Source organism: Monomorium pharaonis, chromosome 1 (assembly GCF_013373865.1).
Source record: "Monomorium pharaonis isolate MP-MQ-018 chromosome 1, ASM1337386v2, whole genome shotgun sequence".
In the NCBI taxonomy this organism is placed as follows: domain Eukaryota; kingdom Metazoa; phylum Arthropoda; class Insecta; order Hymenoptera; family Formicidae; genus Monomorium; species Monomorium pharaonis.
This window is the reverse complement of record NC_050467.1, coordinates 10,761,636-10,833,724: the sequence shown is the minus strand read 5'-3', so window position 1 is coordinate 10,833,724 and position 72,089 is coordinate 10,761,636. Positions and strand designations below refer to the sequence as shown.

The 72,089-nt window shown below is 38.8% G+C and overlaps 1 protein-coding gene across 1 annotated transcript; it reads right to left on the bottom strand.

Moving 5' to 3' along the window:
- Positions 1-27,120: 27,120 nt before the first annotated feature.
- LOC118645153 (uncharacterized protein PF11_0207-like) lies at positions 27,121-43,769 on the bottom strand. The gene is made up of 3 exons (XM_036285679.1): positions 43,758-43,769; positions 33,105-33,110; positions 27,121-28,142 (listed from the first exon to the last, which is right to left on the bottom strand). Exon 3 carries the CDS (start codon positions 28,084-28,086, stop codon positions 27,136-27,138), a length of 951 nt encoding a protein of 316 aa, XP_036141572.1. The 5' UTR covers positions 28,087-28,142; positions 33,105-33,110; positions 43,758-43,769; the 3' UTR covers positions 27,121-27,135.
- Between the last annotated feature and the right edge of the window lie 28,320 nt (positions 43,770-72,089).

The following is a 72,089-nucleotide window of genomic DNA, read 5'->3' as shown; positions in this document are numbered from 1 at the left end:
TTGCAGATTCGTGTTCTACGCACCGAAATACACAAATTTACAAAGTTATATGGAAATCGGAAGTAGGGGCATTATACCGCATATTTATTGCTGGCAATATTTAATTGTAAATCATAGTCTCGTTTCAACCATAGAATTTTATCCTTCTCAAGTAAATTAATCTATTGCAAAGAAAAATTATTCGCAGAACAACAACTGTTCATAAGCTCATGCTCACGAATTCATGAAAGTTCAACAATATGACAAAGAAAAAATATATCTATTGTAACGCTTCCCGCCACGCGCACTCAAACTCGCCAGCACCACAAACTCTGAACTCGATCGCGCACTCCCAAACACTCGACCGGGCGCACGAAATAAGACAGCAAGTTTCTTTAAGAGAACGGAATTTATTTAGAACAAACTCTCGAGCTTGACAGCTCTCTCTCTCTCTCTCTCTGTTACCGCTCGGTAGGGAGGGCTTCAAAAATTCTAAATTTAGAATTTTTTTTCTACATCAAATACATATATAAAAAAAATTGCTGCTTATATTGCAATGTTATTTTCAGAAACTATATATTTTCAGTTGCGATTTTCGAGTAAAGGACTAGTCCTATCGAAAAAATAAGACTTTTTTTGTGCAGAATTTTAAAACAAATAACTTTTGTCTAAAACATTCTTTCGTATCTGCATTTGTTTTCCAGAAATTCAATAAAAACTGTTTGAGGGTAGTTTTAAATATTAAACAAATCTTGAAATACTAAACAACAGGGATGGAGGAGTCAGAAAACCATTTTGACTAATTCTAGTAAAATCCCCACTGTTATCAAAGAAGTATTGACCTTTTTCTTGTGTATACAGTGCTTGGACAATATTGAGAATAGTGAGAATTTAGTCACTTTAACCTCCTATATCTTCAAAACTACCCCTATGCTCAACTTAAATTTTTTCTGAGAGTAATGTCCCATCATATAGAATTGATTGGCACATAGTTCGATTTGAAATTCGAGTGGGGAAAAAATGGGCGAAATTTGCGGTCACTTTTTATTTTCTCTTGTAACCACCCGTCTTTGGTCCTCCGGGCAGTAGGCGCGGATAGGCATCAGTCGGGCCTATCGACATAAAGCATGGACTGCGCGATGGCAGAGGAAACATGTCCGGCCAAAAGAGAAAGACAGCTCCGGGTCAAGCGCTGTCTCTAACCAGTAGCATAGTGGGCGCTAGACAGAGAAAGCAATTGACCCGGACTACATCTCCTCTTTGTCTTTCTGCCGGATACTTTTCAAGGGTTTTTTGAAGGAAATGCGCAGTGCTTTATGTTGATGGTCAGAACCAAAGAGGAGAGACGAATCTGAAGATACGATAGAATTAAGTTCAGAATATCTTTATTTAAGAAAAAGCGTGATTTACATTGGTGGCGGTCTTTATCGTACAAGAACTTTATGTGAGTACGTACTGTAGTAGATGCCGGCGCGTATATGTCAGACTCGTGATTGGCCGTTAGCAAAGCCAGTGGCGCGGTACTGGCTAAACTGCGTGCCGTGCTCGCGGCTGCGCGTTTGTTCGGTGGTGCCGCGTTCCAAAAGTTCGGCCGTCACACGGCGTGCGGACCGGTGTATGCGGAATAAAGGAGATTCTGGCGGCGCGAAATGGTCGGAAAAAGAGTTTCGGTAATGTGAGTTTTTCACAGCTAATGGTAGGCCCGATCGAGGCGAGGTTTCCTAACACCCCTGCAGCTGCGGGAGAGTAGTGGAGGAGCTCGGAGATGGTGGCGGTATATTTCGGCCGGAGCGGAATAAGATCCTCATCTTGATAGCCTAGGGTCTCAGCGGAGCGGTAGAAGACTTTGCTTGTTTTGGCTAAGTCGGAGGAAAAATCCGCTCCTCCTCGCTAGTCACTTCCGTTTTATACTGGGTGGCACTCACTTGGACACGGTTCAAATAGACATGGTGTATTTGGACACGGTGCTTTTGGACACGATATATTGCGCACGGTTCAAATAGCCACGGTGCATTTGCACACTGTGCAATAGGACACAAAAGAAATTTTATTAAAAATGTACACCAGTTATATGCACACGTAAAATTTGACTACCGGATATTTGCACACGAAAAGATGCCCACCGTTCACTTGGACACGTAAAAGTTGCACACCATTTATTTGCACACCATTCACTTGCACACCATTCATTGACACACCAAGAAATGCGCACTGTGACGTGGCGCATCCGGGCGCACGTCACAAGGGCATAGGACCGACCGAGAGGGTCGGTCGGGGGCGACTCCTCGCCGAGCCGAGGGGGATGCGGCTGTTATTCTATTTTATTTTTATTTTTGTTTAGCTTCCGCGATACCGTTTTTCCGATTGTAGTGACAATCTTTTAAAGTAAAGGCGCCGAGTGAGGGCTCATCGGAAGAGTGTGTCAGGGGCGACGGAGGAGCAGCCGTTGCGGGAATTGCTGGGGACACTCGACAGTGGTAGAAGCGCCCCTCAAGGAGTTTCCCCGCCGCGCCGTGCATCGGGCCCCGCCAAGCGTTTCCGTCCCTGAGTTAAGGACTGACCGCGCCGAAGGACAGCGCGGAGACACGACGGCTCCCAGCAAGGATCACGCTGTGGGCACGCGCCACCGGGCTGCGGACCGGAAGAGCGGCCACCGCCATACAAACCGCCAGCCACCACGATCGGATTGGTCGCGGCCTGGCCAGCCGGACCTACCGAAACGGCGGAAAAAGGGAGCACACTGATAGAGCACGTGTTCATCACGGGCCTGTCGAGGGATGAGGCAGCGCGGCGCTGGATCGAGGATCACGCGGGAACACGTGGATCCAGCGATTGCGAATCGAAGAGCGTCCGCGCATGCGCGACGGCTCGAGCCGGCCGGCGCGGGACAGGGGCTCCTCACTGTTCGGTTGACGGCGAGATAAGTGTGTCACAGGACGAGCCCTTGCGATTGCTTTCGACGGACAAGGACCAGGAGATTGTTGTAAGGCCATCACTCGGCAGCCACGCGGAATTTTCGTAAGATTCGGTAAGGCGGTCGACTTTCGTGCGGGACCGGATAAGGGATACCGTTTGTCGTGTTACCGGTGATCCCGAATTCGATACCGTTTTGCTGTTGCCTATGTATTAGTGTGAAGGACTCGAAGTACGCAGTAGAGTCTCGTGGCCGCACGGAAGATCGGACCGACCGTTACTAAGTAAGTCCCTCTCGGACAAAGCCGACACCGACAGTATTCGCGTAATTAATCGTTGCATTCTGTAATACCGCGAATACCGATTTAGACTGTATTATAATTATTGTGATTGACGAGCGGAGAGCCCCGACGGGCTCCCGCCTCGTAGAGAAAGAATTAAGTTTCCGCATTCTCTTAGTGCCGACTTCCGGCTCCCGTCGTAACCACATCTGTGAGTTTACAAAATTTTAACAAGTGGAGTAAGATCCACGATTGTCGTCGACACAGCATTTCTTTACCTTTTACGAAATATATTTTAAAATTGCTATTTAATTAACAATTGAGTATCGATTCTTTGCTACGACCTGCCTCGATCCGAGCTCTCCATACCCCTCGATTAATAAAGAACCACGCCCCTCTACCACTTCGAGAAAAGAGCTACCGGCATTAGTGACGCTTCCTATCCAGCTACCGAATTATAGTTAATTGTTGTGCGGCGCGGAAATCCGCGCCTGGCGCCCAGAAAATTAGAGCATTTTCGGAGTTACCGTTCAAGCAGGCTACCGTTTTCGGACGTTACCGATCTCGCGAGGAAGCGTTACCCGCAAACTATTAGACAAACTATTGCTGTTAATTGGGCGTAGCTCCTCGGACCTGGCGGTTCCCGACGAAAGTTACGTCGCAGCACCGATCATTTGCACACGGAAAGATGCACACCAATCATTTGCACATGAAAAGATGCGCACCGATCATTTGCACACGGAAAGATGCGCACTTATCATTTGCACACGGAAAGATGCACATTGATTATTTGCACACGGAAAGATGCGCACTGATCATTTGCACATGGAAAGATGCACACCGATCATGTGCACACCGTTCATTTGGACACGGTGTTTTTGGACACCGTTTATTTGCATACCGCTCAGTTGCACACCGTTCAATTGCACATCGTTCAATTGCACACCATTTAAGTCGCAAACCCATGTGGTGCAGTGAATGCTTTACACACACACACACACACACACACACACACACACACACACACACACACACACACACACACACACACACACACACACGGGGAGGGGGGCGTGCAAGGGGGGCCTTCGGCTTCCCTTCCGCACTCACCCCGTCCAAGTTGCTAACCCATGTACACATTGCAAACGCAGCCATAATGTATGAATATTTAATATGCGTTTGATCCGGTGGTCAAATTTTACGTGTGCATATAATTGGTGTATATTTTTAATAAAATTTCTTTTGTGTCCAAATGCACAGTGTGAAAATGCACCGTGTGCAAATGCACCGTGGCCATTTGAACCGTGCGCAAGATATCGTGTCCAGAAGCACCGTGTCCAAATGCACCGTGTCCATTTGAACCGTGTGCAAGTGCACCCGCTCCCTTTATACTCACGCGGAGTAGCAGCTCGGCTTTCCCTCGGGTAGTGGAGTTTGTTGTCGGAAAAGATCGGGAGATCTCGGTTACTTTGATTGTTTCAACAGTAATCAAGCGGCTTTCTTGTTTATCCTTCGCTGATGGTCGTTGCACGTCCGGTTTGAATGACCGTGAGTGCGCTTGCGCGGCCTGTTAGGCGTAGCGCGGCGGTTGTCTCATGCTTGCTGTCGCGAGCGCGGAGCGCGTTTTTACGAGCGATTAAAGTGGGCGTAATGCGCCCGTTGCTGCAACGGGCGACACGGCGGTTGATGGCCATAGAACGGTGTCTTTATGGGAGCACCGTTACACTCTACAAAAGTAATGATATGAAGAAAATGCGTCAACTATAAAAATGAATGTTTATACGAACTAGAATATCCACTTTTACAAATAATTATTTGTACAAATATTACAAATAAATATTTTAATACACATATTACTACAAACACTTGCCGCCGCTAAACCGAATAATTTGCCAGCTCTGTTTTTTTTTCTTTTGTGCGTCCATCTGGATGTGTACGTGCGTGCGTGCGTGTATGCCGGCACCTGTCATTTGTTTACATCGAGAAGGTGGAAATTGAAAACAAAATGAACCCAAGGCTTATAATTCACGGTGTGCCTCGCGACCTAACCAGGGAGGACAAAAAATAAATTGATTGCTTTAAATCTTAAGGACATAATAACTATAGAGGTAAAATTAATTTACATGTTTCCACCGAAAAAGAAAGGCCGAACAACTAGCTGTGTGATCGAGGTGCCGCTGGATGTACGAGCACGTATGCTTAAAAATGAGCATATATATATAAGGTTTTCTGCTTGCAGTGTTTCGGATTACGTAAAAGTCATTCAATGCTACAAATGCCTGGCCTTTGGACATTTCTCTGCGGGATGTAAATTTGAATCTCTCTGTGACCTTTGTTCACAAAAGCATGAAACTAGAGAATGTAATAAGAAAAGTGATCCCCTCTTTTGCGGGAACGGTAAACGATGGTCGAATCAAAAGTTTTCGGGATTTGGATTTTCATTTAAATTTTCCTTTAATTCAAATTTTCACTTAAATCGTTGTCTCAAACCTTCCCTTTAGTTCGCAACGCTCACTGATGACACAGCATGTCAATAGATCTTGGCAGCGGGGAAACAATAGTATCACGCCGGCCATCTCGAATCGCAGTTTCTGAGCTTCACGCTCCTCGGTGGAAACCGCGTAATCCTCCACAGATCAGCTGCGTAATGAGTGATCGCCACACGTTGTACACGTTTAATCGGATGGTGAGGAGGTACTCGACTTTCCGCAGCAACCCTCCGCCGCTAGTCTTGCGCCTGCTACCGCCCGCCAAGCTCACTCTTCGAGCTTCGCGCATTTTTCATCTTTACTTGCTCACGCAATTAATTTTATCGTTTACCTCGATACAGTTTCATTGTTAAAGTTACTTGTGCTCGAGTCCGGATTGAGACAAAGGTAATAAAATTCAGTCCGCCCGTCCAATTGAAGGGATAGCGACTTCGCGCTCGCGACTGCACATCTGCCGCGCGACAAGATATCCGTCGCTCGCGTTACCAAGATTTCCGTCACGAAACAGCGTGCACTTTGCGCTCATCAAGATTTCCGTCGCGCATCTCTCACTAGGCAGACCATTCGTGTGCAGTTTAGAAGATCTCCGATCGATCACGTTCTATCGCACTCGCGCACTGCATACCTTTGTTCCGTGTCTCAGTTTCCGTGAGCGCACGCTATTGTAAGTGTGATTGTGAAATGCGATCTATTTAATAAAGTTTCGAATTAAGTTGTGACGTGGGTGTTGATTTCTATCCTAATCCATCTTATCTACTCGGGTTTTTCAAAGAAGTTTCGAATTGGCATAACACGTACTCCGCACTCAGCGCTGGGCGATTCCGGCATTCGCGCTGACTTTTTTTAATCAAGTGCGCGCTCGCATTCAAAAAGGATATGCAACACTCGGCATTGGACAGCAAAAATTGCCCCATTTTGCGACGCAAGATCAGTAATCGGATAAATAGAATCAACTATGAATAAGCACAAGGATAACTTTCTTAATATTCATCATGTTAATTTTCAATTGCTGGTGGCTCACCTGAATGAATTCCGCGATTTATTTATCAATTCAGGCTATTATATCATATGTGTGATACCCGAGACGTGGCTTAAACATCGTGTTTCAGACCAGCTGATCGCTCTTCAAGGCTATCAATTAATTAGATGCGATCGCATCGGCAAGGCTGGAGGAGGTGTTGCCTTGTTCGCTATGGATTCTTTCCACGTCAAGATATTGCAGCAGCCAGAAGGTGTGTATTGTAGGAAACCGGAGTACTTAATTGTGGAGATCTCGGGAAATAAAGGATCGAAGGTACTGCTGTCGTGTACAGACCGCCGCACTGCGGCCATTTGCCAGAATTTTTTAACACGTTTATTGACTACTCGGCCTTGTATAAGCACTCCGTAATATTAGGTGACTTTAATGCTGACCTTGACGTTTGTACATACAATTCGGAGCAAATAAGTTCTTTTATCGAGGCATCAAATTTTTATTTGATTCCTTATTCCCCAACGCATCACGCCCGTTCGGTTTTGACCTGGCTGGATCTCTGTATCGTTGACGACCCGGAAAAAGTGATATGGACAGCGTAATGTAAGTTTTTTATCGGCTCATGATATGATCTACATCAGGTACAGGGTCGGGGTGGACCGCTGCGTGAGACGTAATCTCAGAGTGAGAGACTTTCGCTTGTTCGACTTGGAAAGTTTTTTGGAAAACCTTCAGGAATGTGATTAGGTAGGCCTTCTTAACCGCTTCTTAAATTAATGCTACGATAGACACGCACCGCTTAGGGACATACAGCCTAGACACTTGCCGGCTCCATGGATAACGACAAAAATTAAGCAGGCAATGTCTTTAAGAAACAACTAGGAGAAATTCGAGGAGCAGGAGGACTGCAGGCAACTACAACATATTCAAGTAGCTAAGAAATAAAGTGCAGGTTATGGTGCGCTCAGCGAAAAGCAACTTTTACATCAACTTTCCAGGACCTCAAGGAACCGAACGCCATATGGAAAAAGCTTAGACACTTAGGCCCGCTGAGAGCCAAAACCTTGGATAGGAGGCTCCTCTTTTCCAGCGACAAACTAAACAATTACTTAACTGAGAATAGTGCGGAGGCGGACGAATCGAGTCTACTGTGCTCGCAGTATCTGGGTGTAGAGAAATATGAGAACTGGAAATTTTACTGGGCTAACATTGAGCCATGGGATGTGATTCGTGCTCTTTCGAAAAACAAGTCTGAGGCTGTCGGACGAGATAGATTGCCTCCCAATGCGTGGCGGAGAGCTCTTCCGTGCGTGCTTCCAGCAATAACGCACATTTTCAACTATTGCCTTATGTACGAATTATATCTTGAATTATGGAAGGCAGCCACAATTTGTCCCTTACCCAAGGTCAAGCAGCTGAGGCAACTTAGATATTATAGACCAATCTCTATACTTTGTTCTATCTCAAAAGTTTTTGAGCTGATAGCTGCTGAGCAGATTGGCAGATATCTAGAAACTAGGAATATTTTGGACGAGAATCAGTCGGCTTACAGAAAGGGTTGCTCCACGCAGACGGCTATGATCAGAATACTCGACGATGTCAGACAGCCGGCAGACACTAGAAAGGTTACAATTTCCATCTTTTTCGACTTCACTAAAGCGTTCGATAATATATGTCATCATATTTTGGTTGACAAACTCAGATGTCTAGGTTTCTCATGTTCGGCCCTGCGCTGGATATGCGCGTACCTGAATAATAGAAAACAGGCAGTACGGGTTCCGTTTACGGGGGGCATGTCATCGGATAGAATGGTGTCGTGCGGAGTGTCCCAGGGTTCAGTTCAGTTCCCTCTCTTATTTGTATTGTATCTGTCGGATTTTGGTAAGGTCATAAAACGTTGCAAATACAACTTCTATGCCGACGACCTGTTAATCTACGGAGCCCGGAGAGATTACGACTGCAATTGACAAGGTCAATGAGGACATAGATAATATCGTTCAATGGACAACTAGCAACAAGCTTACTATAAATCCGAAGAAAACTATGGCAATGATTATGGACACAGCCAGATACATTAATAGCATTGCTACGGATAAGTTACCTCCCATCAAGGTAAATGGAGACATCATACCCTATAGAGATGCAGCGGAGTACCTGAGTATAACAATAACTAACACTCTCTTCTGTGACAAACAGGTTTATAAAACTAGATCCAAGGTCAGCAATGTGCTTTACCAACTCAAACTTTGCAAGGATCTGCTTCCGCCATCGCTCCGCTCTAGGCTTGTATCAACGCTGATCTTTCCGTTGTTTGATTACGGCTGTCTGGCACAAACTGACATAACCCAAAGCTGAACCTCCAGTTACAAAGAGCTATGAATGCGTGTGTGCGCTTCATTTTTCAAGCGAAATGGAATGAATATATCACATCATACTATAACAGACTCCAATGGTTGAAGGTCAGATCTAGACGTGCACACTTTGTGGGTTGCATAATGTATGCTTTTCTTTGCCTTAAACAACCTCAAGCTCTGTTAAAGGGTCTCGAATTCAGGAGTGACCGGAACCAGCGTTGTACCAGAGCACAGGGGGACTCTTTCATTTTACCCCAGTGCCGTACAGAGTTCTATAAAAAGTCGTTTAAATGTACTGCAGTGCAGATCTGGAATGATATGTCGTTCATAATACGTAACGCTCTATCCCTGAACGCATTCAAGCGGTTATTTTGCGATTATTTGCTTCACATTTTGTAATAAGTTTAAATGCGTTTATGTTCAGCAAATCGTATTTATTTTAGTTATTTTAGTTATTTCTGTAATTCAGTTTATTATTATTTTTATTTCATTTTATTATCTTTTGTTATTTTTGTCATTTTATTTTATTTTATTGTATTCTATTTTATTTTATTTTATCTTAATCTTCATTATTTCTTTCTTTACTAATTATGTATATGTTTTGTTATATTTTCTTGGTATGAAAGGAACCTATGTATTTTCTTGAATCTAGCGCTTGAGGGGACTCTGTCCCAGAGCGCCAAATAAATAACGATTTCTCTCTCTTTCTCTCTCTCTTTCTCTCTCTCTCTCTCTCATAATGTTACACGTATATAATGCCATTACGATTTTTATTGTAAAAAAAATGGTAATTTTAAGTAATTACTGTTTTAGTATGTAAGTTAAATGTAAGAAAGCAACTTAGTATTAAAGTATTGGATGTTAAATAAGTTCTCGCTGTTTTTTCGTAAAAATTAATGCGTTATTTAAAAAAATCAGTAAATAAACCTATCACTGAAAATATTATCCATCGCTAGCCACTACTTTTTTCCATCCTTTTGGCAGCATTTGAATTTCACGTCAAAAAACCGACACGTCTTTTGAAGCTCATCCAGAAGTCGATCCATTTTTTGGCATCTTCATAAGAATATAAGTGCTGCTCAGCCAGGCCATGTGCCATCGATCGGAACAAGTGGTAATCGGAAGGCGCAATGTCCGGTGAATGTGTACGAGTGGAGTAAAATTTTCTATTTAAGCGTTTACACTGGTTATGGAACATGTGGCCGAGCATTGTCATGATGCAAAATTACTTTGTCGTGTCTCTGCTCGTATAGCGGCCGTTTTTCCTTCAATGCCCGGCTCAAACGCATCAATTGTAGTCGGTAGCGATCTCCCGTAATAATTTCATTCGGTTTGAGCAGCTCATAATAAATTACACCCAGCTGATCCCACCAAATGCAGAGCAGAAGCATGGATATTCGGCTTGGCCGACGATGTTGATGCATGGCCAGGCTTACACCACGATTTTCTACGTTTAGGGTTATCGTAGTGTATCCACATTTCATTGCTAGTCACGATACGGTGCACAAATCCTTTCCTTTTCTGCCGTTGAAGCAGCTCTTCACACGTGAAAAGACGCCGTTCGACGTCTCTCGGCTTCAACTGGTACGGCACCCAATGACCTTGCTTTTGAATCATTTCTAATGTTTTCAAACGTTTCGAAACTATTGTGTGATCAACTCCTAATGATTCTGCAAGTTCAGCTAGCGTCTGACATGAGTCTTCATAAAGTAATGCCTCCAATTCTTTGTCTTCAAGCTTTTTCGGTGCGCCAGAGTGTTCTTTATCTTTAATATCAAAATCATTATTTTTGAAGGGTCTGATTCAATCTCTGCACGTTGTTTCCGACAAAGCATGGTCGCCGTAAGTCTTAACAAAAATTCTGTGTGCTTCAGCTGCAGATTTTTTTTTGAATAAAGTAATGAAGTAAAATTCCCTGCAAATACTTTTTTTCACACGAAATTTGACATGTTTAACATTATGAAAAACAAAGTTGTTTACACTTTGGCGAAATGACGTACATTGAATTTCAAAGTTTATAGTACTTCTATGTACTGACACCACTTTTTCTTCCGCGCGGGGAAAAGCCGCGAGTAAAAAAGAGCGACAACGACGATAAACCGAAACGACGATAAAATACCGCTGTCCGGAACGGCCCGCGTGCTTAACTCTTTGCGCGCAAATCTCGGCCACGCACGAACAACCGGATTGCGAGCCAGACGTACTCGATGGCATGTCAACTCGCGAAATTCACTAAAAACGACCTTAATTCACGCGCGAAAAAATTGCTAACTCACCTAACGGCAGAGGGGCAGGGTCTAGGAAAGGGGCACACGCTATACGAGAGCGCGGAGCGCGACAAAAAAAATCAAATGCGGACAAGACGAGTAAAGATAATGAAAATAACGTTTATTTTCAAAAGGAGAAAATAAGTAAAAAGACGGAAAGAAATTAAAAAGTTAACGTGCCAAACGCGAACGATATTTACACGCGCCAACAGATACGTACGCACGTGAATGCTGGCTCGATCATTTCGCTAATCCACGAGCGCGCGGGCACGACCTTCCTTACGCGCAAGTGCTTCGGGCGGGCGAGATGTGCCGACAATCCCGGCAACCGTAGACCGCGAACGCGATACTCGACCCGCGACGCTTGCCCTTTTCGCAACCGATTTCGACGCACAAAATTACCCGCGCGACGCGACACTCGCGAATGATACCCGCGGGGACTCTTTTTCCCACGCGGCGCTACGCGGCTCGCACGGGCGAGGGCTTTGCGGTTCACGCGGTTGCTACTTCCCGGGGAAACCGCGAACGGAATCCGCTCTCCTCCTTGGCCACAATACCCGACGCGACACAGGCCCTCTCGCTTCAGTCCGACAATGCACCAAAATCGCGAGGCCGCCCCGCGGCTAACGCAACGCTAACACGAAACTATGTCGGACGCAGAACAAGAATGGGGTGGCTCGCCAGCCAGTGGCTTTACAAAACGTTCACTAATAAACGGGCTACCTTACCGATAACAGTCCTGGCTGCCGTCACTCCTCCGTCACTAGCGGTTGTCCTCCAGGCACCGAATTCTCTCTCTTCGCACTCTTAAGAGGGGCGTCTACATTAGAGGGTCAAAAAAATCTTATTTTTCTTGCTTAAATCGATAGTATTACATCCGTAGAACATGCTCCTGAAGTTCCAAGTATAGATTCAAATTGTATCAGGCCAAAATGAGCACGTGCAGTGCGCATGTCCCGAGCGCTCCGAACGGGACGGCAAGTAAAAATCCCTAACGGTCTTTGAAAAGGTACATTGCCTGCTGGGAAAGAATTACTTGAGAGGTGTTTAGGTGGGTATACACAAAATGCCAATAAAAGTTTTAATGCGACAATTTGGCAATTTGCCCCAAAACACCTCCATTGCGGCCAAAATCATTGAAATTGCTGCCTACATAGCTGCTGGAATTTTTATTAAAGGCTATTTGTCGGTTCTAAGAATCATGTCATGCATGGAAATAGTTATTGGACCAGTATGCAGAGATGTTGCGGATAGAATAAACGAAAATCGTACGATTAGCCAAAATTGTCGTAGCAGATCTGTTATGCAGAAAACTCGTACTTACGACAAACAACGGCTGTTGGAAAAGAATGAATTGTATGAGGACACTGAGGACATTTTATATGGAGCAGGGATAGCAGATTAATCGAAAAGTACGGATAAACAATCATTAGCAAGCTTTTATCAACCTTTTTCTTTGATCGGAAACTTTAAACGCGTTTTTCTCGAAACCACTTTTTTTGAAATTGCGTGCACGATTAAAAAAAAACTAATCAACGGATCTACTTCCTTTTTTTCTAAATTAAAGATTGTTAATCCTCTGCTTACACTTGGGGTTATGGTAGCCCCAGTCGATTTTGAAATGCCCGCTATTTAAAAGTATTTAGCAAGGGGACGCTGGGACTGGGGGGAGAAAAAAGTTTGAACTGTGCTCTACTTATTCCTCTTTGGACGTTGTCAATGTTCTGAAAACAACAGAAGTAGGAGCATCGAAAATGTGTGTTGGGGTTACAGTTACCCCGTGTGTAGGGAACGTAACAAAAAATGGAAGAAAAGTTCCAAATTTGAAGGGTATGTAAAAGTTTTTTTTTTTTTGTTCATTACACCACACACACACACACACACGTATTATTTATGCATACAGTACTTATATATATTATCAATGTCGCGATCCCTTTGCGAAAATATACTGCAATTGTAACACTACAAATTAAAAATTTTTTCTATAACAAATAAAATCTTTTGTAATAAATATTTTTTGTATTAATAATTATGTTTTTGTGTATTAATAATTATGTTTTTTAAATAAATATTACTATTTTTTTTTACTATTGTGTTTGAACTGCATTCATTTTTTACTAAATTCACATTACGAAACAAATATATTTTTTGAACAGAATAAAAAACTGAAAATAGATTCTTAAAGTACAACTCTTCCCCTTTCCATTGATCACTATTTTAATTACTTTATTATTATTTTTTTTTTTTAAATAAATACGGGCGTTTGAAAAAAAGGCAAATTTTTACAAAAATTTTTCGTTCCTTTCTCATTCTTTTCAAAAAATCTCTTTTCTTTTAATATCTTTGACTTTTCAGCCAAGACCATCATAATTCTGAGATTTTTTCCTTTCGATCAAAAAAAAAGAAGTTAAAATTGATTAAATATATTTGGAGATATAAGTCAACGAAATTTCGGGGTTAAATTTTGTGTGTAGGAATTGGGATAAAAATAAGATGTGTAGGCAAAGGGTTAAATTATCTTTTGTGTGAACTTAAAATATAAATTAAAAATCATGTAAAAAAAAGTTATTAAAAAAGTCAAAAATTTTTCACAAAAAACCGATTTTTTTTCAAAGCGCCATTTTATAAATTTTTTAATAATAAATATATGGCTTTCTTAAATTCACTTAGAAGCTATATTCATAAACTTTACAAAAAACTTTGGTTTTTTCCTTTCAGTCCATTCTACTGGATGTTATCCCGCACGCAGTGTGGAAGAAATTTTTCAAGGCAGTTGTGCATTTTTGCTTACCACTTATAATTAAATAAATAAAATGTTATAACAAAAATTTTTTGAGTACCTAAAGACATGCACAATAAGTGATAAAAATCGCAAAAAGATCCATTGCTTAGTTTTATTAGAAAAAAATCATAAAAGAGTGCTTAATTTTGGCCTCCTAATGTAGACGCCCTCCTTAAGCGGGCTCGATCGCCGAAAACCGATAATGCATTTCAACCGGGTAACGCCGCCAGTGTATCGCTCGACCGAACGCACGCAAAGGCATGAGGGGTTCTCAATTTTTAACGGAATCGAACGTACCGCGGCTCAAATTACTCGTAGAAAGATTTTGAAGAGAAGTAAGGAAGCCGATTTTTGAAAAAATTTCATCCCAAAAACCTACAACCTAATTAATCCATGAGACGCGATGCGTAGCCGGTAAAAGAACGAAACAGACGATACGGCGACTAAAATCTCAAGATCTCTTCATTAATTGATCTCACAAGACAGGAATTATTAATAACTCCATAAAGTTAACCCAATAGAGCAAGAATTGATACTGGAACGGGATCATTAGATTATAATCATGAATATAATTATGATGAGTAGAACACGTAGGACTCGAATTAGCTACACTGTTAGAATGAAATGAGTGTACCCAGGATATACCACGTGGAGGCTTCGAGTTCAGCTTTACATCGCTTTTGTTTTTTTTTAATTTTAAAATTTTTTTTGTTTGTTTTGTGTATTTTCTCGGTTTTTTATTTTTTTTTAATTTTGTAAGAATTTTTTTTATATTTATAATAACGAAGTATCTTAAAAATCTAGGAGATAGCATATTAAATTATAGAACACAGATTAGAAATAAAAGATAGAACACAGACTTAAAATAAGAGGTAGAACAGAGACTTGGAATACAATGTACAACGAAAGGTGAAACACGATAAGAAATGTGTGGAACTCTCAATCCTCGTGTATCATTCCAATTCCAACAAATCATATCCCTCTGAATCGATATTTTTGGGCTTCTTGTGCCACCGATTTCTTATACTCCCTATGTAAGGATCAGGAGGAGACAAGTAATTTCTTTATTATGTCCTCATTGGTAGCCAATTTGCTACACTTGCGCGTGTTATACTTTCTGGTCCTTTTGAATGATTTGTTTAAAGCTTCCTGTGCCTCCTCTGTTAAGAGTCCAATAGGAAGAGCTGCGCATTCAATAATTCTCCACCCATGAGCTAAAATTTTGTGCACAGTGGAAGGCATTCTGTATCATCCATATAATTGCACGTACAGTTCTGTTGTCTTTAAACAGAAGTCTCTAAATTTTGTAATATCAATTTTGTGTCCGCATGTTACAACTTGAAGTATGATACTAAATTTTCGTATCATCTTCGCTTACTCCTGTTATTTCAGAAGTCAATGTGAAGTCTGAGAAAAATCTGCGAGCAGTATTACCATCGTTCGTTGATCCGGATCCTTGTTTTACTACATCCACGAGTAACCCCATCCTTTCACGGAAACGTTCTTGAACTTCTGCTTTCTTTCCTTCTTTCCGTTTTTTCTCTTTGTCTGTTCTACCTATGAATTTTTTTAATGGTAAACAGTAGGAAATATGTAACACACACTTTAATTAAAGTCACCTGTGATGGGTCAAGATTTTTGCTGATATCAAACTTCTCGTCAACTGCATTGAATAAAACAGTGACCTCTTTAGTACGTGACAAATAAAATATCACAAAGAGTTCTATTTGGTATTTTTATGCTATTCATTTTTAATCGTATAGACTTACATGAAAACACACTAATATTCACATGAAAACCAAGAAAGGAAGCGCGCGATTGTGATTTGTTTTTGGCGAGCGTGCACGAGCGCGGAACGTGAGCCAGAGCCGTGAGCCGTGCTCTGACTCTGCTTCGACGCGTCCTTATTCTTCTTCATTGGAATCAATATTCCTTTCTTGGTTTTCTTGTGAACATTAGTGTGTTTTTATGTAAATCTAAAATACGATTTAGCTACACTTCACGCTTGGATTCGACTAATGGAGTGTGTGTTACATATTTTCTACTGTTTACTATTTAAAAAAGTCATAGCTAGAACAGATAAAGAGAAAAAACGGAAAAAAGAAAAGATAACAGAAGTTCAAGAACGTTTCTGTGAAAAAATGGGGATATTCGTGGATGTAGTAAAACAAGAATCCGGATCAACGAACGATGGTAACACTGCTCATAGATTTTTCTCAGACTTCACATTGACTTCTGAAATAACAGGAGTAAGCGAAGAACTGATACGAAAATTTAGTATCATACGTCAAGTTGTAACATGCGGATACAAAATTGATATTACAAAATTTAGAGACTTTTGTTTAAAGACAGCAGAACTGTACGTGCAATTATATGGATGATACAGAATGCCTTCCACTGTGCACAAAATTTTAGCTCATGGGTGGAGAATTATTGAATGCGCAGCTCTTCCTATTGGACTCTTAACAGAGGAGGCACAGGAAGCTTTAAACAAATCATTCAAAAGGACCAGAAAGTATAACACGCGCAAGTGTAGCAAATTGGCTACCAATGAGGACATAATAAAGAAATTACTTGTCTCCTCCTGATCCTTACATAGGGAGTATAAGAAATCGGTGGCACAAGAAGCCCAAAAATATCGATTCAGAGGGATATGATTTGTTGGAATTGGAATGATACACGAGGATTGAGAGTTCCACACATTTCTTATCGTGTTTCACCTTTCGTTGTACATTGTATTCCAAGTCTCTGTTCTACCTCTTATTTTAAGTCTGTGTTCTATCTTTTATTTCTAATCTGTGTTCTATAATTTAATATGCTATCTCCTAGATTTTTAAGATACTTCGTTATTATAAATATGAAAAAAATTCTTACAAAATTAAAAAAAAAAATAAAAAACCGAGAAAATACACAAAACAAACAAAAAAAAATTTTTAAATTAAAAAAAAACAAAAGCGATGTAAAGCTGAACTCGAAGCCTCCACGTGGTATATCCTGGGTACACTCATTTCATTCTAACAGTGTAGCTAATTCGAGTCCTACGTGTTCTACTCATCATAATTATATTCATGATTATAATCTAATGATCCCGTTCCAGTATCAATTCTTGCTCTTGGGTTAACTTTATGGAGTTATTAATAATTCCTGTCTTGTGAGATCAATTAATGAAGAGATCTTGAGATTTTAGTCGCCGTATCGTCTGTTTCGTTCTTTTACCGGCTACGCATCGCGTCTCATGGATTAATTAGGTTGTAGGTTTTTGGGATGAAATTTTTTCAAAAATCGGCTTCCTTACTTCTCTTCAAAATCTTTCTACGAGTAATTTGAGCCGCGGTACGTTTGATTCCGTTAAAAATTGAGAACTCCAGACAATTTTGAACAAAAAAAGTCATTTTTGCCCCACTGTGCGGCGGTCCCTGGCTTTTGGCTGTTACTAGCCGGATCGGTGGAATCCCTCTGAGACGCCCCTCTTTCCGCATCGGCCGCTGCCTCTCCGCCAAACTCCGGGTTGCTCGCGCGGTGAGATGTTCCCGCGTTACCGAAAAGAAAGTCAAATATATAGGCCTAATTGTTCTACCTTCGTCGCGATTCCCCCGGGAGATTTCTCTATCGGTTTTCGCTTTTTCGTCCGGCGCGAACTCGCAGCCTGTGACGGGGGAGGGACGCTGCTTGTTGTGACAGCTACGTCAGTACATGCGTCACCATTATTTAAACTACGCGCAAGTAGTTCTAATAACGCTATCAGTTAGAAAACAGCGAGAACTTATTCAATGTCCTAACTAATTATTCGGTTTAGCGGCGCCAAGTTTGTGTAGTAAAATTTGTATAAAAATATTTATTTATAATGTTTGTACAAATGATTATTTGTAAAAGTGGATGTTCTAGTTCGTACAAACATCCATTTTCATAGTTGGCGCATTTTCTTCTTATCATTACTTTTGTAGAGAAAATAAACTTTTTGTTGTTTTTTTAGAAAAGATTAATTTTATTAAAATTTCGTAGTACTTTTATTAACATTTGTAGTGCCAAATTAAAATTCTTTTATATAAAAATATATTTTTGAGGGCGTTTCTTGCGCGCGTATATTTGGTGCTTTTTTAAAATCTTTTTAAAAAGGTATTTTGTTGTGATTTCATTCATTTTGTAGTGTCAGATATGTCATTTCTTTTTAAAATATATATAAAGATTTTAAAGACGATTTTAAAGTCCATATCTAATTAAAGATCGAGATTGAAATTGAATTAAAATAACAAAACAAAATGATATTTTTTGTTTTCTTTTCTGTTTTGTTTTTTTATATTTTAATTCATTTTCATAATAAGTCTATTACATCGTGGAGTACATCGTGAAGGGAAATACGGCTGTGCCTAATTTGAAGTATAACATTTTAAGTATAACACTATGTTGTACAATCAGATAAGTATATTATACAAAATTTTCATTTTTTAGTGGAAGTAAGCATTCTGAGATAAGTTAATACTTTATGGTTTATTTTTAGTTATTAATATGTAATGGTTTATTTTTAGTTATTATATTAAAAGCAATATAAGAAAAAAAAACGCTTCCTTTGAACCTAGAATAGAAGAATGGAAAAAGAAAAATGAGTGGACGTATAAAGAAAGAAAGAAAGAAAGAGAGAGAGAGAGAGAGAGAGAGAGAGAGAGAGAGAGAGAGAGATTGATTGATTGATTGATTGTATTTATTATGCCCGAGCATGGCTGTAGGGCAAAGGAGTATAATCAGAAATATAATTTTAACAATAATCAACACTGAATGTTATAGTAAACTTATGATCTAACCTAAGCTAATAAAATAAAATAAAATAAGCAAACGCAAGCTCCAAACTGATAAATGAAACAGTTACAAGTATTATAATAAGCATCTGCGTTGTACAATTGACAGATTCCAACAATCTGAACGCCAATATAAATAATGTTAGCTACAATTTAACATAACTAATAGTACATGGTCTAATGGCATACAAGTAAAGTAGAAAAAGTATAATCAGCTTAAGTATAAACTAGGAGTACAGAGTGGCGAAGAGAGCAAACTTAGCAAGTGAAAACGCAAAAATAATAGTTTATAGTATAGATTCGTTTACATAGTAGGTATGAGGCCTGGACTGCAAGCAACATAAAAAGTAGAGCATAGCACAGATGCACGCAGTACAGTGTAGTAAGACAAGCAAGAAACTTCAAGCAGTGAAGCACTAGTAAAGCTAGTATAGACAATTCAGTAACTAACTGATAAAGTAAGGTCAAATTTAGCTTGGCCACGAAGTAATCAGCAAGCAGATTGCAGGTATAAGTAAAGTAAGCACTAAGTAGCAGCTCAAGCAAACTCAGAAGCGATCAAAAACGACCGAAGAAGGTCTTTAAAAGTAGCCAAAGAGGGTGCCGAAGTAATATGATCAGGAAGGGAATGCCAGAAATAAATAGAAGATAGCCTGAAGGAGTTCTTGTAAGTAGCAGTTCTATGGGAAGGAATGTGGAAGGTCTGTGACGAAGAATGCAAAGAACGCTCGGATCTTCTTAATGTTGGGTCAGGGGGGGTAAAAAGTTCATATAGATAAGAAGGAGAAGTCATGTAAAGAATACGATAGATTTGACATCCAAAAAAATACAACCTTCTGTTCTCCACCGAAACCCATCCCAGACGACGCCTGAACGGTGTGATATGCTCATCACGCCGAAGATTAAAGATAAATCTAACACAGCAGTTCACCAGCCTTTGCAGCCTGACATTGAGTTCGCTGCTCAGCCCATGATACACCAGACTACAATAGTCAATGTGAGGCAAAATTAGAGTAACGACAAGCTTGATTCTGAGCCTCTCAGAGAGCGAGTTCTTATTAAATTTGAGCCTATAAAGGGCACGATGCACGCACTGAGAGACATGCAAGACATGCCTTTTCCATGAGAGGTCAGACATCAGCGTGATCCCAAGATTACGTACCTCACTTACAAAGGGTGATGACGTCTGGCCCACAGTAACCGGCGGCAAGCGAGAAACGTCAATGCTGGCAGCATAAGCCCGGCTGGAAAAGATAATGACCTTGGATTTGTCAAGGTTAAGCTTTAAGCCATTTGCCCCGGCGTATTCAAATATGGCATGTACATCTTGAGAAATCAATCTCAAACCCTGAAGAATTTCTGCTGGCGGACAAGACAAATAGATCTGTAGATCATCGGCAAATAGCATATGTTTTGAATACGACAAGGCATCACCAATGTCATTGATGAAAAGGGAGAACAAAAGCGGGCCTAGCACAGATCCCTGAGGAACACCCAAAGATGTAAAAAGCCAACCCAAACAGCCCCTCTCATCGTCAACAACAGCCTGCGAACGACCAGTCAGGTAATGAAAAAACCAGCACAATACTACATCAGAAAACCCAAGACACTTAAGCTTCACAAGCAGCCGTAAGTGCGGAACAGTATCAAATAAAGCCTTGCTAAAATCAAAGAGAACCATAATCGTGGCAAGTCCATCATCAATTCCCTCTCTAATGTCATCGCAGACACGCAAAAGAGCAGACTGGGTGCTGTAGCCAGAGCGGTAAGCAAACTGTCTGGGATCAAGAAGATTATGCTCATCCAAATAAGACATGATTTGCCTAGCGACCACTCTTTCAAGTACTTTAGACAACTCAGGCAAATTTGCGATCGGTCGAGTGTCAGATGGAGACAAGGGAGTGCGAATCTTAGACAAAGGCCGAACCAGAGCGCGCTTCCAGATAGACGGAAACGAAGCAGACTCAAGAGAGCTGTTAAATAGCGTCACAAGCCACGACGACACACAAGGCCAAGCGATTCGCAGAATATAAAGAGGAATCCCATCCGAACCTGAGGCATAAGAATGAAAGGGTCTGGCTGCTATCAGATCAAAAATCATCTGAGGTGATACCGAAGAAAAATCGAACTCAGGACGATGTAGTGTACGAGCAAGACCTGAAATAGTCGAACTAAGAGCAGCGAGGTTAAGCGGTATCCCACCGGAGACAAAGGCATAATATGAGTTCAGCTGATCAGGTAGGAAAAAACGTAGAGGAGAAACAAGAACCGATTTAACAAGCCCAAGACGAGCTAGCTCTCTCCAAAGCTTAGCAGGTTCCACAACATCACTCAATGTAGCCAGAAGAAATTCACTCTTGGCACGCCTAATATCCGCATTGAGCTTACTTCTGAACAGTCTAAATCTGGCATAACCCAGGAGACTATTTGCACACCTGACCTGCTTATATAACAGGTTGCGGTCTCGCAACCTTTTTAAGTTCAGTGGAGAGCCATCGCGCTGGAGGTTTTCTGACAATAAATTTCCTCGCAGGAGCAAAAATATCCAGAGCTTCCCGGAGAGTGCAAGAAAGTAAGTCGCTAGACTGCTGCACATCGACTGCGTCAGACAGGACACCAGGATTAGTGTGAGCATTAATCACCTTGGCATCGAGGAAATCGTGAAAGTCTGCAATAATGATTCCTCTATAGCAGCGACGATAAACAGAACGCTCTCTGTCTGTGTCCACATTAAACGAAAGAGAAAGCTCCAGAAGATCATGTCCCGCAATAAACGGACTTGAGGATTTAGAGTAAGATTTGATCTTGTCAGGATCATCAACAATGAAAACATCTAGCCATGAGTCCGAGGTAGCCGTATGATGAGTAGCCTCTGAGCGGACAATCTGCAACGAATGAGCAAACATAAGATCCTTCAGATGATTAGCTTCAAAGCTATTATTTAACAAGTCACAGTTTAAATCTCCTCCAATAATTATGTTATTGTATAGATGAGAAACACTGGAAAGTTTCTCTACAAATTTATTAAGGAGGTGTCCCTTCGGTCTTCTATAAACTGAAGCAAACAGAATCGACACACCATCCGGTAGACGAATGTCAATGATCAAATATTTGACATCATCAATCACCCTCAGACACAGCAACAACCGCGGCTCTTAGAGAGTTGTGGACATAGCAGGCCACACCACCGCCCACACGTCCAACACGATCATTTCTAATAAAAAAATAATCGCTTAAGGTAACAAGATCATCAGATACTCCCGCATGGAGCCAAGTTTCAGATATAGATATCACATGATGGAAGTGCGCACAAAAATGCAGCCTCACAAAATCCATATGCCCACGCAATGAATTTGCATTGAATTGAGCAATACGAATATGTTTGGACACTAATTCAGATTTACCCAACATGACAGATGACGGTGAAGAAACAGAAGGAGCATGTCATGTCAACCTATCAAGGTCACCAACCGAGTCCACTCGAATCACAGGCTCGCCATCCGAGCGCCTAATACTAACACGACCTCCACTGACCCAGACATATCGACACGATCGCTCCTTGGCAGCATGCTTGGTTTGCTTCAGCAATTCATAAATGTTTTTGGGAAGCAGCTCGTTCACATAAATATTTCCTTCAGAGTCGTTCTCACAAACGTCTCTTTGCACCAGCACACGACACGCACGTTTCTTCGAGATGACAGCATCACGAACAGCAGCAGAGGCCAAGGTGACAAAAAGTGAAACAGTGGAAGAGACCGGCAAAGAATTATGAGGCGCTCCGCGACGCGACTCACGAGCGACGGCCCTAACATCCAAGATATGGCACGTCAACTCAGGGATGCCGAGCTTCGAAAACACGTTGTGTACAAGAGCCAAGGAGGTGACAGACGTTACGGATGGCACACCAGATATAATCAGCACATTGTTAGTTTGGTTGTGTGAGGCCGGTCCAGACGATCCTTGATGTTTCTTCATGTCACCGACATCACGCGCAAGGGCGGTACAACTCTGCTCCAACGAAGAGATACGCTGGCTATTTCTCTCGACATTACCAGCAATGACATTTAGTTGATTAAGCTTGGCATTAAGCTCATGGTTTGTGCGCCTTTGTTCCTCAATGAAGGCGGAGAATTTGGCATCTGATGCAGTAAGTTGCTCCACTAATTTCAGCAAGAGTTCGTTGGTTGCCCCCGCTAATGGCTGCGACCGCGACTGCAACGAAGAACTCGCACCCACAGGAGTGGCCATGCTTCCAAAATTGAATGGCTGTAATGTACCGACCACTTCAGGCGTTGAAGGCGTGCTTAACGAAGCCGACAACGACCTGCAACACTCGTCCGCGTATCTGATGACGGAATAGGACTTTACGCAGCCCGGGTAAAACACCCTCCCGCACTCACACCCAACCGATACAGTAGCAATCGGTTTATTACACCGAGCACACACGCGTTTCATAAGTGGGTACTAATACGCTAATTAACTAGATACATATGTGAGCACACAATTCGCTCACAGAAATGCACGCAATCAGTCACACAAGCGATTACTGTTAAGCTTCACGATGCACGATGAGAACCGATCCAAACACCCGATAGATACAGGGATTACACAAAGCACACGCCTCAGATGTGGTGGGGCAGCGAGATGAGGCATGGAGAGATCGGCCGATGGAAGCCGAGCGTGCGCAGGAGAGGGACGACCAATGGAGACAGCAAGCCAGAAAGAATGATAGTGAAATCCACGCGTCCAAACCTGAAATGAGCCAAAAACACCAATTAAAGGCTAAGTGGACACCCACCAAGAATGGAGAGTGTCAAGAAGATAGGCCCTTGACCGTGAGACTGCAAAAAGAAAGCCCCGAAGGGCAGCAACCAGCAGTAACAAGCACGGAAATACGGAGCAAGAAAAGCACGTCTGAAAGAGAGAGAGAGAGAGAGAGAGAGAGAGAGAGAGAGAGAGAGAGGGGGGGAGAGAGAAAGAGAGAGAGAGAGAGAGAGAGAGAGAGAGAGAGAGAGAGAGAGAGAGAGAGAGAGAGATTGATTGATCTTTTATTAGCTTTCTCAGCTATTTTCAATACATATATATACAATTTTATGCTACATCATTAAAAACAAACTCTTTTAGCATTCGTTTCTAAATGATTACAATGTTTAACTTCGAGTGGTAATGCGTTGTACATTAACACACCCTTATAAAATAAATTTTTTTGCGTGCTTCTTATTTTTCAAAATTCAATAACAATATCTCCTGTCTGTCTAGTTTCGCGTTCTCCCTCTACTATTCTAAGTCTATTACTAAATTGCTCCGGCATCATATTATTTAAGATCTTAAAAATAAACATGCACATATTGTAATACAGCCTTTGTCTTATGGTCATAAATTGCAACGCTTGGTGCATACATTTAACTTTGGTACGTCTGTCACATTGCAATATGACTCTCATAGCTCTATTTTGCGCTATTTGGAGCCTACTTAACTGTGTATCTCCCATATCTATTAATAGCGTCGCACAATACTCAAAGTGAGGTGCTATAATTGTCTTGTATATCGTACATCTAGTGTAAGCCGAAATAAAGTTTCCTATTCTATTTAAAAAACTTATCTTCTTCCCTATTTTTTTTAGCATGTAATCACAGTGACCGCTGAATCTAAGTCTATCATCAATAATTATGCCCAAGTACTTTATTATTTCTACGCGCTCAATCTCATTTCCATCCAAACATCTCACAATAGCATCGCCTCTCAATTCTTTCCTTATACCTCTAACTAACATATATTTTGTTTTCCCCGCATTCAACTTTAGTTTATTAATATTCATCCATTCCTCCACTACGTTAAATGCAATATTCAATTTCCTCTCTACCTCCGCACTACTCTCACCTGTTACATATATTAACGTATCGTCCGCAAACATTTTTATATTACACACATCCGACCAAACGTTAACAATATCATTCATATATATTATAAACAACAATGGGCCCAATACCGAACCCTGTGGCACTCCGTATTCCGTAGTCTGTATCTTAGACCATCTATCATTAAATTGAACTTGTTGCATTCTATCTTTTAAATACGACCTAAACCATTCTAGAACTGTTTCTGTAATACCATACTGGTATAATTTCTCTAATAATCTTCCTCTATTAATCTAATCATTGTCTCGAAATCCCGTTTAAGATCTACAAAAATAACTCCTACTATTTGTCTCTCACTAATAATCAATTTCCATTCATCTATAACTGTTTGAATTGCTGTTTCACACGAATAATTTTTCCTAAAGCCCGACTAATGTTCCGTTATAATATTATTACTTTCTAGGTAGACCTCAATTTGCTTTTTAACTATTATCTCTAATACTTTTTCATATATTGGTAATATATTAATAGGCCTATAATCACTTGCCCTCTTAGGTTTTTCTACTTTTGGTATTGGAATTATCGTGGATGTTTTCCACTCTTTCAAAAAACAACCCTCACTCAATGATTTATTTATTATATCACAATATTTCTCTTCTATGACACAAAACACCGTTTTTAATATATCGCTAGTTATTCCTTCTTCTCTACCTTTCTTTTTTGGTAATTCCCTAATGATTTTTCTTACTTGTTCTGTCGTAATTGACTCAAATTTTTCTAGCTCTCCCTTCTTTTCAATATAATAAATAGTTCTCTTATTTGTGTTCGTTGTATAATTTTTATCTATAGATTTTATTATGTCTTTAATACTTTGTATATAATATAAGTTAAATTTATGAGCTATATCACACTCTATATTATTGTCTAATATTTCAAAATCTATTTTTCCTACAACTTTTGCGCCTATTGGTCCTCCTCTAATAATTTCTTTTAATGATTTTCACATAGTTGTGGGATTGTTACTATTATGATCAATCATGTTTTCATAATATTCTTTTTTCTTTGTTCTAATTAAATTAACTACTGCATTTCTTTCTATTTTAAATTGTTGTTAGTTTTGTTCCGTGCTATCGTACAGTGCTTTTCTATAAGCCTCATCTCTTCTAGTCGCTAGCTCTTCTATTTCCTTTGAATACCATTTTTTCCCTTTCCATTATTTCGGTATTCTAAAAATTTTCTTAGGTGCTGAGATGTCTAGCGCATCTACAATACTATTAATTAAATTCTTTGCCCTTACATTAATATCTAACTCATTAATATTTAAATCATATTCTTTTTCTAAATTACTCTCCACTAACTTAATAAACTCATCCGCATTATATCTACTATAATCCCTGCCACTGAATTCTTTATATTTATTTACAATCTTGTTCGTATTTATCACGATTTTTATCCACGCATGATCCGTTATCTTCGTACTTCACTTCTACATTTATATCTTTATTCGCAAAAACTAGATCTATAATTGTTTTACTATTTTCGGTAACTCTCGTTGGTTTATCCACATATTGCTTCATACCTAGACTTTGCATAGTCGTTAGTAATTTATTTGTATAATAAGAGTCTGTCATACAATCTATATTAAAGTCTCCTAATATTATACACTTTTCTTTTATCGTTAATTCTTCTACTATCTCCTCTAAGAATTCTATAAACTCTCCATGTGACGCACTCGGTGAATGATATATTACCATTAACACTCCTTTACACAATTTTTCTTTTACTTCTATTGCAACGCACCACACAATCCTTTCTAATTTTTTCAATACTACTATTTCATATTTGATATCGTCTCTTACATACAGAGCAACCTCCCCTGTAATTCTATTTTCCGCGTCGCATCTAACCACACTGTATCCCGATACACTTATTTCACTGTCTTCAATTTCCGCAATCAGTCTCGTCTCCGACAATGCAATAACTGCCGGATTTAATTTCTTCATGATCTGATGCTGTATCTCGTCCTTATGTGCCATTAAACTTTGCGCGTTTGTATATATTATCTGATCCTCTTCTTTCTGTAATTGCTATTTTTTGGCTTCCCATCCACCTCTCTTCTTCTCCTCTTCGATAACCCTCTTATATGTCGGGCATTCCAAATCCAGAGCATCATGATCGTCTTTTATTTTTAAATTATATGTTTTTATTTTAAACATACAATTTACACATTTGTTCTGCTTCTCTCTACATTCACTTGCTTTATGCTTTCCTGTACATTTATGACACGTTTTATCCCTCGTACAGTTTTTTGCAATGTGGTAGAATCCCCAGCACTTAAAACATCTCTTTATGCTGAAGTGATTGAACACAGGACATTTTTTCCAGCCTATATTCAACTTTTCTTTTTTTAACATCAATTCATGTGTTACTTCATCTACTTCAATTATTAAAGATCTACCTTCTTTTCCTTTCCTTCTAGATTGACTATCATCCATATTTTTTCTTTTCGGGATTTCTTAACTATGCTTATACGAGATTCACCAATACTATTCTGTTTCTTTATTGTATCTATTAGCTCATCGTCATCCAACTCTATTTCTTCCTCGCTAATATTAACAATTTTTATTTTCGGCTTCTTTTGTAGTGATTCTGTAACATTATAATTGTCACCTAGTTTAGACTGTACTACATCTTTTAATTTATCTATTTCTTCTCCGGTCTCACATCCTAGAATTACTGTTCCTTCTCTTCCTTTTCGTACCTTTGTTATCCCCATTGGCATATTCTTAATATCAACCTTTTCTTTTATTATTTTTTTAGTGGTCTCACTTTCTTGCTGAGTCTTCGGTTTGATGATTATGATGTTTTCCTTCTTTTTCTTCGTTGCCTCAATGTAACTGCCGCGCACATTTTCCGCTGACGCCTGCATTCCTCCTCGTATTATTTTTCGTAGGTCTTTAATTTCTTGTTTAATAGCTTTTATTTCCTCTTGCACTGTTTCCTTTATAAGCATTTTTATTTCTCGTTTACATGCCATTTCATCTTTCATCTCTCTCATAGTTCTTATTAGCCAATCAATTTTCGTATCCATGCCCACGTTGACTCCTATCGCTCTGCTTCCGCCACTTCCTGTCGATCCTGTAGAACTTGGTCTTTCTCTTCTGCTTCCCGTCTGTATTGGTGTTTTTTTCACATCTATATCTTTTTCACTGTCTACTGTGAACTTCTCATATGGGCCAGGACAAGACACATATTCTCGATTTCTGTCATACACCTCATGTTTACTTGCACATCCTGAATGGAAAAAAAGTTTGACACATGACTTACATGTTACGACCTGACTTTTTATTTCCTTCTTACATGCGGCACATCTATATTCCGCATATTCATCGACCATATTAGTAGGTATCGGCTGATGCCGATCCTATCGATACGGGCGCCCACTCACGTACGTAACTTTAATTAATATACACGTCACTATAAATGTGTACCTTTCGCGACATGTATGACCCGCATGGAAAATACACTGATTTTCCGCATAGATCCACGCACTTTCGCTAGAAAACTTTGGTCCTATTTGGTCCTTACGCGTATTCTTACAGCCACGACACCTTTTTATAATTTTCTTTTACTTCTTAATCACTTTAAATTAACTGCATTTGCGGAGCGATCTTTGACACGTCCATCACGCAGCGAGAAGAGAGAGAGAGAGAGAGAGAGAGGGGGGGAGAGAGAGAGAGAGAGAGAGGGGGGGGATAGCAATGTATAGTAATGTTCATACATATACGTATGGGCATATATACATATGATCATGTATGCTCATATATATGCATGTGTTTGTATTTTATCTCTCTCTCTTTCTTTATGTAAGTGATTTTCTCCTCTGAATATTATGTAACATCATTAACTTCAAAGCTCATTGTCAGAATTAACAGTGTGGCCGACAGAATGTGCCTACTTCAAGATACCAAATATAACGTCGTAGTTTTACAAAAAAATGATAGAATGAAGTGAACGGTTTATTCTTTTTCATTGTATTAAAACATAGGTAAAAAGCATGAAATCTTGTCTGAAATAAGTACAATAAAGCATATAGACTTGTTACGACCAGCGGACTTAACGTTTTTCCCTATCGCTGACCCTTCTAAGAAAAACAGCTAAATAAGGAAAATCATATTCTGACGGTTGATAATAGTAAGAATGTTTGCATAGGATCGCTCTATTGTCACAAGTTTGTGAGATATAGCGATAATTTAAAATTTTATTTCTAAAGAACAACAAATACATAAATCAAAAGTACAGCCATCAAACGAGGACTCTAGTTTCCATCCATAAATAATTTCTAAAAACGATCGTCAGATATGATTCAATTCTTTCTAAGTCTAAAAAAAAGTTGAATTTAAAATAAGAAGTATTGTAACAGCTATCTTTATTATTGGACCATGTTCAAACAATGCCTTAGATCGGTACCTAACGTAAAGATAGAAAAAAAGGGAAATATCGAAACTTGAAAAGGAAAATATTTGAAATATATCGGACAAAAGATTTCCGGAATTATAAAATTTATTACTCATACAAAAACGCGGTTCGGGTTCAGCTAACAACCGAAGGTGCAACTCTCTACAAATAACTTACAGACGAACATAAATTTCTTTTTTTTTCTGTCGCTTGTCCCTTAGAAAAGAAAATGAAAATTGTAAACCTCCCACCTCTATACTCAAAACCAAAAGTAATTCGGTCGGAGACCAGGAAAGATGAGCCAGTGATTGGTCATCTAAGCAATGAGTAACCCAAACGAATTTTCCAATAGACAAGCTCCAAATTTGGTGGCTTTGTAAGGGCCTACCAATCCAAAAATGACCGTCTACACCCCAACCCTTCCCTTTGAAAAATCTTCTATAAAACCGGGATCTAAGGGATCGCGAGCATCAGATTCAGAAAGTTCTACGTGCTCTTGAGGTCTTAGAACCAGTGTCCGCCACATTTGTCTCAAGTCAGAAATTCCGTTCAAGTTATATTTGCGGGTCAGAGCTCGTGCTATATTTTTTGCACTGAGTTCCGTTGAAGTCAGTGCCGAACATTACGACCTTACGTGTTAAACATCCAGTGCCGAACATTTTGTGCTGAACATTCAGTCCCGAACATTAACTACCGAACGGCGAACAGTGAAGTGAGTGCACCTGGGTACCTCCCGTGGCTTACCACTCTCCGGTCCCACTAGCCTCGAGCCTGACGGACTAACTTGTTGCGGCCCAGCCGAGAACCGCTCGCTAATTCTAAGACCAGGAGTTTGGATCACCCTCAGCCAGTAGTACCGTCTCAACAAGTAGTAAGTCTCAATTATTCAACCTTTTATTTTCGGATAGTTTTTCCTTCTCTAAACACAACTAGAAAATATATATTAATTGCAGTGGAAAATCAGTTTTTTCACAAGAGAAATCGTTGGAACGTAAGACGGTCCCGGCGCAGGAGAGCCAAAAAAATCAGGCGGGCTCGCGAAACACTCGATGCTGCCTACTTCGAGTACCTGGATTCCTTGAGAACATCTCCATCGTCATCTTACCATCTTGAGGAACCCCCGTGTAATCCTCTAGATATCCCGTCACCATACCACAACCCTGAGAAACCCTCGTGTGATCCTCAGGATATCCCGTCACAAGCTTGAGCAACCCTCGCGTGATCCTCAAGATATCCCGTCTCCTCCGGCCTCTCCTATTTATTCCCCAATCAGTTCCCCTGAACCTGAAGACATTCGACCCCACCTTCTTCTATACCCTCAATAGAAATCGTAAACGAATTTAATCTAGTTCCACCCCGGCCGCGTTATTACCATTATGACGGTACTCAGACTTCATTGATCGAAATATTAGAGCAATTTCCGCTAAAAACAGACCCTTTACTTTAACATTACCGCGATGTCACCATTAACCCGGAAGCCATAGACATAGATCCGGAAGTTTTACTCGACATAGTACACAGCACAAATCCGCACTCGCTCCCTCAGATCCAATCTTTGTTTTCACTCCTCATTATTATGATCCTTTTGCCGTTCCCACAGATTTCTTTTATAACTTCTTCTCCCCATCCATCGTTATTCTAAAGGAGCTCACATAATAGAAAGAAAAGAATAGGAATAAGAATAATTCAAAAATGATAAAGATCATCTTTTCTATCTTCCCCGAATCACATTTGTAATAATTTTAAATAATCAAATTTTAACTTAAATATAAAATTAATACATGTATATATATATTTATATTTAAAAACAGTATTAATCAAACCGAATCCATGTTAAAGATATATAAATTTGTTTAAATTATAAGAACTTCAGCTCTATTTGTAAATTTAATGCTAAAATAAATAATGTTAATTTTTAAGTAATGCCATTGTTCATTTAATCTCAACGACCTCCCCTCATTCCGAACAAGGATAGCACCAGGTCCGATCCCGAGTTAAAGCGATTCAATTCGTTGACTCGAAACTTGGACAGACGGACGTACGACTTAAAACGGGTTATAGCGGGCACGTTGATCTACATTTTCGAGTCACAAAAAGTGCGTTCGACCCGAGGCACCTACCCTCTCTTTTTTGCGTGCCTTCGGGAATGGTAAGTCTCGTTACGTTCTTCCCTGCCTTACCTGTTCTTCCTGAAATATCCTTCCCACTGAATAAAAGAGTTAAAATCCCATAAGGCTGGACGTAACAGACTATTATGTCAACTAGCTGGCCTGTCGATGACATGATCAAAGGTTGCAATATCGGATATATATTTATATAGATGCCCAAGGATTATTTTTAAGGATTATTTGTCTTAGTTTATTTAGTAATTGTCATGCATTTTATACAACCCAGATATATAAATAAGACACAGAAATACATCGATAAGGCTCTTAGTCAAATAAAAAAATTAATAATTTATTTAAATACTTTGTTGTTCCCGAAACAATTTATTATAATTAATACAATTCTCTTCATACATTCACAAAGTCAAACATTCAAAAAATGTTTTTTTGTAGTTAAATTGTAATTGTATTTTTATAATTATGCTTATTATCATTTACAGTTATTGATAATAAACATATTTTATCCGTGTTTCACTTAATGCTCTTGGAAAATAAGTCATGTGCCAACTAATAGAAAACAAAAGGGTGGCTTTTATAAAAATTGTAAATGTGGTCTATGGTCTTTAAGTAACCTAAGCTGTCACCTGCAAAGTTGACAAGATTGAGAAATTACCGTAAAAGCCATGCTTTTGTTTCCCGTTACAAGCTGGCACATGATTTTATGTTCTAAGAGCATTAATTAAAATACGAACAAAATAGGTTTATTATCAATAACTGTAAAAGAACAATAAATATAATTATAAATGTACAATTACAATTTAACTACGAATTTAACTGTAAATTAGCAATAAATATAATTAAATGTAATGCTATATATAAAATTATATAAAATTATATAAAATTGATACCAAGAGAATGAAAAGTAAAATATGGGATGACATGTCGTTCCATATTTGAGGTGTCGACTCGTAGTCATTTGAAGTCTTTTGTCTCATGTATGCCTCAATTTACAAAAAAAATAAGTTAGAGAATGAAAAATATAAAAAAATATTTCGAATGTGATCTTTGTGAATGTATAAAGAGAATTTTATTATTTAGAATAAATAGTTTCGGGAACAACAAAGTATTTAAATACTAACTTTTTAATTTTTGATTTGACTAATAGCCTTGTCGGTATATTTCTGCCTTATCCATATGTCCGGCTCACATAAAATGGATGACAGTTATTAAATAGAATAAAACGTACAGATAATTCTTAGCATCTATATAAGACGTCAACGACAGGCTAGCTGCTCCAATAAAACAGTACGTGATCTCTACACTAATGCTACGTGGATCGGCGTCTGAAATCTACGTAAAATCTACGTGAATATTCGAGTAGACATCCGCTCAAAAACGATACAGCCCTTCGAAATGGAGTGATATCTCACTTCTTATAAGAATGAATTTTTTGCTCGATAAATGATCTCTTTATTTGAAGTGAAGGTTTCACTTTTTTTGTAGCGAATTGTTTACCCAATTAAAATGAATAATTCATAAAAGTATTACGCAGCGGTCCTCTTACGCATCGGGCAGGAAGTTAATTATTGCTTGTCTTAATCGTGTTGCGGGTGGTCTTTATGTAGAGCGGCTGCACCTTACTCTCGACAGAGTTACGCCGCCTGTCGACGGCACCGTGCACTAACTAGCGGACGAGCGCACTGCGTTCCTCGAAATATCTATGTAAATTCTTTATAAATATTTCTTAACAGATATATCCACAGAAAATCTAATAGATATTTTAAGGATAAATAAATTCGATGCAATGATGAAAAAAGAACATTGCATCCACGTGGATAACTTGTGGAAAAACCTGCGTCTACGTAATCCACATAAATCATGTAGATTCCATGTGGATGTACATGGATCACATAACTGTTTTATTGGAGTGAGTGACATTATGGTCTATGTACTTTGTGGTAATTGTTTCAGACAAGATTTCACGCTTTTTACCTATTTCAATAATCTAAAAAAGATGGTTGTATGATATCTTTAAGAGCCACAAAGTTGTCAATATTTTTTAAAATAAAATTATAACACTTATAAATATTCTCTTACCGGGCCTATCATAAGATAGTAACATACTTAAAAAACTAGAAAGTACATTTTCGGATAATGCTTTTGATATAAAATGCACTGCCAATTCTCTATATGATGGTTGGTTGAATTTAAAATAGGATGAACTTATCAACAGCAGTATACATTAGCTTAGAAGAAAGAGAATTTTGTTGTAACAGCCAACAATTCTTTATAATAAAATTTCTTATTGTTTTTCTTTGAAATTTAAATAATAAATATGACAATATTAATATGATAATCTCATCAAATAGTTTCTTTCTTTAATCTTCTGCAAAGGTTTGATTTTGGAACAAGTTAGATCTTGTAATACAGATACTGTCTGACACAAAAAATAAACTGTTTACTTCATCCTATCATTTTTGGGAGGAAGCGTTATTTGATACCTTTAATGTCCACATATTCTGTCCGGACACTCTGTAAATTCCGAGCTTTGAAGTTAATTACATCTCCAGAAATCTTATATAAAGATGCTATGACAAGAAAACGTGAGATTGTTGAAACATTTTTTATTAAAAAATATGACCACACTATTAATTTACAAACTGCCACCGAGAATTTGACTGGCATTTATGACAAATTAATTAAATCCATATAGTTTACAATATATTTATTTTTAGTTCTTTTGACTTTGTTTTGCTGACTTCTCATTTTTCTATTGTTTTTATTAGCTTTCACTTTTTCTGGTTTAGTGTGATTAGTTTAACATCATATCTTGACTGTAACAGACGTATTATGTTTTTTTGCATTATTTAATTAATACTATTATACTTTTTATGACGCACATTCTCTGTAACACAATTATTGTTTTTAATAACGTGATGGAATTTGTAGTATTATATAATTTGTAATCCCGTCTTTTAGATAATATATCTGGAACGAGTGGCCTTCACTTGGATACAGTACAATTGGATACAGTGCAAATGGACACGTTGTAAATGGACACAAAATAATGTCCGTACATTTCTACACCGTAAAGTTGTACACCGTACACCGTAACCGTGGCCACACACACACGCACGCACGCACGCACGCACGCATGCATACACGCATACAGGGGAATTGCAAGGGGGGCTTTCGGCCTCCCTCTCGCTCCCACCCCGTCATGCGTCGTTAGGGGTGCCCTAAACAAAATGGTATAGAAATGTACGGTGTACAACTTTACGGTGTACAACTTTGCGGTGTACAACTTTGCGGTATACAACTTTACGGTGTACAAAATTCCTGTGTCCAAATAAACCGTGTCCATTTGAATTGTGTACATTAGTTTGTGTTCATTTGCAACGTGTCCATCTGCACTGTGTCCAAGTGAGCTACTCCCTCTGGAACATATGTCATAGTTCTTAATGTGCTTAATGTAATTTACGTATATGTGTACTTAAAAAGGACCGAAACCTACGGTCGAAACGTAGTGCATTAATTTTGAATTTGTTACGTCCGACCGATTTTTCGCGCCGGCCGTCACGATCCAAGCAAGGATCGCGCCTTGCAATGACGCGTTGCCACGGAGCGCGAACGGATTCACGCGCTCTTGGTGCCAGGGACCGGTGGATCACGCGCTGCGAGCATGCGGCTCGCTCTGGCGGCGCGCATGCGTCCATTAAAAACATTTTTTATTAACAAACCAACTTCCCCGTCAGAAGGTGGGAAGATCAATTAAATAAAATTATGTGTAATTCGAATTCATATAACCGTGCTGCACTTGCAATTCTCTCTCTGTTTCCGCTCGGCAGAAAGAAGTTTAAATTACTATAAAAATTCGGAAAAATAATAAAATTCGCGATTCTGACCCCGCCGGACGTAACAAATTATATCTGGTCAGTTAGGTCAAATCTAATAACTACCTGTGTTGTTTTTTATCCACGTACTGACGAAGAAAAGATTATATTTGAGTTAATTATATCTCTCCCTCCTTAGCGTCCACTCTTTTCTTTTATCTATTCTTCTTTTACTTTAATTTCAAATAAGGTATTTCTTCTTCTCTTTAATATAACTGAAAATAAAACAACACAAACAAGTATTAATCTTATCTCAGAATACTTATTCCACACAAGAAATGAAAATTTTGTGTAACTCATCCGATTATACAATGCATGTTATATTAATCTTCAAATTAGATACAGCCGTATTTCCCTCCACGATGTAATCCACAATGTAATGTGCAAATTATGTATAAAATTAAAAACTTATCTCGCGCACGTCAACACATCACTCTGTCACAACAACCTCACATCATCGTCGTGAAACTTTGTCGCAGATTAACCATTACCTCAACACGCGGACGGCGCGAACTTGATCGCCAATCATGATACGTAACTTCTCGTGTCCGTATCAACTCGTAAAAACGCAAGTCATTTATCGCGTGGAAAGCAACAGTACAAATCCCCAGCATCTGTCCCGGGTGACGATAACAATAATAAAAATGATGACAACGTTTTTTAAAAATATTTTACATTTTATTTTTGATACCAAACTTTAAATCGCGACATCTTCGCTCGTATGTCACGTAGTGGAAAAATAAAAACACTTTTGTTATATAAATCGAATGCAAGCTATTCATTAAGCCTATTTAGAAATCAATCGATTCATCCATTATTGAGAATTCAATAATGACAGAATCTCGCAAATGGCGTCTCGCGTAAAAGACGCACAGCAGTGCCTCGCGTGCGTACACTTGGCGCGACGCACTACTGTGTCTCTTAATTATATTTTTATGTTCTTTTAAATATTTTATAATTAGAAATTTATATTTGTCTAATAATTCTTTATAAATTATTTACAGTACCTCTTAGAAGAAGTTGAAAATTATTTACAGACTGGCAATGAAAATGATATAAATATTCTGCAGAAACATATGGATCGTTATACATTACTTTTAGCAGCAAACACTTTCTTGTTATTATGTTCTGGATTGATTATCTGTTTTCGTCCTTTAATTACAAAAGATACTTTTCCTGTCGACGTATGGTATCCATCTTTTATGACCATTACACCATTTAGAATATGTCTAATCTATATCTCACAAATATTGAGTGGGATAGAATGTGTTCTATGTTTTAATACTGATATCACAATCGCTTTGTTTTGTTGTTATTCCACGGCTAAACTGGAGATATTGCAACATAACCTACAAATTTCAAAATCTAAAGATTATGTACATAAATGTATTAAGCAACATCAAGATATTATCAAGTAAGTAATATACATTATATCTCATAGAAAAAATTTACGTATAAAATAATATTAAAAAAAAATTTTTAATATCCCAGCAAATACCAAGTAAAAGTTATATTATTGTTATATAACTTAGTTATAATTTCTTACTTAAAAATATAACTATTATGTAACAATTATATAACTTTTAATTGGTGTTTGCTGAATATGTGCATAGATCTTAATATTAGTAGTAAGGAGGACAAGATGACGACCTTAAGGCAAATCAACAGTCAAACTACATACTGTAGTTGTAATCTATGGACCCGGATTTGAATTCCGACAATTTCGTAGGGACTTTTTTCGGGTCTTAGGTTTACAGTTTGGTTAATCCATTAAGTAATAAGCGAAAAATTTTCTGTGACTTCTTTCAGTGATATTTTATACTATGAATCTAATTTTCAAAAAATGTTAAATCAACTTTTTCTTATTTAACATTTCTTAAACTTTTAATATCCATCGTCAGAATTTCATAAAAATGCAATCTAGACAATTTATGTTAATTTATTTGCAAAAAAACTCATTTTCTTACTGAAATTTTTTAAAATTAATATTTATACATAGAAAACGGATGAAATATATCTGAGAAGTGAAAATCTTGCATCCTGAAATATACTCACGTATATTTGAAAATTCATGTCCATGGACACAAGATTTTCAGAAATATTTCCATTCGTTTTCTATGTGTAAATAATGATTTAAAAAAATTTCAATCTGATACGTAGCAAAGCAACGTCCTTTTGCTGACAAGCCCTGGTGAAAATGTAAAATCGGAGCGTAAGTCGAATGTAAAGGGAGAGTAATAGAAGCGTTAACAAACATTCTACGAAACGTAAATTGAAACAATGAAATGTAAAAGAAGCGTTAACACTTCTTTTACATTTCATTGTTCCAATTTACGTTTCGTAGAATGTTTGTTAACGCTTCTATTACTCTCCCTTTACATTCGACTTACGCTCCGATTTTACATTTTCACCAGGGAGGCTAGAGAGTACAAAAAAAGAGATGACACTCTTAGCAAGGAAAAAAGCGGTGCTTATTTCCCGCAGTACTCCGCCCAGATAAACTAGGAACTACACAGGTTGTTTGCACGAAGAACTTTTAAAGCATTAAAGGGCAGAAAGAATAGGAACGACTATAAACGTATGGTCGCCATTTTTCTTGAACAAACGGCGGGAACCTCTAAGGATGACTTTAACGAAAGCTCAAAGAAATGGAACTCCATGATGCCAGCATCCTAAATTTTTTCGAATCCTCTTCTCCCTGCAGAACAGAAGACTATGAAGTTTAAAATTGCAGCGAATCATGAACGAAGCCACAACAATTAGAAAAGGGGTTACGTTGTAAAACCTCACATTAGGGGAAATCTTTCCCTTACTGCTAGGGAGGAAATGTAGAGGAGGCGGGGGGTACCTCATCGAGAGTACCAAGAGAAGTCAGACATCGGATATATGCTTTCACTCGGAAACAATTGAGGAAAAATAGAAGAAGATACATTGTGCTCATCGATGAGTTGAAGGAGGTAACGCAGCGTGCCGTAATGGATTCATATTGAATCTTTAGGGACCGACGGATGCGCAAATGTTTTTCTACTTGATATTCTACTCACAATCAGATACCATAGGGAAAAGTACAAATTAATGTAAGTAACCTCATTAAATGCAAGCAAGACTTTCAATCTCAAAGACTTTGTATCTCACCCGGCAGTTGTGACAACACTACAAATTATGGGAATACCAACCCCATGATGATTTATCTCGCAGACGCATACCAAAAGTCTAAGACGCATTTAAAGGAATGATTGAAAAGTGCAGTATCTACATTCCAACAGAGGAGTGTGCTAAGGTGATCCGCTCGTAATATTTAATACTATCAAACAAGATGCTTGAACAACTATCAAAAGAGATTTGAATTAGAATTAAAGATGCTATCCCCAATTATCTATATCATCAGTTAACTATCGTCAATGCAGATGCCTTCGCGGACGACCTTTTACTCTTTGCCTCAAGACTAATGATTCCAGCAGCTAATCAACATCTTGGCTGAATATCCGACGAGCTATAAAATAACCGAAATGGCTAAGTATGATGGCGAATATCATAGCCAATCCGCACGAAAACCATGGTAGATACACCAGCCGTTTCTAACTACAGGGGAACATCTACCAGATCTCAGTTGGTTGCAGAAATAACATTTCTGTCCTTAGGTCGTTCCTAGTGTTGGTCAGACGAACTGCTGAGATCTATACTGAGACAGCCTCAGACAGGCACCATTAAACCTGCAACAACAAACATATACAATTTGTATAATTATAATATTGAAACTGTATTATTAGCTCGTCCTGGGGGCTGTCACGCTTGACACGTTAAACAAATGCAAAGTTAATCCGTTCGGTTATCAGGAGATGGCTAACCCTGCCGTATGATGTCTCGAATGCCTATATCCATGCATCCGTCAAAAATGGGGGACTGGGTGTTCCATCGGTAAAATGGATAGCTCCCCTACAATGATGAGTAAGAATTATAGCGACAAAACGAATAGCAGCAGAGTTTCGATGCAAGTGACGAAATAACTCGCTGTGACAGAAAAATTCATCGATTTTCTTCGATTTCACGGCATTTTCTACACCCGATATGGTAAATCGATGGAGAAAGATGTTACTAGACTCAAAGATAGCAATAGAGTCCAAGCACATCTCTTATCAATACCAATGAGTAGATAGAATAAAATTTTCCGGCACGGATTATATAAACTAGGAATGGGGAATATTAAAAAAAGCATTAATATTACGATTAAACAATTAAATAAAAATGTGTTAATTGATTAAATCTGAATAATATCGATGTTAATTGATTATTTCTGGATTTAAAAAAAATGCTTTTAATGACACAGTTATCATAAGCATTGTGCTAATATTTTATATGTCGTACAACAATCTTGTTATAAATTGCCTATGAGATAAAGTATTTCTATATATTACTTTTGATCTGTTCTTTATAGCAGCACTATTAAACTAGTACAATAAATTAGAATGGCAAAAAATATACTTGTCTACTTTAACTTATTGCATCAGATCAATGGTGCAGTTTAGTGCGGTTAAAAACAAAAGAAAAATTTAATAATCACAAATTATATATCGCGGATTGTTTAACCAATTAAAACATAGGAATCTTTTCTTTGATTGGTCAATAGAATGCTTGTAGAGAGTCAAACGAGTACAGTCTACATATAAATCATGCTAGTAAAAAATTTAATAATCGAGAAAAAATCATTGGTGCTGTTACGTCCGGCAGACTCTACGATTTCCCTTCGTCAAAGAAACAAATAATTTACAAAAGAAATTCCACCTCAACGGTCTCTGATAATTTTTTACGCGTCTAGGATTAGTCTGTTAGAAACGTGATGACAAACGTGGATGAACGAAACGACCAAGTTGATAATTCCGACTCTTTTTGAATATTGAGTTAACAAATAATAAACTCTGAAGATAGAAATTCAAAAACAAACATGGGATCTAAACAAAGTTTCACGTTTCCTCACAACAAAATGAGCAATAAAGTATATCTAAAAATAAGCAAAAAATAAATAACCGTTTCCTCCATCTGCAAACCATACCGTAGCACGTCTAGCACGATAGAAAAAAAAATTATTTATCTCTTAAACCCAAAGGGAAGATAATCTACGCGATAGGTCAGATCCCTTTGATAAAATTAAAGGAATGTAGGAGAAAACAGAGAAACTTTCGACAGAGTACTCAACATATGATTGGTCAAAAGGGAAAAACTATTTTTCCAATAAGAAAACGTAGAATTCACCCATAATCCTGAAAAAGAGTCCTACCAGTTAGAATATTTGAACCACCCACATCTGGATCCTCCCTCTGTAAGACTCTGTATATATAATACCAAATTTTGAAGAGAACAAGTTGTCAGTTGTTAGTTAGTTGGTCAATGAGTAAATGAGTTGTTGGTTAGTCAGTAGTTAGTAATCATGTAGAATCAGTGCGCGAATAAACTTTAGTGCCGTTCCATCCGGTTAGGAAATCCCTTCGATTCCAACGGATTTATTCGAGAATCAGTAATGAGTAAGTCCCATAATCACAATTTTTTTCTTTTGTTTTTATGTTTCACATCTACTCCCTTCTGTTTTAATTCCTTAAGACAATCTCCTATTATTTATAAATAATTCCCTCTTATAGTTTTTCGTCCCCCTTCTTTCCCCGGTTTGCGGATGCGAGGCTGCTGTTCGAGAGTCCGACCGGCCGTTCCGGTGCGCGGATTCCGAGGCTGCCGTTCGAGAGTCCGACCGGTCGTTCCGGTGCGCGGATTCCGAGGCTGTCGCTCGAGAGTCCGACCGGCCGTTCCAGTGCGCGGATTCCGCCTTTAGTGTTCGAGAGTCCAAACAACAATTCACGGTTTTAATTTTCAAGAGTCTGCACTTTCCTCACCTTCCCTCCCCGAATTACTTAAGATATGTCACTCACAAGCAAAAAGCTGCCCATTAGTTTTACACTTCCGAAATTTATATTAATAACCTTTGTGTATTTTTAAAATTTTATTAATAACCCTTTGTTAAACTTTAAAACTTTTGTAAATTCAACCAAAAATCTATTTTTATAATCCTTTACGTATTTTTAAACTTTGTAAACTTTTGCAAAATTTATTTAGAACCATTCTTGTAATTTAATCTTTATAAATTCATAGCCAACAAATTATGTCAAACCACGACTTCAGCACTTATTTGTACTTTCTTTTTATTTTTATTTTTATTTGTTATTAGAATACTTTGTTAATTTTACGTAAACTTCATCATTTATTTACATTTCAACGACCTCCTCTTATTCCGAACAAAGACTGCACCTGGTCCGATCCCGAGTTAAAGCGATTCAATTCGTTGACTCGAAACTTGGACCGACTCGGAACGGGTTATAGCGGGCCTATCGACACGTTGACCTATATTTTTGAGTCATAAAAAGTGCGTTCGACCCGAGGCACCTACCCTCTCTTAATTTGTGCCTACGGGAATTCTACACTTTTGTTACGTTTTTCCCTGCCTTACCTGTTCTCCCTGAAATATCCTTCCTATCAAATAAAGAGTTAAATTCTATAAGGCTGGACGTAACAATGCATTGATCAATTAAACATAAAAACATTGAGTAAATAATTGATCTGAAAATAAAAAGACATCGATGTCTGATTAATCAAATGATTTTTGCCTATCCTTAATATAAACTGTGTCAAACTTGCGAGTAATGTCTTACCAGCAAAGTTGAGCTTCTCATAAGCTAGAATGGGAAGCAAGGAGTGCAGAATAAGATATTTGGTTCAAGATACATTAAATCACATCCTACAAGAGTACCATCACGGATGCACGCCGTATTAGGAGACATGATGCCATCATCAATTATATGAAAAAAAGAATTAGAAAAGGGGATACATCATCCATTAAGAATCTCAACAGAACCGCCAATCAACCATGCCAGTTCAGAAGCTTTCGCCAGCAAGCCTGCCTGCACCGCCTGCACGCAGCGTCCGTGGAGGTGACCCCTACTCTTCGAATTATGTCAGCGGCGGAAACATTTGCCGTCTCCTTTGTTCCTAGCTCCGTCTCTTTCTCACTCGAACTGTCTTCTCAACGCAGTCCGAAGAGTGGGGGTCCCCTCCACGGGCGCTGCGTGCAGGCGGTGTAGGCAGGCTTGCTGGTAAAAGCTTCTGAACTTGTATTGTTGCCGCCAATAGTCTACGTAAGCCTGACCTGGTGACTGTATTGAAAGATACAGCAGTAGTAATTGACACCCAAGTAATGAATGAACACATTTTTAATGGCCAAAATCGCAAAAACTGATTTTTTTTAATATAAAAGATACTATTATGCTTATAACTAAAACGATTGTCAACTGATATTCTAGCGGTAGGGGCAGCTGTAATAGTGCCTCCCAAGCGTAAAAAATGATTAAAAATTAGTCATATTACCAAAGCTAGAAATTTTTTTACTATTTAATTATGCTCTAAGATTGCGAAACATGAAAGTCAGCTGGCGAAATGGTGGAGGACAATGCGTCAGCTACTCACACGCGTTAAAAAATAATTAAAATTTAATGACACTACCAAAGTTCGAATTATTTTCTGCAAAAGTTTATTAAATGTATTTATAAAAAAAAACTAAGTGTGTAATGGTGGAAAAATTGTTTTGTCAGCTGACGCAGAATATAGTACGCCTATGACTTAGCTGCATCTACTCGAGTACCGCGTTGCGTACATATTAACTTTCTGCCTACACATAGAGTTACGTTAACCCCAGTCGATTTTAAAATGCCCGCTACTTAAAAGTATTTAGCGAGGGGACGCTGGGATTGGGAGGGGGGGGGGGTTGAACTGTGCTCTACTTACTCCTCTTTGGGCGTTGTCAATGTTCTAAAAACAACATAAGTAGGAGCATCGAAAGTGTGTGTTGGGGTTACAGTTACCCCGTGTGTAGGGAACGAAACAAAAAATGGATTTTCAAATTTGAAGAGTAAGTAAAAGTTATTTTTTTGTTCATTACGTATCATTTACGCATACAGTACTTACATATATTACCAATGTCGCGATCACTTTGCGAAAATATGTTGCAATTGTAGCATTACAAATTAAAAATTTTTTCTATAGCAAACAAAATCTTTGTAATAAATATTTTTGGTATTAATAATTATGTTTTTGTGTATTAATAATTATGTTTTTTAAATAAATATTACTATTTTCTTCTATTGTGTTTAAACTGCATTCATTTTTTACTAAATTCACATTACAAAATAAATATATTTTTTTAACAGAATAAAAAAACTGACGATAGATTCTTAAAGTACAACTTTTCCTTTTCCATTGATCACCATTTTAATTACTGTGGCGAGTCAGGGCTAAAACGCCCCTGACAGTACGCCACCACAATACGTTGTTAGAGAAACAGGACCACGCGCCCCTTAACAGTAGACTGCCACAAAGGCACAGTAAGAAATTCGAGATCTTACTTTCCAAAAACGCGTTACGCACGTTCACCACTAGAGGCCCTCCTAACTCAGGAGTAAAGTGACAGTTACCAGGCTTTATAAGGAGCAGCGGTGAACCGGAAAGGTACTCTTTGCGCTCTGAAGCAGATAGTTATTTTGCGAGCGGAAAGCACTACGCTTTACCGCCAGTACTGATACCACGGCGACTACTCAGGAAGAAGCCAAGACGCTGCAGTGGAGACTCCGGGCTCTCACGTTGTCACCAGTTCGGAACACGCGGCCACCTCGTGTACTGCTGGCCGAAGGAGATCTGAGGATCTGGAGGTACACCTCCCCACGGTACCAGCTGCCGGACCTACTAGAGAACCTCGCCAGGGACAGCTGCAGTATCGCCACGCAGACGAATACCACGGACTGCTGCCAGAGAGATCGGGCGACACAGACAGCCCTCGGAGTCACCACCACGAGTGGAACGCAGACCAACCGCAGTAGTCAGGCTGGCAGACCGAAGCGGAAGAAGGCCAAACAACGGAGACCATCGAAGGAAAGACCGTCCAGGGCAAAAAAGCATCGTGTCGAGGAGCCTGCTGCTACGCCGCCCACGAACGAGACCAACTGCAACAACAACGAGGAACCAGCGTACCGGGTTACAATAACCAAACCGCCAATACGGTGGAGGCCTAAGGCCTAAAGACTTTTTTCACAAACGACCCTTGTCAGGGCCATTTAATATACGAAAAACATAGTATATATGTACATAGTGTATAGCAAAGAATAAATATAAATTCTGTTTCCAACTACGGCCTAGTTCACTGGCGAAAGACCTATCCTAAACGACCAAAAGAAACGAACACGCCGGAACGAGAAAAGTTCCGCCACAATTACTTTATCTATTTTTTTCTAATAAATACGGGCGTTTGAAAAAGGGCAAATTTTTACAAAAATTTTTCGTTTTTTTCTCATTCTTTTAAAAAAATCTCTTTTTTTTTTATATCTTCGACTTTTCAGCCAAGACCATTATAATTCTGAGATTGTTTCCTTTCGATTAAAAAAAAAGTTAAAATTGATTAAATACATTTGGAGATATAAGTCAACGATAATTTAGGGTTAGCTTAATCCCTGTGTGTAGGAATCGGGAGAAAAATAAGGTGTGTAGGCAGAGGGTTAAGTCAGCTGACGGTTTTTTCTCTACTATTTTCTCAGCTGACAATTTTTTTGTTTAACTTACGTAATAAACTAATTTTTAGTAAAATTTCAGCTTTGATGGAATCAAATAAACAAAGTTATTTTGCTTGAAATATGTTCTACAACTTAATGTTGTGTAGCATATATAACATTTAGTTTAACATTACTTATAACGACAACTTGATAAATTTTTAAAATTTTTACTTTATTTATTATTATTTCATTATTAATTAAAATTTGAAACATATTTAATAAAAGTAACCGTGAATCGTGATTTGAATTGTCAGCGCGGATAGCCGCGGGATTCAGGGTTCGGGCGGTGGACTCAGTGAGCAAGGAGACAAGGCATACGTTCGGTTAACTAGTGATTTATTGATAAGCAGTGTAATGACCCTAATACTAATATATACAATGCCCTATTCTAATATATACATGTCAGGCTCGTCTTGCGAGAGGCGTAAGCAGTATCTGGCGATCCTTATCGCGGCGCTAGTGGGCGCATTGTATCTTGATTGCCTGCGGCGGTATACGGCCTGCGGGCCGGTCGATCGGCGCTGTGATTGGCGGCGGCGGTCGGTTGGTGCTGCAATTGGCGGTCGGCCCCGGTCTGCGGCGTTCAGAGTGGTGCAGCTACGGCTGCTCGGCGCGCGGTGGCGTTCAAGTCGGTCACTGCGGTGGTGCGATTGGTCGGCCGTTATGGCGGCGGTTGCGCGGTACGGCACGGAGCTCGTACTGGCTGCTCGGTCGATCGCGGCTCGAGGATTGGCCCCGGCGATGCGCGGCTGCGCGGTGCTCGCGGTACGGCGGAGCGCGTGTTCCGGCGGAGTCAGCTGTCTACCGGTGATCAGCTGTTCGCACGCGGTCGGTGATCATCCCGCGAGGATGATCTTCGCGGCGCCGGTTATCCCCTCACTCCGGGGTCCCCAGCGGTGGTGCGGGACCACTCACTCCGTGGCCGGAACGAGGAGCGTGTCGTCACTCAGTCCGCGACTCGGGAGACACTCAGTGCGTGTCGATGGGATTTGCAGGTTAGGTGCGCACTCACTTCGTGCTCTAGGAGGCCAGGCTCAATCCACTCGGAGGTACGATCAGCTCACTCCGCTGATCGGGAAGATCTGCCTTCTCTCGATCGGTGGAGGGTTTTTATACCCTCCACCGGGTGACGAGAGGGGTAGAGAAGTAAGGAGCGGGAAGCCCACGTGAGGTAAAGGGTAACGGCCTTACATGTTTTTACCCGGCTTATCCCGGTCGCGGATAACGGCTCGTTACAAAGTAAACAATATATTGTTGCGTCAAGACGCTCTTTATCACTCACACACACTCGCACTTACTCATGGAAAGAAAGCTAGGCGAAATTTCGTTAAAACACCAACTTTATTTAAAGAACGCAAACAGATTTGCAACCTGTCCTCCACGGCAAAAGTCCGACGCAGAACTGAACATCTGTTCTTATTTACAAACAACAAACTCGTTGCTAAACAAATCTCTCCTGGCAACCGGCCGATCGATATTATCGAACCATCCTACAGCTGACTGGCAGCGCGGAGTATTTTTTATAATAAGAGCAAAAACCAAGAAAACTGCGTACCTGTTTACACGTTTTAGGAATTAGCCACTGCTCAAGACAAAAAATCTTATCAGGGTCAGTTGCAACCCCCTCTGCAGAAATTACATGGCCAAGATATTTCACCTTTTTTTTAAAGAATACACACTTTTTGGGATTAACTTTAAGATTCGCGTCTCGAAATTGTGAAAAGACTTCTTCTAAGTTCTCTATCATTTCACTAAATTTCTTTCCAAAACAATTATGTCGTCTAAATACACAAAACAAGTTTTGGAAAGTAATCCCTTCAAAACTTTTTCCATCAAACGCTCAAAGGCTGCAAGGGCGTTACAAAGACCGAAGGGCATCACGGTGAATTGCCACAAACCATTGCCTAAAAAAAAGGCAGTTTTTTCGGGGTACTTAGGATCTATTCTTACCTGCCAATATACATTTTTTAGATCAAGGGTACAAAACCATATATTTCCAGCAAGACAGTCCAAAATATTGTCAATCCTTGGTAGTGGATAGGAATCTTTTATTGTTACCGCATTTCATTTTCGGTAATCCACACAAAATCGAACCGTACAATCCTTCTTTTTTGCCAAAACAACCGGAGAAATCCAAGGGCTATTTGATTTTTCTATTACTTTTTGGACATTTATTTCCTACAACATTTTGTTTACTTCAATTTGCAAATGAAATGGAACACGGCGAGGTATTTGTTTAATTGGACGAGAATCACAAAGTTTTATGATATGACAAACAACATCACAATTTCCTGCAATAACATTTAGTAAAAAAACATCATAAAATTTATCCAGAAAATAAAAAAAAATCTCTTTTTGAACAAGTCCAAACACGAAGTATTTTGATTAAAAATTTTTTTAAGAAAATTAAGGAGCTTTGCAAGGCAATTCTTAATACGAGAACAAATCAACCCGAGCTCCTCTTTACTCAACAAACCGAAAGCTTTCTTGAAAAGATCGTCGAAAATTCCCGTTTTGGAGAGAAAATCTTCTTCAAGTATACATTCGTCATTAATTTCCGCGACATAAAATCGTAAAACCATAGAAAATTTTCTCAGGCGAATGGTAGCGGTGATTCTAGAAATTATCGGCACCTTTTCGTCCGTGGGATTTCTAAGATTATAAAATTCAACATGTTTTTGATTTAAGGAGGCTGCCAAACTGGCGCTCAACACCGACACGTTTGAGCCCGTATCGATTTTAAAACAACATGGTTTATCATTCAAATTACACAGGCACACAAAGTGGTTGGTCCGGCGGACTAGACTAGTCAATCCTTATGTATTTTGACACGCTGAATTTAAATCCAAGGTTAGAATTGCTGAATTGGCTCATTTTTTCTAACTTCAAAAAAAATTTTTTTTAAATGTTGTTCCGGGAGACCAGACTAGTCTATACTTACGTATTTTGACCCGCTGAATTCAAATCCAAGATCAGAATTGCTGAATTGGCTATTTTTTCCTACCTAAAAAAAAATGTTTTTTAAATCTTGGTTCGGCAGACCAGGCTAATCTATCCTTGTGTATTTTGATCTACTGAATCCAAATTCATGATCATAATTGTTGAATTGGCTCATTTTTTCCTAACCTTAAAAAAACACCTTGTAAAAGCAGTTTGGTTCACAAATGTATAATCCGGAGCGTGCAGGCTTGCGTAACCACGTTACCCGAGAAATTTAATACGTATGACAAGTCTGAGTTTCTGTAAATAAATAGCGTAAAAAATTCACTCCCTTTTTTTATTATATCCAACTTTCTTATTCTCGAAGTTTTTGTGCAATGGCTTTTTTTTACGTTTCTTCCCTTTCGGAGACATCTCGTTTGAGCGTCCAGCAGAAATCAGCCATCATATTCATATTCCACTTGCCTTGATATTGATACTCCATCTCCTTGATGTCCTGATGAAATCTTTCTTCCTGTTAAAAGTGGTGCCTTGACTGCTACTGATGACACTTTCACTTAAAGCAATACATCCTGAATTAAATATGTTTAAGTCATAAAATTAATAAAATTTTTTTATACCACGCAATATTTTAAAACTTAATTTTTCAATATTATTAACATTAAAATTATTATTATACGTAATAGAATTTAAAATAAAGGATACGTTATTGCGCCATAAAAGATTTTCAGATAATACAATTTTGCTTATTTGATTCCACCAAGGCTGAAATTTTTACTAGAGATTAGTTTATTACGCAAATTAAACAAAAAAAGAATCAATTGAGAAAATAGTAGGGAAAAAACCGTCAGCTGACGTAATATGTACGCAGTACTCGAGTAGATGCACTAACAAGGCAATCTCGCAAATCCAAAAATTCCAATTCTAATGAAACTTGGCATAAATGTGGAGGGGATAAATACATGAATTTAGAAATTTTCCGTTTGTGTTTAAAACCGATTCGGAAGAGTGTATGTATAAATACTGAGTTGGAATTATCCACTCTTCAAAGGTGGAGATATTTTTGCCTTTTATCGATATATGTCGTAACCTAAATAAAATATAAAGAAATGTTTTACATGAAAGTTTTACAGCATAAATGCCTTTATTTAACTATGCTACTTATTTTTTGAAAAAAATTGTTTTTTAAATAAAATTTTTTTAAATTAAATTTTAATTATTTTTTAACGTGATTACGTGAATAGCTGACGCATTGTCCCCCACCATTTCGCCAGCTGAATTTTATTTTTCGCAATCTTAAAGCATAATTAAACAGTAAAAAAATTTCCAGTTTTGGTAATATAACTAATTCTTAATCTTTTTTTTTTTGCGTGGGAGGCACTACTGCAGCCGCCCTCACTACTATTGCATCAGCTGACGGTCGTTTCACTTATTAGCACAATAATATTTTTGTTATTAATGAAAATCAACTTTGGTGAAATGACTAGATCTAAATTAAGTTTAAACTGTTGCTGGCTCCCGTACTAACACTGTTGATATTAATCAAGTACACACACAAAAAAAAGGATCGAGTATTACAGCCACCCGTCGGTGAATTAAGAAGCGGTGTGTTAAGAAGCATAGGGGGTTCACAACGTCATCGTGAAATCGACTATCCTATCTTGAAGAGAAAGGAGGTTTCTATAAAGCCGTTTTTAAGGCCCCTCACGGAATTGGCTTTAATTTTGCAAAAATAATCTTCATAAAAGTCCTTATAATTTTCTTACATTATTTATTGAAACTGCGTTTCAATTCGAAGAACGAGGCATCTAAAGTTTTAGATTTTACAGATGATTTTGTGTATTTGTAGATTTTGTTGTAATTTATTCTGTTATTGATTGATCCTAATTACTAAACTTTTTCCAAAACTTTGTATGATTGTGATGAGCAAGGAGAAGTGACAACAAACAGGAATTTTAAATGCTTGAACAACGCTTTAATTGTATTCAAAGTTTAGTGCAAACAGTATTAGTGGACTATACACACCCTTCTTATAGGACGGTCCCAAAGATTCTGACCCAGAAAAACAAAAACGTCTCACGCAAGGACATGTCTGATTTGCCTGCGTGTTCTTTGACCCACACATGCACAAGCCAGACGATGAGTAAGTGGAGGAAGACGCTCGGTCAACATTCTCGACTTTTCTCGATCTTTCTACGGTTTTCGTATTGCGTCACCGGCGTCTCTCTAACGGCCCCGGGTCTTCCACATGAGGTCCCCGTGCACGCTTCCGACCTTTATCACTGAGTTTTTAAAACCCACGAGATCGATGATTACAAAGTGGCTTGACGGCCACGAGCCCATGCGACACCGTGCCAAGAGACATCACGTGGCTCACATGCCAATTATCATTCAAAGAAAATTGCGTACATCGTCCCTCCTTCACGTCTTTACAATGTATTATTACAAACATTTCCTATACGTTCACAATCCGAACGTTTTCCCGTAACAATGATATTTAAAATAGGTAATTTTGGTGATTTTAATTTAATCCGCTCATATTAAGAATAAGACTTGAATCCGGAGATATTGCCTTTTACAAGGGAACGATGGGAAGTACCTCTTATCGATTTTATTGAGCTTTGGATATGTTGTAGGGACATATAGACAAAAAGATATGTCTTTTAGATTTATAAAAGACTTCTTGCGATATCTCGCATTTTTTACGAAAAGATATTTTTTGCGATCTAAAAGATGTCTTATGCAACAGTTTGAGATATCTTTCAGATATCTGGCAATGTCTAAAAGATATCTCGAAGTAATCTAAAAGATATTTTAGAAATATCTAGAAGATTTTTTTCAGAAATCCACAAAATCTATATGAGACATTTTATATATATCTCTTATATGACTTGAAAACCCTTTCTAGAATTTTTTTTAAAAATTCACAAAGATTTATACATTTATGCATTTATACAAAAGTTTATACATTATTTATATGGGAGGCCCGTTCAATCAAACGCATATTAAATATTCATACATTATGGCTGCGTTTGCAATGTGTACATGGGTTAGCGACTTGGACAGGGTGGGTGCGGAAAGGGGGCCTTCGGCCCTCCTTCCCACCCCCCTGTGTGTAAAGCATTCACTGCACCACATGAGTTTGCGACTTAAATGGTGTGCAATTGAATGGTGTGCAACTGAACGGTGTGCAATTGAACGGTGCGCAATCGAACGGTGTCCAATCGAACTGTGTCCAATCGAACGGTGTCCAATCGAATTATGTCCAATCAAGCAATGTCCAATCGAGCGGTGTCCAATCGAACTGTGTCCAAACGAACTGTGCGCAATTGCAACGTGTTCAATTGTACTGTGCGCAAATGAAGGATGTGACGTGGCGCGTCCGGCCGCGCTCGTCACAAGGGCGTAAGTCCAACCAAGGGGGTCGGTTTGGGGCTCCTCCTCGCCGTGCCGAGGGGGGACGCGACTTTGTTTTACTTATTTTCTTTTTTTTGATTTCGTGGTACCGTATTAGGATATTTAAGATTTGAGGCGCCGAGTAAGAGCTCATTTTTTATTGTACAAAGAACGGAGGAGGAGCAGCCGTCGGGGGAATAGTATCGCGAGCAATCGACAGTAGGCGAGGTGCCTCGCAAAGAGTTTCCCCGCCGAGCCGTGCGTCGGGCCCCGCTGCTGTTACCGCCCTGAGCCGCAAGGATACCGTCGCCGCAAGGATACCGTGGGAGAAAGGATACCGCATGGCGACATAAAAGATTCTTGGGGAGAGCGACAGTCAAAGTGTCAACCGCCCGCCACCCAGATCGGTTCGGTCACGGCATGGCCAGCCGGACCAATCAAAAACGGCAGAGCCAGAGCGTTCTCATCGGCGGAAGTCGTCACGCGCGGACCACGAGGCATTTGGAGAGGCGATGCGGCGCAGCATGGGATCGAGGCGTGCGGATCGACCGAAAATTGAAGCACGCGCATGCGCGGCGGCTCGAGCCGGCCGGCGCGGGACCGGGGCTCCTCACTGTTCGGCAGGCCGTGTCAGGATACGTTTCGGCTAGGACGAGCCCCGAGTTACCGCCATAGTTACCGCTACGGACTTCGGAGATCAGGACACCGTTCACTTTGTAAGGCCATCACTCGGCAGCCATCGATAAGTAAGGTTCGGATAAGGCGGTCAACCCTCGTGCGGGACCGGATACCGGATACCGTTCTAGTTGTGATATCGGTCATCCGAAATCCGATACCGTTAGTGCTATTGTTGTGTAAAGTAACTCGAAACTGAAAGTAGAGTTTTGTGGCCGCACGAGGGCTCGGACCGACCGGGCTCGAATATTTGATAACGTGAGTACGTCCCTCTCGGGCTACGCCGGTGCCGACAGTCATAGTTACATTAGAATCATTGTTACCGCGAATTGTTTCCGCAATTAGTAATTTTGTCTCTGTTCGAGCGGAGAGGCTCGTCGGCCTCCCGCCTCGTATTATCAATTCTATAGTTTCCGCATTTTTGAGTCTATAATTCGTTTCCGTCTCTATCAAAGTTATATCTGTGAATTAATTGTGAGGACACTTTGAGTAAAGCTCATTGTTGCATTGTTACCGTTTTCGCTATCACTACAGAAATACAACATAATTCTTTAATTGTTTAACAAGTTGAGTACCGAATCTTTCTACGACCTGCCTCGATCCGACATCTCCACACTTTCCGTCTCAAAAGAACCATGCCACTCTACCGTCTAGAGTAAAGAGCTACCGGCACTTGTGATGCTTTCTAGTTGGTTACCGCATTATCGCTAATTATTGTGTGGCGCGAGAAGTCGCGCCTGGCGCCCAAACATTTAGAGCATTGGGAAGTTACCGTTTCTGCACGTTACCGCTGTCGTGTCGAGAGCAATCTCGCCCGATATATTCGGGGGATACCGTAGACAAGTTACCGCTATCGTAGCGAGAGCAATCTCGGTCGATATTGGGGGATACCGTATGCGAGTTACCGTTATCGCTTTGAGAGCAATCTCAATCGATATTGGGGGATACCGTATGTAAGTTACCGATACCGTATCGATAACATTCTCGAGGAACATTGAAGATACCGTTCTCGTAAACTCCCAGACAACACGCTTGTCAGAATGAAAACTTTAAGAGAACTTTTGTAAGAAAACATTTAGATATCTTGGAAATGATGTCAAAATGGTAACATTTACCAGAGACATCTACTAAGAGAAGTCTTTAAGATATCTCATTGAAGAGTCTTACTTAAGTTTCTTGAAAATGTTATTCTTATGACATCAGTTAAATGATATCAGCTTGATATCTCATAAAAGATATCACAATGCTGTCCGATTTTTGAGCCGTCCATGCGCGTCGTAGTTGACTCAGAAATCAGACAACACTAAAAGGTCTTTGAGATATCTGATTGAAGAGTCTCATTTAAGTTTCTTGAAAATGTTATCCTTATAACATTAGCTAAATGATATCAGCTTGATGTCTCGTAAAAGATATCACAATGCTATCCGATTTTTGAACCGTCCATGCGCGTCGTAGTTGACTCAGAAATCAGACAACACTAAGAAGTCTTTGAGATATCTGATTGAAGAGTCTCATTTAAGTTTCTTGAAAATGTTATCCTTATAACATTAGCTAAATGATATCAGCTTGATGTCTCATAAAAGATATCACAATGCTATCCGATTTTTGAACCGTCCATGCGCGTCGTAGTTGACTCAGAAATCAGACAACACTAAGAAGTCTTTGAGATATCTGATTGAAGAGTCTCATTTAAGTTTCTTGAAAATGTTATCCTTATAACATTAGCTAAATGATATCAGCTTGATGTCTCATAAAAGATATCACAATGCTGTCCGATTTTTGAGCCGCCCTTGCGCGTTGTAGTTGACTCATAAATTAGATAACATTATAATATCTTGAATGAGAAATCCATTTGATATTATTTAAAAATTATCATAAAGATAATGTTTTCAAAAATAACGGTTTGCCTACAATTACTGTGCACAAAAAATGCATAAAATCTAAATTTATCATGTACTAAACAAAAACAGAATAATAAAAACCATCTAATTAACCATTTGAACGCTTCAAACTATTAATGCTAAAAATAGATCGCAATTTCCATCAAATTATTAAGGCTATGAAAAAAGATAAATTTAATAATATGAAATTAATAAGTAAATAAATTAATGCTATTTATTTCTAATGTTTTGCAAAATTTAATTGCTTTTATAAAAAATAATATAATTGCGTCAGCTTATAACATATTGGTATTATATGTATAAGACAATAACAAGTACCCATATCGATAAGTCAAATTGGCGTAGCAGATAGAGTACAAGGTTCGTCATCCTAAGGTTCCAAACCTACCAGCGGCAAGTAAAAATAAAATAAGATAATTTAATTTAAATTTAATTAATCAATAAAAATTTGTCCTAAATTTAGTATGTTACTGTTGATAAAAATAATTTAAAAAAAATGAATTTTTATTTTATTTTTTTATCTTTAGTTGCAGTTTAAAAATATCCGATTTAAGAAATCTTTTAGATATACGATTTAAGAAATTTTTTAGATATCTGATTTAAGAAATTTTTTAGATATTCGATTTAAGAAATCTTTTAGATATCAGTTTTATGATATCTTTCTGTTCTCAAAAAACGGCGCATTGGTTAACATTTTGACATCATTATGTTATCTTTTAGAAGTCTCTTTATGTTATCATTTTCAGAAACAAGATATCTTTTAGAGATCTTTTTGACAACGTATTGTTTACTGGGCTATCGCACCCAACTAAGAAGGCGTTACTCGTTACCGTCTATAAAGATTTCCGTTTAATTGGTCGTAGCCCCCTCGGGGCCTGGCGTTCCCAGGGGAAAGCAGCGTCGCAAGGGCTCTTTAGCAGATCAATTTTTTTATCCGATTTTTTTAGTTTTAATGCTAAAACATTTTTATCCTTGTCAGTGAAATAAACTACAAAGAAGATAACATCATTCTAGCACCTAATATTAGACCTCATAATTATGTCGCACTTTGTGAAGTATGAGAGAGTATACAAAATGTCATTATATAAAATAACATAACAATTTATTTCGAAATAAATCCATATATTACGATAAAAGAAGTAATTTGAACTAAATGAATATAGTGTTTTCGGTAAATTTAATTGTAAGCCTAATATTAGGCTTTTGATCAGGGAGAGGTTAGGCCAAGAGGGAGTGGTTCACTTAGACACAGTACAATTGGACACAGTGCAAATGGACACGGTGCAAATGGACACAAAATAATGTACACGTTACAAATGGACACGGTTCATTTCAACACAGTAATTTTGTACACAGGAAAAATAAATTCTGGACAAATTACAATTTGGACACGATGAAAATGTACACCGTGCAATTGGACACGTAAAATTTGTACACTGCAAAGCTGAACACCGCCAAGTTATACACCGTAAAGTTGTACACTGCAAACTTGTACACCGCAAACTTGTACACCGCAAAGTTGTACACCGCAATGTTGTACACCACAAACTTGTACACCGCAAACTTGTACACCTGTAGTAATGTGTATATTGTATTGGAAATCTGCAAACACATATAAACTTTACTTTGTTTGTGATGTACAACATGGGTTAGCGACTTCGACGGATGGGGCCTTCGCCCCTCCCCCTTGCATACCCATGTGTGTGTGTGTGTGTGTGTGTGTGTGTGTGTGTGTGTGTGTGTGTGTGTGTGTGTGTGTGTGTGTGTGTGTGTGTGTGTGTGTGTGTGTGTGTGTGTGTGTGTGTGTGTACAGACCATTCTCTGCACCACATAGGTTTGCGACTTTCCACGCAAAACTTTGCGGTGTACAACTTTGCGGTGTACAAGTTTGCGATGTACAGCTTTGCGGTGTACACATTTTACGTGTCCAATTGCCCGGTGTACATTTTTATCGTGTCCAAATTGTAATTTGTCCAGAATTTATTTTTCCTGTGTACAAAATTACTGTGTCCAAAATTCCTGTGTCGAAATGGACCGTGTCCATTTGAAACGTGTACATTATTTTATGTCCATTTGCACTGTGTCCAAGTGAAGGCCACTCGATCTCTTCATTTGACTAGAGTGAAGGTCATTTTGAAGGTAGCGAATCGTTCACTCAATTAAAATGATTAAATCATAAAAGTATATGGCGGTCTTCTTTTACATCAGGCAGGAAGTTAATTATTGGTTGTCTTAATCGTGCTGCGGGTGGTCTTTATATAGCGCGTTGGGCGCACTTTACTCCCGAGAGAATTACGCCGCCTGTCGATGACGCCATGCACTAACTGGCGGAGTGCCAATATTTATGTAAATTCCTTGTAAATATTTCTTAATAAATATATCCACAAAAAATCTAATAGATATTTCAAAGAATTCGATGCAATAATGAAAAAAAGACATTGCATCCACGTGGATAACTTGTGGAAAAACCTGCATCCGTGTAATCCATGTAAATTACGTGGATTCCATGTAGATGTCACATAACTGTTTTATTAGGGAATATGCACTTGCAGCAAATTTGGTCGAGAATCAAAATCCATTGGTTGTGTGCGGGGTCTTTTTAAATAAGCTTTCCTACAAAATAGAAGGAAAATATTTATGTGAGAGAGGAACTTGTGGGAATGTAACAATGCACTATATTATGTCTTTTTCAATCTTTTTTTACCCATCTCTCTGAAGCTTGGAATACTGCCGTATTTTTTTCTTCTTGTGCTCGAGAAGCTTATTGAGTGATGTCAATGTCATAAATAAATGACGACGGCAGAATTAAACGACATACATTTGTTTATTATTATTGTTATTAGATATTATAAATTCTTTAAGTTTCAAGAATTGATCTATTTTAATATATTGTTAAGTCCGGAGGACTTAACGTTTTCATTACCCGCTGACCTTTAAAAAATAAGTTAAACGAAATCGCATTTTGGCACTTATCAGCAAACTAGGAGGTACGGAGCCAAAATTCCGCGCCAGAAGGGTGTCTGGTTCCTAAAACTAGAAAAAGGATACTGAGGCCGTTAAAATTCGGTGGGGCACAAATTTCCGTCAAAATAAGAATTGAAATATCGACGCAGCTACGCCATCTTCTGACAGTTTAAGAGCATTTAAAAGATTTTTTAAATGATCGCCGATAAGCGCCGGGTGCAATTTAAGTTCTTAGGAGAGGTCTGAAGACGTGTTAAGCTTTAAACATAAAAACAAACGAAAACCTATCACTTTAAAATTATATCCAGGAAACTTCTGTAAGGAATAAAAATTTTTCGTTTGTGGCAAAACACGGCTCTCAAACCCAGACGATAGTAACAAGGGGGCGGGAAACATAAAAATTTCATTTCTCCTCAATTTCAATAAAACTCCTCCCCCTAGATAAGGAAACGCAAGAAAATTCCAACTCTCTCTCTTTCACACCAGAACTTGAAATAATTCGGCGGGGACGAAAAGCATGGACCATCAATAGTTGGCCATTTGACCCAACATTTTTCCGAAAAGAAAGATACAGCCAACCCAATGAAAAAATTTGAAAACCACCTTTTGTAAAGAGTCCTATCAATTTGAATACTTAAACCGCCTACATCCAAATTTTCCTTTCGAGAAATGTATTGTAAAACCGCGATCCGAAGAAGACCAAACACCTTTTTACTCTCACGATATCCTCGAGCGAAACGTTGAATTTGGCGCGACATTCTAAGCCCGCAAGACACGTTAAATTTGACGCAACATCCGAAGTCCGCGAAACACACTAAGTTTGGTGCACCATCCAAGAACTGCGAGTTCGACCCAGCATCCAAAGGCCGCGAATTGTTAAGTTTTTCGCCTCAATTAATACGTGCCTGTGGGACAAGTCCAAGCGCCACCAAAAAAAATCGACTACCAGCGCAAGGGAGGCCTTCGAGCGCGGTCGATATTGGTCTTCTGCAATATAAGTAGTAAGTCTGACAAAAAGATGTCAACATCTACTAACTACTTTTGAATGACCCATAGTGCATTCGAAAGAGGAAATGAAAAGAACAAAAACCGTGTTTTTGCTTTTGAGTGAATAGGTTTTAGTTTCTGAGAAAATTGCATCTAAATATGTGCATTTTCAGCCAGATCAATAAGTACAATGAGAAGTCACTTCTCGGCATGAAGCGCGGTGGCTGTGGGTGCTAAGTACGCACCTACCGTTTTGTTGCTATCCGTGCGAGCTGGGTTCAAGACCAGTTGTGACAATTTTTTTAAAAATCTGTATCCTAATTATATTTATTTTCTTTATTTTTTAAAGTAAACCTTTTTTTGTAATTTTAATAAATTTTTATGTTATTAAATGTAATTTAATTTTTTAACTTTTTTAACTTTGACGTTTATTTTTTAACTTTGACGGGTACCAAGCAATTATTTTGCATATTTTTAGTTGTTTTTATTGCTTTTTTAAAAATTGTGTTTTCCACCCAACGTACATAACACAAAATGTATTTGCAGCACACGAGTTGCATTTATAATATGTTCATGGTGTGAGAAATATACATACAAGCAGCTTTTCATTGTACTTACCTTACTGGTCAAAACACATATTTAAAAGCAATTTTCTCAGAAAATAAGACCCATTCATGCAAAAGCCAAAATACGATTTTTGCTTTTCATCTCCTCTTTCAAATGTACTATGGCTCATTTAAAAGTAAAGATAGCAGATGTTGGCATCTCCTTATAAGTAACAATATTTTTTGACCGGGTTTCCTTTCTTTGAAATAAATTAAACAAAAGAAAACTAAATTATAGTGGAAAACTACCCCGTCCATAAACGCAAACGTGGAACGAGAGACGATTTCGGCGAAGGAGAATCAGGCGGTTTGCGCTTTGTTAGATGAACCTTATTTACAATATCAAAATTCGCTAAACAATTCTTCTTTCCCTCTTTCCAATCTCGAGGAATCTAAGAGCGATCCTCGAGACACCCGTTCACCTTTTTCCAACCTCGAATAACCAGAGAGCGATCCTCGAAACATCCATCACTTTTTTTTCAATTTCGAAGAATCCGAGAGCGATTCTCGAAACAACCGTTCCCCCTTTTCCAACCTTAATGAACCCGAGAGCAATCCTCGAAACACTTCTCCATCTTATTCCCCCATTAGTTTTCCAGAACCACATTCTCCCTGTCGGCCTCCCTCTCCAGCAAATTCCATTTCCAACGTGGAGTTTCTAGACGAAACTCCCGCTTCTTTATCCCATCCTTTTTTAGTTTTATTATTTCAATCCTTACACGATTTATTGGCATCGCTAATATCTCAGTTTCCATTCAAAGTCGATCCGACCTCTGATTATATTGGCGATTATTTCTTTCATTTCCGCAAGTTAGATTTAAATGTTTTGTTCACTGTAGTATGCACTTTCCCATCCGCAGAATACATTCCTGTTTTTCTTTCTGGATATCGTTACCCCTTTTCTGTACCCACATTGAGTTCTTTTACAATTTCTTCCCCCAATCTACTGCTATATTACAAAAAATCGAGTTAGTTCCTAGTCTCCGACCCATTTACATATAATAGCAATTAAATATTTCCAAACATTGTAACAAACATGATACTCAAATTACATCATTATAATAAGAATAAGTGTAAACCATGTAATCGTAAATTTTGATTTGATTGGCTACGGATAGCCGCGGAATTCAAAGTTCGGGCGGCGGGCTGGTTGAGTGAATGACGACGCAGCGAATTATGCTTAAATACTAACGGTGATTTATTATGTAGTAAGCCTAGCTAATATTTACATCAGTCCCTATGTTAATATGTACAGATAGTATTATCTCAGGATGCGAGGTGCGTGAAACGCTGTGCTGGCGACGTATGTCGCGGCGCGCGTGCGCGCGTAATATCTCGGCGCTCGGATTGGTTGCGGCGGGGCGCAAGGCTCGTCCGCTGGTCGGTCGGCACGCCGATTGGCGGTAGCGGTCGGTCTCGGTGTATGCGGCGCCCGTGATGATGCGGTCGCGACTGCGCGGTGCGAGGTGGCGCTCGTGGCGGTCGCGGCGGTGTCCGGATTGGTCGCGTCATTACGATTGCGGCTGCGCGGTGCGGCGCGGAGCTCTGGTCGGTAGCCACGGCGATCAGCTGTTACTGTTAGGAATCATCCCGCGTGCAAATGAATGGTGTGCAACTTTTACGTGTTCAAGTGAACGGTGGGCATTTTTTCGTGTGCAACTATCCGGTGGTCGGATACAATCAAACAATGTACACTAGTTATATTCACACGTACAATCAAATTGTATGTGTGCATATAACTAGTGTACATTTTTAATAAAATTTCTTTTGTGTCCAAATGCACAATGTGCAAATGCACCGTGTGCAAATGCACCGTGTCCATTTGAACCGTGTGCAAGTGCACCGCTTCCATACCGAGATACGTAAGGAAAATCGTGGGACAGACACTGCCATTATGTCTTGTTGTAGAGAAGGAGAAAAAGGAGCAAAGCAACCGAATGCCGCCCGAGACGACGCCGAGGAAATAGCGTGCGCCCTTACGCTCGTTGGCCAGGATGGAGGAAACCTTAGCAGGAGAGGTCGCCACGGCCTCGAGGAATAAGCCGGACGGAGCCTGATTAACCCTGAGCCGGTCCAGCAAAAGCCAGAATGGCAAGGAAGGCCATCGAGGTGTGCGAACCGCAGCCTTCAGATTGCGCGGCGTCAAGACCAGAGGCGCCTTCGGACGCTGAGATCCTGCAGGACGAGCAGACGCCCCTATCGACTGGCGATCCGTGTGCGCGGATCGAAGCGCGATCGATGCGCAAGCCGCTACCGGCGTCCGCGACGCCCTCGATCGCTCACTGTTCGTCACTGTTCGGCGAGTCGACCAAGGGTGCGGACCAACGGCCACCAGCGACGTCCACGATTACTGTAAGGCCACCACTTTGACCACGCGGTAAGGACGGAGACGACACGGTCACTCCGCGGTTCGCGAGATAGTAAAGGGTTGGTAAGCGCCATAAGAAAACACCGCGGCGAGTAGATTTAGCGATACCGAGTATACCCGGGTCACGTGTTGAATTCCGTCTTAGAGTTAAGCGCCCATTTCTTGTAATTCTCTCCTCGAAAGCCGCCGAACCGACAGTCGTGTTATAATTCTATAAATTGTAATCTGCGGGACGCCGGGACGACGCGATAGAATGAGACTTCCTCTTACTTCTCGGGATTCGTTTCCCGAGATTAAGAATACCGAGAGTCCCGAGTGGCGGGCATTGCGCCGAGACGAGATCTCGAGAAATCCGCCTCTTGGACGAGAATACCAAGTATCCAAGAATGATGCCGTTGTACCGAGGTGTAATGACCGCCTCGCGAAGATTCATGTAAGGCCCGCGACGGGCAGAGTTATACCTCGGCGTAGATATTTGAACTTTTGCGTGGTATATAAAGTCGCCCGTAGAATCACGAGTAGGATGCGTGCGTGTCCCGAGCCCGTCAAGAATCGCGTTAACCGTTTGTGTAATACCAAGCTATTTTGTTAATTGTAATTGTTCTATTTTTATGATCGTAATTGTATTGTTGTCGTGTAGAGCGATTATGAATCGTATTATAAATTCGGATGTGATTGCTGTGGATATGTCCAGCCTTAATCGCGTCTCCGATTCATTGGGAGAATTTACGAACAATTAATTATGGTTATATCCTTCATTGTTACATATCCTATTAATATATGATTCGTTATATTATTATCAAATGAGTCGTTAGTGACTGTGGACTTCCTCTCCCACTCTCCGAGCAACAACATTCTAAGAACTCCGCCTCTCTACCATTTCGTGTAGAGGCGGGCTACCGGGTAATTAGCCGTCGTGATTAACTAATTTTGTGCGGCGCGAAGAATCGCGCCTGGCTCTCAATAATTGAGAGAAATAAAGCAACGTAGAGTGAAATCGCGACGAAGTTGCGGACGAATCGAAGAAAATTTTGTCGCAAACTAAGGAAAGCTTTACAATATTTTAATCTATCATTTACGGGAAAGAAATCAGAATTAATTGATAAGTTGCTAACGATTAATCCAAAAAGAGAAAAAACGACGAAAGGACCCCGCACAAAACAAATGGAAAAGAGGATAAGTCAAATTGGCTGAAAATGATGTATGTTGTAGTTCATGACATCCTGAGCAGAAACCCTCATAATCGCTAGGTCTAAAAATGGCCAGTTTTCGAGTTATGAAGGATTAAAGGTTGGAAATATCGATTTCTGCTAATTAAGCGATTAAGAGTACAAAGCAAAGAATGATGTTATTTAACGTTGTTATCTGAGTATGTTTACACACACATACACAGAAACGCGCGCATACGAGCACACACGCACGCATTACCGTCAGCATTAGTATTATCCAATGTGCACCGCGGGGAGATCGCGCGATCGGATTTGCACATTATTTTAACCCTAAAAGTGCCGTTTATAATTACAGTTAATTATTCAAAATAGATCAATCAATTCTACTTCTTGTCCTATTTCTTTAGCTTGCTGATTGTTCCTATTACCAGCATCTCTTATATGATTAAGTAATTATAAAACGGTCCTTTTCAGGGCCAAAATGATGGCAAATCCGATCGCGCAACCTCACTACGGTGCACATTAGGTAAGACTAATACCGACGATAATGCGAGCGTGCGTGCGTGTAAAAATACTTAAATAACAACGTTAAATAACATCACGCTTTGCTTTGTACTCTTAATCGCTTGATTAGCAGAAATCGATATTTCCAACCTTTAACTCTTCATATCTCAAAAACTGGCCATTTTCAGATCTAGCGCTTATGAGGACTTTTGATTAGGATGTCATGAATTACAATATACAGCAGTTTCAGCTAATTTGACTGTACCCCCATTTCCATTTGTTTTGTACGGGGTCCTTTCTCAAAGAGGAGTCCTATCTAGCCGATGAGAAGAAAGGAGAGCTCGATGGCGCGTCCTGGAAACAGTATGCATCTCATAAATTAACGGAAGAACTGTCACATCAAGAGAAACATTTGGAAAAGGAGGAACTCAAATTAATGCGAAGGGGAAACGAAATGCTTAAAACCATGTCCGCTACCGCACACGCTGCAACCGTTCCTGAGCAACCCAATATGGTAATTAAGATTGTGAGCGATTTACTCAGTGAATTTGATGGAACGGAAAATACATTTCCGATTTGGACACATACAATCTGAATGAAAATTCAACACGAATCCTTATTGGAACTAAGCTAAAAAGAAGAGCACTGAGATGATTCCATTTAAAAACCGAGCACTTGGAAATAAAATGCAAGGAACTGCTACATGAACTAAAAAATATGTTTGATCACTGTTCAAGTCGACTATCATTGCATAAACCCTTCAAAAGCAGAATGTGGAAGGTCGGAGAATCATTTAGTGATTATCATCATAAAAAATCATTATGGCTAATATGATAGTGAATATTGGCGCACATTTGTTTTTCATAGCGAAAACCATGAAAAAACCATAAAAATGGTTTTTTCCATTTATTTCCGTAAATAATGGGAATTTATAAAAATACTTCAAACAAAAGTTATAGATCTCAACGAAATACATATTTTATGTCCTATTTATTTTTGCCATAAAAATAGTAGTTTTTGAGAAAAACGACGTTAAATGTTGAAAAATTTATACAACTCATCTAACACACGTCGAATTTTATTAGTTAATTTTAACGCTTTTAACTATATTTAAGTACATTATATATATATATATATATCGCAAAAGAACTTGTTGGCTATTTAGTTGAAGAAATACCTGATATTAGACTACGTGATCAGGACAAAATGCAACAATTTATATATATATATATATATATATATATATATATATATAATGTACTTAAATATAGTTAAAAGCGTTAAAATTAACTAATAAAATTCGACGTGTGTTAGATGAGTTGTATAAATTTTTAAACATTTAACGTCGTTTTTCTCAAAAACTACTATTTTTATGGCAAAAATAAATAGGACATAAAATATGTATTTCGTTGAGATCTATAACTTTTGTTTGAAGTATTTTTATAAATTCCCATTATTTACGGAAATAAATGGAAAAAACCATTTTTATGGTTTTTTCATGGTTTTCGCTATGAAAAACAAATGTGCGCCAATATTCACTATCATATTCGTAATCAGCGCCCCAAAATACGTAAGAATACGTAGTTTCAAAAAAATCGGAAGTAAGTCGTTTTCGGAACTGTATACAAAAATTTAAACATTTTAACACAATAATCAAGCACGTTGGACGTCATTTGATGCTGATGTGAAAATGACGCGTAATATTATTAATAACAATACAAAATTTTTATTAATAGGTAATTTCTATTTCATATATGATGTATACCGTGACATGACGAATATAAAACCTGAATGTGAAATACATGATATAGACAGAATGTACACTGTGTGAAAACAACGTGACTACTCTAATATTGCGCAACTGTCACATAAAAAATAATACATACAGGAATGCAGTTAATATAAATATATAGTATTATAACATAGATAATATACACATACATGATATAAATAATACGTAGTATATGATAGTATAATTAATTTATAAATGCTAAATACATAAGAGTCAATTTTATTGAATATTTTTTAAATAAAATAATGTTTTTAATTAATTTTTTTTCAAAAAATGAACAGCGTAGTGAAACGGAGGTATTTACACTGTAAAACTTTTGTATAAACCATTTTTTGATATTTCGTTAAGTTTACGAGATATATCGAAAAAAAAGGTAAAAAGTTTCAACCTTTAAAGGATGGTTTTAACCATTTAAACTGTTTTCGAGCATCAATTAAACTTTTCTAAATTTGTGTATTGCCCCCTTCTACATTTGTGCCGAATTTCACTGAAATTGAAATTTCGATGCAATAAATATTCAACATAGGGAAGGTATAAAGGGTAAATTAAAAAAAAAATTTTTTTTTAAATAAACAGCATAGTTAAATAAAAATATTTATACTGTAAAACTTTTGTATAAAACATTTTTTGATATTTTGTTTAGTTTACGAAATGTATGGAGAAAAGGCATAAACCATCAATTTTTGAAGAGTGGTTTCAACCCTTTAAACCGTTTATAAGCACCAATTAAAACTTTTAAAATTCATGTGTTTACTCCCTCTACATTTATGCCAAGTTTCATTAGAATCAGAATTTTCGGGGTTTACGAGGTTCCCTTGTGAACTTAATATTAAACATATTAAAACAGCCACAGCTACACTATAAGAAGTGTAACAACCTTGTTTCCCGCACGGACTAGCTTGTCGGTTTATTTTTCGGCGCGAGGGCAGGAAGAGGTTTTGAGACAGTAGAAGTTCAAGTTTTAATCTTAATAATATCTATATATTTTAATACAAAATTATTCTACATTTTATATACAGACTATATACAGGTTTGTGTGTCGACGCGTGCTTTCGGCCGGCCGATCAGCTGTTTGTATCGTGCGATGTGTTCTGTAGTGTTCGAGGGACGCGAGACGCTACGGCGGTAGGCCGCACGACGGGACGCTCGGGCCTGGAGGCTAGTGAGATGCGTGGCGCGGTGGGGTGCTGGTAGCCCGTGTTTCGGTAGACGGTGCGCGGCGGGCGCGGTGTGTGCGGATGATTCGGCGAATTCTGTCTATCGGCGATGATGAGTAAGGGAGACGATATACTCTCAAAAATCTTCGAGAGAGACGGAGAACTCTCCACCCCACTAGTCCGCCCGTTCTTTTTAAGGAATGGAGTGAGCAGCGGCCGAGAACCCTCGGCGAAGGCGAAGAACACTTCACCCTCGGCTTGCTGGCTCGGGATAAGATTTAAATTTGAACGATGCCGAGAACCCTCAACGAAGGCGGAGAACTCTCTACCCTGCTGTTCGTTCGGAAGATCTCTCGGTATTGGGCGGATCGGTGCCGGATGCCGATGTATCGAGAAGTGATCTGCGTCTCCACCAGAGCGGCCTTTTATACCCGCTCGGGTGGAGGCTCGGGGATCCGCGTGAGTCTTCGGGTCCCTCCGGTTCCCGTATCTCGTTGATCGGGATGCTGGCGGGAAACAGGCGGTCGTCGGGACCGTCGTTGTCTCGTCGGTTTATAAGACTTTATTATGGGCCGATGTCCGTATTGCAGTCCGGCGGTTGGTCGGCCGGGCCGGTCGTGGTCGTTGGTCACCCGACGGGTGTGGTTCGTTATAGAAATAATGGGCAAGTTGAACGCATCAATCGCTTTTTAAGATCTATATTAGCTAAATTATCAATGGAAAAACTATGGATTAATATTTTAACTAAGATTAGATTAACAATTTTCATTGAATAATACTTACCACACATCTATTGACACTTCTCCAAGTTTACTTCTATTTGTATGCGAACAATATGGATTTATTGATGACAGTCTAAAAACTTACTCACAAGAGTGCAATAATTTGACTAACGATAGAAGTCAGCTTAGAGATAATGCTATTATTAAGAATCGCCAATTACAGGAATACAATAAATATATACAACAAATATATAGGTCTGCAAACATGAAACCGGAATTTGCCCATCAATTGCGCTAGCTGTCAATGTAGTTATTGTCAAACCGTGTCATTGGTGCCATTTTCTTGTTTTGACGTCTGATAAAGATTTTCAACTCACAACAATACAAGTTTCATACAATAGCATAGTTCTTAATAGCGTTGAACATGTCGAATTTTGTGCCTGGAAATTACGATTTGCGGACAGCATTGATTTTCTGTTACCATTTGAAAAAAATTGCTGCAGAATCGTATCGAATGCTTGTGGAAGCTTACGGTGAGCATACTCTTGATAAATCACAGTGCTTTGAGTGGTCTAAAAAATTTAAAACTGATTTTGACGTGAAAAACGAAGAACGTGGAAGACCACAAAAAAAATGACGGCTTTTGCAAGACAGCTAATTGCAAGCATTGTTGGATGAGGATGACGCTCAAACGCAACAACAACTTGCAGATCAATTAAATGTGACACGAGAAGCCGTCTCCATACGTTTGAAAGCCATGAAAAAGATCCAGAAGATGGGAAATGGGTTCCACATAAACCCCTAAATAAAAGACAGCAAGAAAACCGAAAAACCACTTACGAAATGCTGCTCGCCAGGTATAAAAGAAAGTCATTTCTCCATCGAATTGTGGCAATGAAAAGTAAATATATTTTAAGAATCCTAAGCGTAAAAGATGATGACTAACTCCAGGCAAACCATCAACATCGACTGCAAAGCCAAATCGCTATGGACGGAAGACAATGCTCTGTGTTTGGTGGGATCAGAAGGGTGTGATCTATTATGAGCTGCTAAAACCTGGCGAAACCGTTAATACTGAATGCTACCGACAATAAATGATCGATTTGAATCAAGCTTTGCGTGAAAAACGATCAGAATATCAAAAAAGACAACACAAAGATTTTGCTTCATGATAATGTACCATCACACACAGCAAAACCGATCAAGGAGGCGTTTGGTTGGAAAATACTTTCGCATATGGCTTACTCACCTAACTTGGCTCCATCCGATTATTACTTATTTGCATCGATGGGACACGCACTTGCTGAGCAGCACTTCACATCTTACAAAAATGTACGAAAATGGCTCGATGATTGGTTTGTCTCCAAAGAGGAACAGTTTTTTTGGAGTGGCATCCACAAATTGTCAGAGAGATGGGAAAAATGTATAGCTAGCGATGGGCAATACTTCGAATAAAATATGTTTTATCATTTTTATACAATAAACGTGTATTTTCTATACAAAAATTCCGGTTTCATATTTACATACCTGGTACATATATGATTAAAAAACATAAAAAACTACGTCAATACAAAAAGGGTGATTATAAAATAAATAAAAATGTTATAACCACTTCAGGTATAAACTCTAAAATTACTACCAAAGTATAAAGGACTTTATATAACCGATAATGTATTAGATAACGATCGATATGTAATTAAATACATAGAAGGATCCCAATTAAGCCAAAAACTTTTCTCCGGTATTTTTAATCCTGATCATTAATCAAAACTATTTTTCTTTGTACTATTTTTAACATTAATTGAACTGATTGATTTTGGTGCAAACGCCACCTCGAAAGTAATTATTTTTTAAATATAATTTTATTGTTTAAATTGATACAAAAACGGTAAATGCGCTCTTATGCCTGCAGAGATAAAATTATCTCTAGTATTTTATTATTTACTCTATTATGCATCACGGCACTATTTTAATTTATCTTTACATCGTACACATACCCATATATCTATGTTACTTTTGTTATATACGCATTTATGCTTATATAAAGTTTATAATGTGTAATATTATATTATTATGATTAATTCGTTTTTATGTTTTAATATAATAATATATACAGAAAAAGCAGTTATTGAAAGTGGCGTGATTAAAGAAATAACGCAATACTAGTTTCAGCGCGGAGCCTATAGCACGAAGTTATTGCCTCGTTTTTCTAAAAATTGGATAGTGACCCATACATTATTATATACATGAATGGATTTAGCTTTAAATGCATTTTAATTTTTGTCCATACAAAATTTTCAAAATTTTTCAAAATAAAGGGTGTGTGGGCATAAATTAAAAAATTTTAAATTTTTGAAAAACATAAGTACATTATTATGAAGAGTATAGAATACCATAAAACTTTTGTGTAGAACATTTTTTTATAAACCTTATACACTACTTAAAAAAAATAGAAAACACTTTTCGTATATCAAAAATTTAGACTATTTTCAAACCACTGGAATTTAACAAACAATCATTGCAAAAACAAATCCGAAAAGCATTTTAAAACTTAAAATTTTTTCGTTTTTTGGCGACTTCAGTTATCTTTTTTTTACCAACGTGGCACAATAATAAAGCTGAACTCGTTAAAGTGGAAATTTTTAATGCGACTTTGCTGCGCTGCATCTCGCGTGAAAAAAAAATTATAGAGAATTTTGTTATTTGCATTTTGTAGCGGAATTTTTTCCGTTTATTTTGAGTGGTTGTTTACTGCTGTGCGATTTTTTTTTAACCAAATTATTGAGATTTTAAGAAAAAATGGTTATTTTAAATTTCCTCGTTTATTACTCGTAAATAGACCAACGTACAGCGCTAGGCAAAAAAACAATGGCAAGCTGAAAGTCTGCACCTTTGAATGCTGATTGATAAGTTGGGAGAAGTCCTTAGGTAAATTTGACACGAAATTCCACAGGACATTATTGAGAGGTGCATAAACATATGAGAAAGCAATAATTGATCAAAGAACGTTAGTGTATTACTGGGAAATAATCGTACCATAAAACTTTGCTTTAGCAATGTTATTGGATCTTTTTTCACGATAATATACTGAATTAAATAAAAACAGCAAAATAGGGACTGTCTCGATTGCGTACATAAGCGATTGAACACAGTAGTATTTCCCAATCGGACACAGTCCCGATTGGACACAGACCCGATTGGACACAGTTCTGACTGGACACGGACTTGATTGGATGCGAGTGGCTCACTTGAATACAGTATAATTGGACACAGTGCAGATGGACACAAACTAATGTACACGGTTCAAATGAACACGGTTTATTTGGACACAGGAATTTTGTACACTGTAAAGTTGTACACCGCAAAGTTGTACACCGAAAAGTTGTACACCCTAAAGTTGTACATCGTACATTTCTATACTCTTCTATTTAGGGCACCCCTACCGACGGGGTGAATGCGGGAGAGGGCCGAAGGCCACCATTTGCATTTCTCCCGTGTGTGTGTGTGGCCACAGTTACGGTGTAGAACTGTACGGTGTACAACTTTAAAGTGTACAACTTTGCGGTGTACTACTTTACGATGTAGAAATGTACTGTGTACATTATTTTGTGTCAATTTACAATGTGTCCATTTGCACTGTGTCCAATTGTACTGTGTCCAAGTGAAGGCCACTCGCTTTTATCCATAGAATAATCAGCGAACTCATTCGTGAGTGAACATTACGTAATCTTAGAACGCGATTTGTGGTTAGAAAAATTAAGTCTGCAAAAAAAATTAATAATAATATTTAAACGTGCAAACTTTCAGCTTTCCAACGCTTTTTTATTGAGCGCTGTACATTGATCTGTTCACTCGTAACAAATGATGGAAGTTAAAATGACTTTTTTTTTTAATCTCAGTAATAATTCGGTAAAAAAATTGCCCAGCAATGAACAACTATTCAAAATAAAGGGAGAAAATCATGCTACAAGATGCACATTACAAAAATTCTTTGATTTTTTCCACGCGAGATGCAGCAAAACCGCATAAAAAAATTTTATTTCGACGGGTCAAGCTTCATCATTGTGCCACGTTGGTAAAAAAAAGGTAACTGAAATTGCCTAAAACGTTTGAAAGAAGAGTTTAAAGCTTGAAAACGTTTTTGGATTTTATTTCTGCGATAATTTTTCACTATGTTCCAGTGGATTAGCCTAAATTTTCGGTAATCGAAAAGTGTTCCCTATTTTTTTAGTAGTATATTTTTAAAAATATTTCCTAAAAACAAGAAATGCAATATTTTTGAAAGATGATTTCAATCCCTAAACATCAAAATACGCAGCTAAAAACAAAACGTGTCCAATATTTTTTTATGTTCTACAACATATCCAAAGCTCATTAAATTTGATGAGAGACGCCCCCAACCATTCCCTCATAAGCTATTTCAATTTAAAAGAAGATAAAGTTTTTATATTTTAAAGATTTTAGACTTAAAGCTTTCACGTCCATTGACGTTACTTCCGATAGAAAGGGCTTCCGGATACATGCCGCGGGAAGTATCTCGTTTGGACACGTAACAATGGACACGGCTCGATTAAACATGCATGATTGAACACGGCAAGATTGGACACCGCACGACTGGACACTGCATTATTGGACACCGCACGATTAAACACCGCATGATTGGATATCGCATTATTGGACACTGCATTATTGGACACCGTACGATTGGACATTGCACGATTGGGGACACAACACACACACACACACTCACATGTGTTTGCAGATTTCCAATACAATTTACATGGATCAGCGACTTGGACGGGGTGGGTGTAGGAGGAAGGCCGAAGGCCCCCCTTGCACGTATGTGCGTGCGTGCGCGCGCGCGCGCGCGCGCGTGTGTGTGTGTGTGTGTGTTTGTTTGTATGCGCGCGCGCGCGCGCGAAGCATTCTCTGCACCACATGGGTTTGCTACTTTGCACGCAAAACGAGATGCTCGTAAAAATACGTATATAGACGTTTAAAATTCACATTTTTTTCTGGCAAAGCGACGCTTTTTTCTGCCAGATGTTTCTAAGGTTGGATAATATGTCATATGACATACCATATTAATGTTTTTTACTAGAAGACTGTGCGGTGTCCAATAATGCGGTGTCCAATCGTGCGGTGTTCAATCGTGCAGTGTCCAATCGTGCATATCCAATTGTTACGTGTTCAAAAGGAGGTCACCCCATGCCGCGTCTTGGTATAGCGTCGCGTTGACGTTTCGCAAACGTTGCAGTTTGTATCATCAGAGCTAGGAGCTTCGATACTGAGCTCTTTTGGATTGTGACTGTCCTTATAGGTATATCCCTTGTTCTGGTGGTACGGATGGGAGTAAGGAGGGTGGATGAGACGATTCGTCTAATGGTAGCATAGTTCATTGGCTTATCTTTGGTCAACTGTTGATTAACCTTAATATATTGGCTAACTATTTGCCAGTTAATATGTGCTGCTCGGAAATGTTTTAATTGATCAATTAAAAAAATCGGGAGAACAGTGCAGCAATTCGGGCTTATCTGATAACACAGGCACACAAAAAAGTGGTTGGTCCGTCGGACTAAACTAGTCTATCCTTATGTATTTTGACTCGCTGAATCCAAATTCAAGGTCAGAATTGCTGAATTGGCTCATTTTTTCTAACCTCAAAAAAATTTTTTTTAGTGTTGTTCCGGCGAACCGGACTAGTCTATTCTTAGATATTTCGACCCGCTGAATCTAAATTCAAGGTTAGAATTGCTGAATTGGCTTATTTTTTCCTAACTTCAAAAAAAACTTCGATTTATCCGGCGGACCAAACTAGTCTGTTTTTATGTATTTTAACCCGCTTAATCAAAATTCAAGATCAGAATTGCTGAATTGAATCATTTTTTCTAACCTCAAAAAAACACCTTGTAAAAGTAGTTTGGATCACAAATATATAATCCAGAGCATGCAGGCTTGCGTAACCACATTACACGGAAAAAATTCAATACGTATGACAAGTCTGAGCTTCTGTGAATGAATAGCGTAGAAAATTTAGTCGTTTTTTCTATTGTATTTAATTCTTTTATTTTCAAAGGTTCTGTGCAATGGCTTTCTCTTACGTTTCTTCCCTTTCACAGAGATATC

Excerpts from the sequence above, each read along its gene's own strand:
- LOC118645153 (XM_036285679.1), bottom strand. The coding sequence starts at position 28,086 with ATGGTCGATGAATATGCGGAATATAGATGTGCCGCATGTAAGAAGGAA.